Source organism: Symsagittifera roscoffensis, unplaced genomic scaffold (genome assembly GCF_963678635.1).
Source record: "Symsagittifera roscoffensis unplaced genomic scaffold, txSymRosc1.1 SCAFFOLD_143, whole genome shotgun sequence".
Taxonomy (NCBI): Eukaryota; Metazoa; Xenacoelomorpha; order Acoela; family Convolutidae; genus Symsagittifera; species Symsagittifera roscoffensis.
Window position 1 is genome coordinate 1 of NW_026971510.1, and position 72,089 is coordinate 72,089.

The 72,089-nt window shown below is 41.7% G+C and overlaps 4 protein-coding genes across 4 annotated transcripts; 1 reads left to right on the forward strand and 3 right to left on the reverse strand.

The window, feature by feature from the left end:
* Nucleotides 1–7,955: 7,955 nt before the first annotated feature.
* LOC134856476 (neuronal acetylcholine receptor subunit beta-3-like) lies at nucleotides 7,956–18,080 on the forward strand (the record flags this gene model as incomplete). The annotated part of the gene is given in 3 exon segments (XM_063872745.1): nucleotides 7,956–8,084; nucleotides 8,758–9,326; nucleotides 17,843–18,080. Coding segments are annotated over 2 exon segments (792 nt in total).
* Nucleotides 18,081–18,273: 193 nt separating this feature from the next.
* Nucleotides 18,274–20,948, reverse strand: LOC134856479 (uncharacterized). Its single transcript, XM_063872748.1, has 3 exons — nucleotides 20,632–20,948; nucleotides 19,388–19,515; nucleotides 18,274–18,816 (listed from the first exon to the last, which is right to left on the reverse strand). Exons 1-3 carry the CDS (start codon nucleotides 20,719–20,721, stop codon nucleotides 18,567–18,569), a joined length of 468 nt encoding a protein of 155 aa, XP_063728818.1. The 5' UTR covers nucleotides 20,722–20,948; the 3' UTR covers nucleotides 18,274–18,566.
* A 174-nt stretch (nucleotides 20,949–21,122) lies between these two features.
* Nucleotides 21,123–21,632, reverse strand: LOC134856477 (mitochondrial import receptor subunit TOM20 homolog). Its single transcript, XM_063872746.1, has one exon. It carries the CDS (start codon nucleotides 21,630–21,632, stop codon nucleotides 21,123–21,125), a length of 510 nt encoding a protein of 169 aa, XP_063728816.1.
* A 551-nt stretch (nucleotides 21,633–22,183) lies between these two features.
* LOC134856478 (uncharacterized) lies at nucleotides 22,184–29,328 on the reverse strand. Its single transcript, XM_063872747.1, has 2 exons — nucleotides 28,253–29,328; nucleotides 22,184–22,958 (listed from the first exon to the last, which is right to left on the reverse strand). The coding sequence occupies exons 1-2, from the start codon at nucleotides 29,178–29,180 to the stop codon at nucleotides 22,693–22,695; spliced, it is 1,194 nt and encodes a 397-aa protein (XP_063728817.1). The 5' UTR covers nucleotides 29,181–29,328; the 3' UTR covers nucleotides 22,184–22,692.
* Nucleotides 29,329–72,089: the final 42,761 nt, after the last annotated feature.

Below are 72,089 nucleotides of genomic sequence, written 5' to 3' on the forward strand. Positions count from 1 at the left end.
CTGGATGTTATTCACGAGGAGTTTTTTATAATCTAAGTTGCTAAAAACTTGCGATGATTTGGTTCAATGCTGCACACGTAACCGTTTTTCACTCGTCGATTAGTATCAATGACTCTGAGCAACGGTGCTTTGGTGTCACCCACAATCTGATAATGGATTATATCCAAGTAGATAAACATCATTTGGGTTCCAGCAGAGATATCGACAGGGTAGTCGGAAATGAAGTTTTGCGATGTGAGAGTGCTATGGATATGACTGGATTCTTTATAGCCGATATGGTAGCCCGTTCCATCTCTTATACCTTTGAAACCCAAAATACTAGGAATTTGTGGGCTCTCAAAGGTAATGCCTTCCCAATAATGCATCCAAATTGAAAGATGTTTGGTAATGGGGTCGATGCTATAAGTGAAATTATCAAGATCAACCTTCCGATTGATTTCGTTGAATAATTTCTCGATTTCGCCATATTCACCCTTTGTTATTTCAGTTTTCTCTCCATCATATGGTCTAGATATTTTATCTTTTGCCACTTTAAGACTTGCTCTAACTTTGTCTTTTTTATAGTACACTATTTTAGTATCTGTTACATTGTTAAAATGAGTGGGAAACGTTATTTCTGACAATGCAACTCTCCATTCGCCTTGCAGATCGATATCTTCACTCAGCAGGTTTTTAAAACTCGCTAGTGAGTTGTCAATGAAGATATTCATTGAGGCTGATGACACCAATGTAATACTAAAGGAATCTTTGTCACCTCCAAAGTTGCTAGACATTGTTTAGCTTGACCCTTCCTTTTCCAATACTCTGATTAGTTCGGGCTCATAAAATTTACCCTCTATTGGTTCTCTATCAGCGTCGATAAGATTATAAGTCGGTGGGTTCCTTGTTGGTATGTCAAATATTTCAAAAACTTCGTCAGTGAAGGATTGTTTATAACCTTTTCGAAAAGGGATGTCAATTTTTGCTATTCTCACAAAATCGCCAACGTAGAGCTTTGGTCGGCGAACCAGTTTCAATGATTGTTCCGCTCTTAATGAAATTAGACGTGGAACATCCTTTTTTGTCACTTTATTGGGGGCTAATTTGATGACGCGGTTTGTTCTCGAATTTATTGTGTTGACAAAGTCTTGAAGCTTATCGATGTAAGAGTAGGTCCATTTGTCCTCCAAATACTTATAAATCAAACTTTTTAGTGATCGGATGTTCCTCTCGGCGAAAGCGGACTTCTTTTCACTCTCTGTTGTATATGTCTTGATACCCTTTTTCTCACATAAAGTTTTGAATGACCCCTTGAACTCGGTGCCTTTATCTACCCAGACTTTTTTCGGTTTCTCTGTCTTTATCATTTGATTGAACGCTTCTGCAGTTGTTGTGGCATACTTTGATTTCAGTGGCTGCACGCGAAGATAACGGGACATGCAATCTACTGCAACTAAAAGATATTTGATATCTTTGTTGTATTTTGCTAGTTTATCAACATATGCCAAATCGATTGACCATATTTCGTTTATGTCATAAACTATCACTTTAAGCCGAGCTATTTTGCGGCGAACTGTTCGGTATTTTGTATAAGATGGTTCTGTATGTAAAAAATGTTTAACTTTTCGTCTTGGTATGACCGTTGTAGCCTTCAAAGTTTTAACACTACCGAACAATGCTGGACCTTTATCTGTGTAACTCTTTTTCAAAAGTTTTTCCTCAGTTGGTGTAGGTTTCCCATCTTTTACTTTTTGTCTCCGTCTTTTCTGACGTTGAAGAATCTGAATCGTTATAGGGCGTACCGTACGATTCACTGTCGTCTTCGTCTTTCTCTCTTTCTTTGACTCTTTCCGTGGTGGCTTTCTTTCTTGTTTTGAGTCGTTTGGTTTGTTTTGAACTTGATGATGGCTTACTACTGTCGAGGGTTTTTGTTTTGCCCGAGGTTGACGGAGATTTGGTTGGACTTTTGGTTTTTCGTTGGGCCTGTTCTTTAATCTTTGACTGAACCGCGTGTTTGGCATACTTGTTAATAACAGACTCTTCGGTAAGTTCGAGAGCGGATAAAATCATTATGTAAGCAGGGTTGTGTAGTATTTTAGTTTGCTGTTGTATATCATACAAAAATGATGCTGCTTTGAGACCGGTTGGTACATTGTCAACATAAATTGTTTCATCCATGGCGTTTATTGAGACTCGAGTTGAGCTTTTGATAACCTCCAGGATATTTTTAGCTCTCGTGAATTTTTTATCCTCCATTATTTGCAATTGTAATAGAATGCGTTCATAGTTTATTTTATTATCCTTTCGCTCCTTCTCATCCACAATCCGCTTCTCCTCTTCCTCCCCACCTTCCTGATATTGATTAGTCTCATCTTCTGTAAGAAGTCCTGTTGATTGTTCCCCAGGGTCAACAATAGGCGTTGAGGGAGGTGTTGGGGGAAGGGGTAGTGGAAGAGTTTCAGTCGATACTGAGTTATGCTTCGTGGGTATTAGAGGTCTCATGCGGTTCAAGTAAGATAACTGGGGCTTTTTGTGTTTAATTGAACTGTTAAACAGCACTTGTGATGCATGCGGTTGCTCACGGATATATGTATGTTTTGGAATTAAAACAAACTCTTCTGCTGCCATGTTTTATGCTGATGGTAAGTATCTGTTGCAGAAGTAAAGTATCAGTCTGATCAAGTTGAAACCTTGTTTCGTTAGAATAATTGCTCGTTTTCGTTCAAGTTTTGTTTTTCGGCTGATTAAAAGTTTGTATGCCTTTTCGAAATTTTCAATGTTTGGAATATTAACAGATACATTGCCATTGACTACATTGAGCAAACATTCACATATAACTGAAATAACTTGAGGATTTGTTGTTTTTCTAATGAAGCTTCGGAGCTGGCTGGGATTCAATTGTACCATGTGCTGCAGAATAGATAATTTTTTCGCGTTCATTTGTGAGAGGTGTAACCTCTGCCTGATTTATTGGTAAGTAAAAAATTGAGGGACCAGGTGGTGTAATGTTTGAACAATATCTCAAACAATCGGATGTACGCGGATCCAAGTCGATTAAAAGATGACCGTATGTGTCTTTTGTAGCGAGCTGATAACAGTGTCTCAAAAATTTAGTGTTGTTCAATTGTCTTCCAAGATGATCAAGTTGCTGAATATCACGAGGTGATTTGAACAGAATGATGTGTGATGTGTTTAAATCAATTGTTCGAGACCATCTGCTTTGTTGGAACAAATTATGTTTAACATATATTACATCTAGTCCTCGGTGTCTTCCTGCTGTTGCAAGTTTGACAAAGTCTTTATCGTTATAGATTTCTTCGCATGAATCATCAAAAACTAGAAGAATGTTTTCAAGGTTTCGCAAACTGTCAAAGCCATTGAATTTTATGAAAGTTAGATCAATGCTGTGGGTATTGGATTTTTCACTATAAAGAGGATGAATCTCTTTGTAAAAGTATAAGGCTCTTTGAAATTTGGGATAAAATGTTTTTCCTTTCAACAATTTGAATATCAGCTCTGTTTTTCCAGAACCCGAGGGGCCCACGATGGCTAAAAAAAGTCTCGTAGATGTATCAATAACTTTATTCATATTCTTGGATTTGGTAATACATAACCAACTAAACCCGATAAAATTGAAAACCAAACTGAGGTTTCTTCACAAGTTAACTGCGTTAATGAAAGTTTAAAAATACAAAAAGCCAATAAAATCAGAATTAACACCATTTGTGACATGAAAACTACTTCAGACCGTGGTACATTCACGTTATTGCAAAATTTCCATGATTTTTTCTCCATATGATTTTCGTCATACACAAAATCGGTAACTATAGTTCCATCAGTCTCGTCAACTACTGTGTCATTCATTTCAATTTCCCTACCGCTTTCCCTCACTCTCGAACTTGCAGAATGAAAAATATATATCATATATAAAAAAAATTAATTAAGCATCTGAACAGTAATAAATTTCATATCGTGTATAACCTGTATAGACACTCGGTTTATTATCATCATCAAAATCATAGTGCATTTCCAAAACATAATTGGCTGGGACATGATCAGTTTTGGCATGATACACAATTTTCTTCACAGAATCTTCTCTTATTATTTTTTGAATCTCATTGGGTAGTTCACTGCTGGTTAGATCCATTTGAACTCCTGGTTGACGTTTGGGCACTAAGACTAGCTTGGGAAGACAAAGACCGCGCTTGCTGGGTAACATTACTGATGTATTTGAATCGTTGAAAGTAGATGAATTGGTCAATCACGGGGAAGAACCTCCTCAAAGTGCACAACTCTTCTTCAGAAAGTGTAACTTGTTCTTTTCGTTGAACTACTTGGCCTCTACAATCAATGCGTTCAATCCTGGTCAATGAAATCTTTATGTTACTTTCTGGTGTCATCCAAGCACAAAGAACTGAATTTGGAGATATGTATGTCTCCACTTTCCCCTGACGCTCGTTGTTGACACTCATTTTTCAACCAATCAAAGAACGCTTTCGACTTTTTTAATGCACAATGATTTTTAGAGTTATGGTGCGGTAGGTGTTTGTTACAATTCACAAAATTCTTGAAATATAATTGTTCGACTCGTGGACAGCCCAAATCGTCAAGATTCACAACTTTACGGTCTAAGTATTTGGATAAAAAATCAGCTTTTTCTTTTCCTTTGGCGTAGAATACAGCATTGGGGTTTCTTAAGACAAAACTTTGAATGATTTGGTTCAAATTCAGGTATAAATAATCACCGCTATCCCAATGAAGTCCGTGCAAATAATTTGTCAGCCAGTTGTAGGCTTTTTGTTCAGATTTTGGAAGGGAATTGAAATTAACTGGAGGTAGAAAAACTAGGGAATCACTGTAGTCGGAAGTTGTTATAGCTAATTCTTTTACTATAAATGTGTTTTTCTGGTGTCGAAATCCCTCAAAATCCACCACAACTGATTTTTCCTTCAGCATTCTAATAAATGGTAGAGTTTCGGTTTTTTCAGTTTGATATACAAACAAAACGTAATTCCACTCAAGTGACCAATCAAACTACTGTTGCATTTCCATGGTAAAACATAGCAGTATGTGGGACCAGTGTTATAAACTTCGCGGACAAAACCGGCGGCATCGTGTAAAATAGCATGCATTCGTAAAATTTTCGAATCATTTAAATATTTATCCAAAGAAGAATTGTCTATACCGATCAGACCCCCATAGGGTCTCAACTTGATAGCAACATCGTAATTTATATCATTAGTAGTTGAGAAGAAGAACAGTGAACATGCAGCTAGGAAATAATTTCGACGGTTGGTGTTTTCCGGATAGGTTTTTTTCAAAGTAATAAAAATTTCATGAATAATTTCCAAGTCTTTTGAAGTAACTCTACGTTTTTCCAATTTCATTTTTTTAAAATTTTTCCAGCACTTCTCCGACCTGCTGAATTTCAAGCCAGTGGAAATGAAAGTAACCTTCTAGATACCACTTACTCACTCCTATTTCTAACTAATGATTTCAACCTATTTTCATGTGTTTAGATGGATATTCCCTTGGTGGTCTCCACGAGTCACCCATTGATTTGCCTTATGTGGGACCTGGAACTCACGAAGGCAAAAATATCTTTGGTGTGACCGTAGAGTTTACCCCGGCCACCACTGCAGCGAATTTTAAGCTGCATTACATTGAGGTTGCATTTGAGAAAAAGGAGGGCATATTTGAATATGTGTGTGTTGATGTGGGGAGCATGGAAAATTTCTGGCTGTGCGAGTCTCTGGGTGCGGGATTCGAGAGTACTGAGTGGCGCTTCAAATTTCAAATGGAGCGTCTAGTCAGTATTCTTCATGTCCCTTGGTCGGATCCCGAAGACGACATGCGGATGTGGCCGTAAACCCTTCCTCTGCTCTCCTATCCGTACTCTTGTTAACATTCCGTTTTTATTTTCTTTTTTCTTTTTTTTATATGTTACTTTATCTATTATTTATCAAGTCCTCTTTACCTTCTTACCCTCTTATTATTTGTCACGTCCTTCCTCCTTCTCAAGCAGGTCAGTTTTTTAATGGGGTCTCAAACTTATTTAGTTGAACAGTGGGAAAGTTTGGAAGGGATTAAATTTAACCACCGCGCGAAAATAAATACCAAAGTATTTTGTCTGTCGGGTGTCCTTAGAGAGGGGTCTTTTTATTTCGGGCAGGGTACTTTGGGGTCTTTAAAAAAGATGGGTCCTTTTGGACCCTACTTTTGGTAGGACCCCAAAGACCCCTACCGTCGAAAAGACCCCCCCCCCTAAGGACACACGGCGGATTACAATACTACTGAAAGTATATGCGAGTTCTTCAAAAGCTTGAGTATATACTTTCCGTGCAGAGATAAAAGCTCGTCATTTTCTTAACACGGGTTATTTTCTTGAAACTTAAAGTTTTCCCCTACCTTCATGATAAATTTTAGGAACTTCGAGAACAAAAACAAAATATATCATCATCGAGTGATGCTAGAGAAGCCCACTTTTCTCAAGAATTTTTTTTTAAAACAGCAAGCTGAGCTAAAAAAAAGTCGTCTATGATAGAAGCTACGAACAAAAACTCAGAACTGTCATCTTAAACTGTTCTGTAAAATTAGGGATGGCTCTCGAACTGCAATTACTGTGCGCAGTCAAAAAGCTCTTGATGATTTAGAAACCAGAACAATCAAGAGAAAGAGAAAAACCAAGTCCCTATTCAAAGTTGGTAAAAATAGTTTAAAAATTCAAGCTTTTTATGGATTTTTATATATGGTTGCTCAATCAAAATTAGTCTAAGTCAGATATTAAAACTGCATATACAAACTGTAAGAATAATCTTTCACCAAAGATAACCGGTTTCCATTCGTCAACTGATGATTGAAAAAGAAATATCCGGTGTTTTTGAATTGTAATTGTATAAACTGTTCATAGGGGTAGTCAAACAGCTTTCGAAAACAAACAACTCAGGTTCTATGAATCTTTTCAACCCAGTCGGACTTTGCGGCGATTTTCAAGTTTGATGGTTCTTTCATTCTAGCGTACAGGAGACAAATTATTGCTTTAAAAATGAGAAATAGAAAACATCTACTTTATTGCCTTGCAAAATTCGAAAATATACCTGATATTGATAGTCGATATCAGTTCAGTTGCTATGTTCACCGGATGTTAGACTGCTGCATTATTGTTAAAAATGATTAACACAATATTGTTTATAAAAATTGAAAACACACCTATTTACACAATTTGTCTGGGTTTTCAACGTAAAATTTGCTTTAAAAGCTTCGATACTGTTCAACCAAGCTCTTTTGTGAAGCTTATTGTACAAATATTTTTTAAAAATTCTCAAAATTGGTTTTCAGTTATAGTTTAGTTAAAGTGAATTTGTTTACTGGTTACTGCCGCATGGGGTCAGTTAGTTGTCCTCTGCCAAAAGTCTACATCCTGTTCTACAGGGGTTTAGATATGTGACACAGTTAGTAGAGGCGGTATTCATAAAGTGTACAAGTTCAAGAAATTTGAATGAACCCGTTACAGAAACTTGCAACTAGCGATTTACAGAGTGCCGTTTTTGACAAAATTAAGATCTCTTGTTTGTTTTGCCAGCTTATATGATAAATGCCATGGTAGCAAATCTACTGCTGGTACCAGTGATGGCACTAAGGGAGATCGCTGGGAAGCAGTCCAAAAAAAAGTTAAACGTTTAAAAGTCAAATCAGTTTAACTTTTCATTCGCCATATTCTTCTGTTTTTCTTCGGTAAAAAAGGTGAAAGCCTGTGGTTGATCCTAGGCACAGTTTCAAGATTCAGTTGACTTTTTTCTAAATACTTTGATGCCAAACGTGTCATGAGTCTTTTGATTTTACTGGAATTTGATTTGTTTTTTATTTTTTTTCATACAAAGCTGAATTGTTTTAAAAGAGAATAACAAGCCTTAGTCGTGTTTCAGCTGCCACCGGGCTCTGTGTGGACCCCTGACATCAATTTGTTTGACGCCGTCGCTGTGCAGTTTAGCAGCAACTCATACCAGTTCGTGGAGCACTCGGGTCTGGTGATCAGTACAAGTACCAGTGTCAATGTCAAGGTCACGTGCACATTCCACCTCATCTACTTCCCATATGACGTACAGGTTAGAAATTGTCGACCAGAAAAGATACTTTATGTTCAATATTTGTCCATCATTTGAAAAATATAATTCTCACATGCCATACGTTCGTAAAACTCAATTTGAAAGAAGAAACCTTATTTGATACCCATAATACCCATTTGCAAGTTGCCAGAGTTGCAAATGGGGATAAGTTTTCTGAACGAGGCCGTTCCCTCCATACCACACTAGCCTTAAATGTTCCTCGTCCACCCAAAAAAAAAGACTCTTAAGGCTCTTGTGGTCGGTTTTGATTTCTACAAATTTTCTTATTTGTCTTTTCTGTAAGCACTAGACACTTGCAAGATTAGGACCAAACCGCTTTCCCAAACGGTAGCCAAAACTTTCTCTGAGATTTTAAAATCAATCAGTTCACAAAGCAGTTCAACTGAAACATCAAACGCTGATCAAAAATTGACCAATCCCCCTCTTCAAAAATATCCCAAAATGCCTCGATAATCACAGAGCCTTCTAAATTATTCTCCTAACTGTTGGGCTTCATGTGCAGAAACCTGTTTCTATGTCAGAAAAAAATTATACTTCAAAATTCCTCGACTTAGATAATATTTGAAAAAAATCATGTAATTCTGGCTACGTTTGATAGTAAAGTCGACAACTTACAACTTAGTTTATGAGTATAAGTTTAAAATGTTTAAAGGTATGCAACATCACCATGGGAAAATGGGTTTCTCCGAACAATCAGTACCGAATGAAAGTTAACCCTTCATTCGGCGAAGTCGGCGTTTTACCCATGAAGCACTTCGAGCAAAACGGACACTGGAACCTGCGAACGCCCGTGACATACGAGCTCGTTACACGAGAAGTTGAGACCACCCGAAGGAAATCTGTTTTAAAGTTCGACGCTATACGGTATACTCTCGTGTTAGAACGACAGCCGTTATTTTATATAATAGTGGTAATAATTCCGTGCTCGCTGTTCGGTTTTCTGTCGGTTTGTACATTTTTTCTGCCAATTGAAAGCGGAGAACGTCTTCCATTCTGCACGGCTATTCTTTTGTCTCAAATTTTGGAGCTCTTGGTTCTGTCTGAACTTCTACCGCCGGCTAAAGAGTCTGGATTCCCTATTTTGGGAGAGTACGTGTTGACTTCGGTGTTGTATATTGCGATGTCTGTTGTGATAAACGTGTTCGTCACTTATGTTTACCACAGACCAGAAGCAACCAAGATACCCAGATGGATTTTGAAGCTGGTTCAAAAAACTGAAAGGTGAGTTCACGTTAGTTGAAATTTTGATTGATTACTCAAAAGTGAAGAACCTTCACAAGTACACGAATTTATCTAAGTTCGTATTCGTTTTTACTAATTTAACGGTCACTTTTGTTCAGAAAAAAAACAATGGCGTGGATTGATTTTTTAACAGCAGAATCAGTTACCTCCAACACAACATTTCCAAAAAAATTAAAAGGGATCGAAAAAAATTTTTTCAGGAAAATTTGTTATTCTCTAGAAAAAAAAATATCTTGAGCCCAATTAAAATCCCTTCGATAAAAAAGAAAACGGCAAAAAAATGAAAATCTGAAAACTTACTTTTATTCTTTTTGACATTTCTGCATTAATTACAGAAGCCGAAAAAATGTGTGCTACTTTTACAGCAGTCGACTGATTTAAATTAATTGCAAAGGTGCTCCCAAAAGCATTATTTGAAGAAAAGCATAGAAATAAAAAATGATTGAGCCGTAATTCAATTTTCAAGCTAGTTTTTTCAAAGGTAAAATCAGCTCACTCAATTAGTTTTTTAAGTCTCAAACACGCTCGAGTACAAAAAACAGAACTTTAGTCGGATTGAAAATCGGAACAAAAAAGAGAAATAAACGCATCAAGCGCATCAAAAGCACTCTCTGGTTAAAATTACTTCAGAAACTCTTTTAAGGACTCGTTCGCATGCAATAAAACTTGTTTCAAAAAAGACGAGTTACAGATGAAGCTAATTAACTTGAACTGAATGAGAGAACAAAAAAGCGGTCTCAAAAGTTTTGATAAAACATATTTTCATATCTGTTATAAAAAATAAAGCAAAAAGGAAAAGAAGAAGAACTCTTTTCAGTTTTTTTGTGCGTATGCAGCATGTATAACTTGCTGCGTTTAAAAATTGAAATCGGGTACTCTGATTTTCGATGAAAATTCTGCGATAAAAACGAGATAAATTACTTAAATGAACGTAGACAATAAGATTAGGTTAACTAAATTTTTGCTAAAAAATTGAAAGATTGAAGGCTATTTGCGGTTAATTTTTTTTGAGTTTGTAAAATCTGCCAGAAAAAAAAGAAAAACAGAAAAAATCATGGAGATAATTTCAAATAATATGGAATTCAGTTTTGTTTTCTTTTGTGAGTAAAAATAATTAGCTATTTTCTATGCCATTGTTCCAAAATTCAAATCAAATAGCGTTTTAAAACTTGAACTCCTACTAGGAAAAATTATTTAACTCTCTTTGAATATTAGTTGCGGTGATAATTTTGCTTTTTGCCTAAAAAAAACAAAATCTGAGAAAAAACTTCGAAACAGAAACTCAATCAAAAATCATCCGGTCGAAAAAAAATCTGACACTTCGTTTAACAACAAGAGTTCTTTAGTTCTTAATTATTGTGTGAGTCTCAGAATAGTGTCCCAGAAGTTTGAGTTAGGAAAATTGAAGAGAAAAATAAACAATACAAGTACTGAACAAGAATTTAAACTGTTAGGATATCCAGAGCTTCCGAAAACAAAGTTTTAAAGTGATATACATCACGTATGAGACAGTGTAATTATCTGAAATTAAAATAGAACGCAAAGCGACTAGTTTTATAGACAGTTTTGACCAAAAAAAAACAAAGGAATGTTTTGAAAAATTTTCACATTAAAACAGCAAAGCGACTAGTTTTAAAGTCGTCTGTGATCCAAAGAAACAATGTTTTATTCACACTTTTCAAAGCAGAAATTTTTTAACAGTAAGCTCAGGTGTCTTTCATTCGTGATTCATAATTTGAACACAATTTTTTTAAAATTGTGCTCCGGATTCTGAACACAAGTTTTGTTTATTTGTTAGAAAAATTGTTACAAGGAGCGTAATGATTTTTTTAGTTCGTTGAAAAAATATTGACACGTTTTGAAGATTCAGTTGCATTAACCGCAGTAGCCAAAAGAATTAGGGCTAATTTTGGAGCAGTTGGCTACTCTTGTTTTTTCGATTATTTGTGTCATTATCATTTTCAGTATCTCATTTTAAACGTACTGCCAAATAGATTTGTGTACGAAAACATTCAACAAAAACCTCCTGTTTTCTTACAAAAACTCTCATGGAATAAAATCAATTATGGGTGTATAAATTTCTGGTTGGTATTACCTCGTGATTGGTTTTGTTTTCTTGTTTGTTTTTCTTCAGGTTGAAATCAATTCCTTCAAGTGGTTTTTAACAAAAAAAAAGTTAATCAAAAATCTTCCAGAAAAAAAGAAACCTGATTTTATTCAGATTTTAAGAAATTTTCTTCATATTTTGAGTTTTAAATTTTTAGTTTAGACTTATAATACTATTCATCAATTCCGAGTATGATAATCAAGAATAAAATAAAAAACAATACAAATTCTTCATCAAAATTTAAAACTGTTAAGTTTTGTTATGTTATTTAGAGCTTAGGAAATCAAGTTTTTATCAAATAATAAAATAATACTGTTGAACAAAGTCTTCATTATCATCTGAATGTAGAATACGACCACAAACGAAAGTTTTACAGTCAATTTTGACCCAAAAGGAACAATGGAGTTGTTTGGAAAGTTACAGAAAAATCAGCTACCTTCAAGGTACCCTTTAAGATACCTTGATAAAAAATTATCATTCATGATTCAGAATCCCAACACCAAGCTTGCTTGTTTTTCAGATTGCTTCCCGGAATTAGCGCATAAAGATAGCCGCTGCCATTCTCTTCCTAATTGATATCACTTAGGTCAACCCAAAAAACGTGAAAGCAATTTAAGATCAGACAGTTTTAATGAACTTGCTGCCAATAATAACAATGACTGGAAAATTCTGTGCTAGTTTTACAACGTTTGGCATCTCTTGTTTTAATTTGATTCAATTTGATTTCATTTGATGTAACTTGATTTAATTCAATTTACTTATAATTGTTTTAAATTGTGTTAATTGCAAACGAAAGACAAAAAAATGTTCAAAATTCAGTTTTAAACGTAAAAATCAATGAAAAAACCAAAATCATGCTGCACTTCTTTAACAAAAAAGCGCACAGGGGAAAATTAAACAGTACTTCGTAAAAATCCCTGGTATTATTATTTGAAAAAAAAAATCATCGATGATTATAGAAAGTTAATTATGTGACAAAGCCAGTTTAAAAGCCTTTATAAATATCTGTTACGACAAAAAGCGACGAAAATGTTTGTGTAAGTGAAATTTTGTCAACCAGTTGACTTGTATGTGTCTTGTTTACACGCAACTTTATAGTTTCTTCCGACTATTTTTCCATTAGCAATCGTATATTTGTTTTTCTGAGTAAGGAATTGGAACTGCTGATACTAATTTGAATGGTTTTGTGCTTTTTTCACATTATTAGTTAGCTGTTGTCAAAGCTGCTTTTTTGAGTCGAGGCAAGAATAAGTCTGCAAGAAAAAGGGAAAATCACTCTTGAGGCAAATGATTTCCGTTTGAAGTCCCATCAATGGCAAAATTCCTTCAAATGTAATGTTTTTCATGCTCCCCGAATTAGATTTTGGTTTCTCTAGTGTTTTCTACTTTTGTGGATTATGGGAATGGCATATAGCATATCATTTATTTATGTATCATATATATACTAGTAGATATGCTATATGCCATTCCCATAACCCACAAATTAGAAAAGACTAGAGAAACCAAAATCTACTAATTCAGGGAGCATGGAAAACATTACATTTGAAGGATATTTTGCTATTGATGGGACGTCAAACGGAAATCATTTATACAAAAAAAAAACAAATACACGATTGCAAATAGAAAAATGTTTCGTAAAAAATTATAAAGTTGCGTGTAAACAAGACACATACAAGTCAACTGGTTGATAAAATTTCACTTACAGAAACATTTTCGCCGTTTTTTGTCGTAACTGATATTTATAAAGGCTTTTACACTGGCTTTGTCACACAATGAACTTTCTATAATCATCGATATTTTTTTTTCAAATAATAATACCAGGGATTTTTACGAAGTTCTGTTTCATTTTCCCCTGTGAGTTTTTTTTAAAAAAGTTGCAGCATGATTTTTGTTTTTTCATTGATTTTTACGTTTAAAACTGAATTTTGCACAATTTTTTGTCTTTCGTTTGCAATTAACACAATTTAAAACAAAAATAATTAAATTGAATTAAATCAAATGAAAACAAATTGAATCAATTTAAAACAAGAGATGCCAAACGTTGTAAAACTAGCACAGAATATTCCAGTCATTGTTATTATTGGAAGCAATTCATTAAACTGTCTGATTTTAAATTGCTTTCACGTTTTTTGGGTTGACCTAAGTGATATCAGTTAGGAACAGATAAATATATCTACATGTATCTATATGCTCATGTATGTATTATATGCTGTATACTATTCTGATTTTGCAGTAAATTACTTTTGGTAATCTAGATAAATTCAACCACAGTGTCGAGGTCAAACTGACGAATCGCGTTCTGAGCGATTTTTCAATTTGAACTTGCTCTTGAACTAACTTGAACTAGCATTAGTTTTATCTAAGAGCTCGCATGAAATTTTATCTGTTGAAATTCAACTTCGATGCACTCATAGGAAAAGAGACCAAGGATAGTCAGTTCCGATATTTAGGAAACACTTTTTAATTTCCTCGCATCATGGCGCAGTCAGCATATCAAAAACCTCCACTCGGAAAAAATGCATTGAGGAAAGGACCGACAAAAAACCACTGGTAAATAGGCAAAATGGAAGAAACACATCACTTTAGCCCTTATCGGGCAGGGACCTAGAATATCATCTGCAGGAACAAACAAAAATAAATTGCACGGTCCCGAGCAGATCATTGAAGAACCAGATTATGCACGTCCGACCAACCAGTCAAAAAGCGAACAGGGATTGCGACACTTCGCGCTAATTAGTCAATGGGAAAACGAATGCAAAAAGATCCGAGCCACTGTAGTCCTTATCCGAATTTAGTCATGGGATTTTGATAAGCGAAGAGTAAAATTACATTTCCTTGTATTCTTGGGGGAACGAGGAAGATAATTATTACAAAGCAAATACGTTGGTATCAAGATTACGGGTTAAAAAGTCGCGCCAACAACTAAACGGGACAACGTATGCAAAAAAATCCGAGCCATTGGAGTCTTTATACGGATTATCACATGGAATTTTGCTAAAACAAGAGTGAAATTACTTGGTCAAAGAAAGAAGATCAAAATTACAAACCAATGTGCAATACCAAGATTACAGTTTAACCAGTCACAATCTCGCATTGTCGAACTAAAAATATAGTGATTCCTCGTCAGAAGACTGTATGTGTTGTGTGTTATGCAATGAGTGCGAACAAGACGATATGAGCGCGACAACGAATGAGTTATTTGAAGGGCATACATTTCGAGTCAAAATCAAAGAAGTCGAAGTTAAATTCATAGCAGATAATGGCCGAGTTTAGCCACAAATTGAATGGCTCAAAAGGTGCTGGGAACAAGTAACAAATCCATCTGGAATTCGGAGCAGAACCTGCCAGCGGTAAAAACATCACCATGAAGCCATCAAGACATATAGGACGTTAGTCCTTGGCTCCACTCATCAGGCTGGCCGTGGAAGGTGCCTATATCTACTAGGTCACGGACAATGGACCCAAACTGTTTCCGGGTCAGGACTACCCGAAACAATTAGTGCTCCAAAAGACAACAGATCGTTATACTTGATTTGCAACACAAAATCTAGATATCAAAAAATGGAAACATCCTTGGAAAAATACAACCTAAAACTAAATTTAACAAATACTTAAGAATAAAGTCAACAGGTTGGGATTATTAACTTATTTCCCGGCACAGTCAAAATTTTATCTAACATTTAAGTAACATAAGAGTTCTAAGATTTATTTTATCTAAGATTTGTTTTATCTTCATGGAATTCAGTTTCGATTACTAATTTCGACTATCTTGTTCGACAAGCGATACAATAATGGCAAAAAAGACCACGTGTAGTCAGTTTCCGGTACTTAGGATACGCTTTTTAACTTTCTCGCTACATGGCGCAGCCAACATTGGCGAAAACTCAACTCGGAATAAAGGCATTCTGGGACGCACCGACAAAAAACCACTGGTAAATGGGAAAGCTGGAAGAATCACGTCACTTTAGCTATTGTCAGGCATAGACCTAGAGGAACATCTGCAGGGAAAAACCAACAGAAATTGCACTGCCCGAGCAGCCCATTGAAGAAAAGGCTTACGCACCTGCGACCAACCTGACAATTAGGGAACGGGGGATTGCGACCCTTTGCGCTAATAACTAAATGGAAAAAAATGCAGTAAGATCCGAGCCATTGAAGTTTTTATACGGATTATCCCATGATCTTTCGCTAAAAGAAGAGTGAACTAAGACTTCCTCAAATTCTTGGAGGCAAAAAGAAGATCAATATTACAAAGTATATGCGCTAATATCAAGATTACGGGTTAGAAAGTCACTGTTTTGGACTACGGACAGGAGATGCTGGAAGATTTGATCAAAACCCATCGAAACATGGCCATCAATATAATCATACTCCTGTCGAGAAATCGAGGGGGGAATGAGTGTTGCGATTTATTATATGCTACACTTTGAGATTTGGCTCATGTATGCCCTTTAGTCACATCGCAGGATAGATGGTTAAGTGATATAAAAACAACGTCCTAAAATCACTAAATACCTAAACAAGTCTAGAACTTACAATCAATCTAGCAAAAAAAAAACGTAAATCGAATTGGCAAAAGATGCGAAATACAATACTTTCAACGAAAAACCTGGGAAAAGCCTGGACAAAAAATAATATGAATTGATTCTTATCACAGGATCTAGGTAATAAAATGGGAAAATTTTTGGACAATTGGACAAATGTGACATAAATTGGAGTTGGCACAAACAATTAAAGTGTGAGTCAACAGGTTGGGATTAGCAACTAACTTCACGGTACAATCAAATTTTTGATTAACATGCACAGCCATGCATCAAGAATAGAGACGAAAACAATCAATTGACAAACAAAGGTAGAACAAGAACTACAACGACTACGAAGCATAAACCACACCAAAAAGCCGGAAAAAATCCGAACAATAAGTTCTTTCAAGCTATAACGGTAATAGTTACACTTGATCAAGGCATTAAACTTGCACTAGATTCTAGTTTTTTGAAAGTCACAGATAAAAAAGGTACAGAGCATCGGAAAAGTTTATTGATGACGTTATTTCACAATTTAATACTGATTATTATAGTCAATTAACAATCTGAGGGGACCCGTAAAATAGACGGTGTAATAGTTTGAGGGACGAAAGGCGACAAAAATTTGCGTGTGGGTGAAACTTTATACATAAGTCGAGTTGTGTAGTATTTACATTCGACCATACATTATTTCACAAGTCATTTTGTCAAAACGCAAAAATTTGTTTGTTTTTCTGTGTACGGAACCCATTCAAACTGGAAAATTTTCATGGTTGAGCTATATTAAGATTATTTTTAGTTTATGTCATAGTTGCTTCTTTTTTGGGTGCAGGCAAGCCTTATTGCGTAGGAGTTCGGGCAATTGACGCCTTAGGCAAAAGATATCTGTTTGCATTCCCGTCAGCTGCAAGTTTCCCTGCTTCTATGCTGATTTTTTCGAGGTCCCCCTCGAGTTTGTAGTTATAGGCCTTTTTGAGTCTTTTCTACACTTGTGGGTTCTTTCTCCAACCTTCCACTTTCAACTTGAAAACTTTCTACGGAAGGTCCCATTATAGTGGAAGACATCGGGGCTATTTCTCTCATTACGAGCATATCTGGTTATCATACCTTATCTTCTACAACCAATCGTAACGTCAATTTTTTTTATGATTACTTGAGGTGGGGGAACTCGGGAAGATCCAGTTGTGCTTCCTTGTAAATTGTTTTGATATTGAAAATCTGATCCAACTCTTGAAGATCACGTTGCCTGGGTTTTCCGTCTATTTCTTTACATAAAGATAAAGATCGGATCGACTTTACAATTCCCCCCTTTGGCTTGTACTTAAAATCTCCACCACTGTAAATTAAAACAATTAATTAGCTCTTGGGCATCCTAGCAACAATTCTTTGTTTGCTGCATTATCATTGGTCGGAAATCATCATTGGTCACTATCTTTTTATTTAGAAGGCACCAGTTATCGCATTGAAGAATTTTTTCCTTTCGATTTTTCATCAAAATAACGAAAAGACAATCAATTTTTTTATCAAAATAAATTGCAAATAAAATTGATCTGCGGGTCTCGTCTTATCAATTTTTTTTGTTAACGCGCTTGCCCATTTGATCATTTACGTGCTCTTTTTGTGGTAGCTCAGTCGCGTGGAACACTAATCTTAGGTTAATGGTACCTTTTAGTGGTTGAAAAAATCTGGGTCAGAAACCACAATGGCTTTTCAATAAAAATTTATGCCTAGGTTTGAAGCAAAAGAGGAGCTGAGTTTGCGCTAACTCGTGGGTAAACGAAGCCGTTTATGAGCTTTCAAAATCAGTAGTAGCTTTTAAAAACATTAGTGGCTTATCATTCGATCTTATTTAGTTCTTGTTTAAGGAATCAACCGGTTAAAGCTGAGAATAACGAACCGAGTGACAAAGCGGAGACGCCGATGCTTCTAAATGATGTTTCAAACAAAAACATCAGCACCATTTTTGACAAGGAGACACCTAAGATTGACTACACTTGGAAAGACTTGGCCCAATCGATCAACAAATTTGCATCTGTAGTCCACATATCTGCTATCATCATGTTCTCAGCTTATTTCAACTGCAGAATGCGCCAGATTATATGATATAACATCAACTTCGCTCAGCAAATACTCAATTTTCTTCGGCCACTCTTTTGACCGCCTCTGATTTTTGCTAAGAAACTATCCTGTTGTTTATTTCGAACCGATATTATCGTTATTTTGAACATTAATCATGAAAATTAGCAAAAAAAATCGCTGTCGAAAAAATTCTGCAAGGTAATGTAATTAGAAAATATTAAAATCAAAAATAAAATTAATTGCATGATAATATACTTCCTCAGAACTTTCCAGACAATATTGCACATTGTTCAAGCATAATGATATCAATTTAACCATCAAGTCTAAAGTCGCTCAGATATCAGATATGTATTCAAAACTCCATTATATCTAACGTTTTAACACAGACAGTATTAAAAATGATTCGGGATCTTTTTCTCGTTCAATTCATCGGGTCTTCATACATCAAAGTTTAAAAAACAAGTACTAAAGCATATTTAGATTCAGTTCAAGTCCAGTCAGATATTTTGTTCACATGAATTCTTTGTCGGCTCTCGCCACTCTGGACCTGACTTCTGCGAAATCCAGGTCTCCTTTGTCGTTAGCTTGTATCTCCGTGGTGAATGAGATACCTTTGAGGGCCTTCTTGAAAGCGTCTTTGCTCGTCGAGTAGATCATCTTCATCTTCATCTTGCATGTGTCCGGAACCCAGCAGAGAAGAATCATTTTCTCCCGCTTTCCTCCGTCATTCAGAAAGTAGTGGAAATCGTACGTAAAAAACCTGAATACGGATAGGTCAATGATCAGAACAGCTTAAAAACTTCAGCTAAATGAACTTCAAAAACCTGCACACGACTACGATTTAGCTTAATTTAAAAAATTTTTATATTAAAAACTCGGCGTTGGATACCCAGAATGAAGCGGTAGGTCTTTAAAACTAAACACCGACACTTTCATGGAGGGTCGCTAAGATCATTTGATCACAATCGAAGATAAAATTAAGTTTTGAAAGTTAATTCCCAGTAAATGACCCTTGAAAACAGGCATTTTAGATAGTAAAACCCAAACTTGAGTTTAATTTTGTCCACTTCTGTATATATTATATTAAAAAAGTTTTTTTACCACTAATTAACTTTTGATATTGGAGCGTAATTTGCCTTCATTCCAGCAAACAAATTTGATTTGAACTGAAGAAATCATTAGTCAAACCGCGGAAATCACTATTGAGCGTGAAAACCGTGGACCAAAATCAGCTTATTTGAGCATTTTTTTTGTCCTTTGAGCATAAGAAAGTTTCAGAACAAAATCATCACTATATAAATCTTATGAACACGTTTAAGTTAACTATCTACCTTGGCTCGTCTCCGCCTATTGAGAACATGGCGAACTTGTCCCAGTACTTCTGCTCGTCCGAGCTCTTGTCCATTTTCACGGCTGGAGCAGTCTGGTCCACCACTATACTAGTCATGTCATCTGACACCTACAGCAGAATAAGGGTATGATTAGTATAAGGGGATGAAAAAAGGCACATCTGAGAGTGATAAACAATCACCACGATTTATGTCGTCACTGCGGTTATTGTTACTTAAAAACCCCACCCACTATAAAAAACCAATTCAATGGTTGAGCTTATGCGGATTTTGTACTTAGTAACGAAATCCTCCCTTTGTCATTAGGGGGAAATGGCTAGATAGATCCATTCAATTTAAATATACTCTAGGTTGAAACCTTTTTCATTAAAATACCAAATTTAAAAAAACGGATAATGGGTATTTGTTTATTCTGCTGGGAATTCTTAAGTTCAATTCGCGATTGAAATAAAGCCCAGTAGCATTACTATTTCTGATATTAGCATTCAGCGTATTAGAGGTCGTCTAGCTCAACTTGGAAAATAAAATTGAAATCAGGTAAATTCGAAGTAATCAAAAGTCAAAGCGCCATGTAGAACAGCGGAAAAACTTTACACAGAGGTGCTGCAAAGTTGATCGCATTACTGAATTGTGAGATGTCTGTAAACAAAAAATTCAGCTATATCGGCTTTGCTTCATTTGCAATAAAAAAAAATAAATGACTAAGATTAAGAGCAGATGAATCGAAAAATGAAAATTAAACCTTCAATCGTTTTGTCAAACAATCAAAATGATTGTCAAAAAACTAGAATCGCAAAAAAAAATTGGAGCACAGTTACCTGCATCGTTTAAAATTAAACAAATAGCATTTGAAATGTTAGCGAAAAGCTTAACGCTCGAAGAAAGTCAGTTTTGTGGGAACAAAGCCCAAAAAATAAGCAGACAGACGAACCCAAATTTCACAAAAATCATCTTTTTGTCCCAACCGGACTCGAACCACTGGCCTTTTTCTTCTCAAGAATGGGTGCTACCACTGCGCAGAATGATATTTGAATTTATAAAAACGCAAATAAAGCACGTATAACGTTTTTACATGCGAATTTTGTGAAAGTTTTTCTTTATGGGAAAAAGTCTAGTACCCGATTGCAACACCCGTGCTTACCACAAAGCAGACAAAGGTAAAAACTTGAAGTATCATATGACTTCGCTTTTAAATTAAAATCAATGGTTTTACAAGCACACGTTACCTTGTAAGACACCCATTTGTAGACATGTCTCAGTACCTGCTCCGAACACTTGTTGTACACATCTTCGTCGATGTTAATGCCACTCGACATCTTTTTGCTATTCTTCTTTGTAAAAATATGTCCAAACACTTGGTTCAATTTTTCTAATCGATGCAATTTCAGAAAGGTATGAGATAACGTTTCGAATTAGTTACAGGAATGGTAAAATGGTTTTCCTAAAATAGCACCAGCAGAAGATTGCCTATAGATTTTGGTTATTGCACTTGCCTCGTCCAATTAGTGATATGTCAGGTCAAACACAATCTTAATAGACTATCTAATCTGAAAATATAAAACAATATAAGTAGCTTGCTACTTCAAACGATTTCAGATCTCATAGAATATTTTAGTTTTAAAAAACTTTAGGGCTCAAGTACATTTTATTGACATCGACTACACTTTTATCATGGCCGGCAATAACGTATTCACAGAATTAAAAGAGTCTACAATAGTTATTCGAGGTCATCGTCATCTTGCAATACAGCTTTCGGCTTAGCCGTCGCCGGCCTTGCAGACGATGGAGCTTGCATGCCAATGACCGGCACTCCTGATGCTTTCATCATATCACGTGCAACTGACGGGTACTTTTCAGCCACCGCTTTTAAAACCTCAGGGGGTAAGCTGTGCTTTAAAAGGTTCAAAATTTGATTCGGCTGACCGCTCGCTACAACTGCATTGGCTAAATGAACCACAGCTTGTTCAATTTCTCCCCGCATTAAAAGCTCCTCTCCTTGTTGAATTTCCTCTAAGAAAAATCTTTGCATAGCAGCCTCATCTCTCAGATCAGGGTACTGGGTTGCATTCTTTCGTTCTAGTTCTTGCCGTTGTTTTTCACGCTTCGCTTTCAGCTTCGCTCTGAAGTCGGGAGCGCTCCGTCTCTTTCTGTCAAAATATACACAGTATGCCAGAAAAAGGCTGCTAGATACGCCCACCAGTGCTAATTGAGTTTGTGCAGAAATCATTATATTGTACTTTTGTGAATCATTATTGTCTGAAACGACTCATCTTCTAATTGAGACATAATTCCAGAAACACATGTCAGGCTTTTGGTGAAAAATAATAATTTTAGTACCTCTTTTCTCTGTAACTTTTCGATGACAGCCAACAGCATCTTCAAGAAAGTTTTATCTTGTCATCCAACAATGAAAGACTAAAAAACTAGGCTGAGGTGGAGCACGTTTAACAGTGAGTTGATCTGAGCCCGTTTCACAACTACGTCTATAGAAACAGGAATCACTTAACGCATCATTGATTTACTTGAGATCCCTTCTGTACAAAAAACTAAGCAATTTGAAGAACCTTTTTTTTCAAAATTATTAAATATACGACACATTTATTCTGCTAAACAAAGTTAAAATAGTTCAAACAAAGAAACGTACTTTCAGAGCAATTTGCACTGCATGATCTGACCAAACGATTCTCGATTAAAAATGATTTTCTTTTTTTTCTCTAGAATTCAAATGAAGAAACTTTTCAATGAAGATTTTGAGTCACAGTAGAGTAAAAAATTGATACCAATTGGATAAAATTTGTCAAACCAAAAATTTTTTCATTCAAGCTTGGCAAAAATTCGGCAAGTCGACAACTGGTAATAAGCAACGATTCGTGATGAGGTATTTGGCAAGTATCAAACGCTTGTTCGTCTTCGCTGAGCTGCGCTAACATTCGCGAGGATAGTGCGCGTGAATCTGTTATGTTACGAATTGTTGCGTACAGTTCTTCTGGTACAAGTTTTTGCAAATAAGGTTTAAACAACTAGGGTTATTTTTTACCTACTTAATTGGTCGGAACAAAAACTATTCAATAGCGCTAAATCAAATGACAAAATATCGAGTATAAAATTTAATCACTACAACTACGAAAACTAATCATACTTTAAGTTAATTTAATATAAATTAGCCACGTTGAGACCTTATTACTAAAGCTGATAAATGAAGTTGGAAAGCATATATTCTGATAATCTACTAATGCCTTCTTTTTGACAGATAATACAAAGGTTTAAATGATCTCTTCTTGCGTCAGTCAACAATATTCATCCCCATCTGAGCTTGAATCATCAAATGAAGTAATTCTTGGCGAGAACAGAGATGGCAAATTGTCTCCAGAACACGCCCCTAGTCCGTCGACCTCGTTTACCTTGATTTCGCCGAATTTCACTCGGGACGGTGTCAACTCAGTTGCATCGCCGTCGGCATGGAAAGATGTTGAGCTCTCGCGTAAACACGACTTCAGAGCTGTTTCAGTTGTCAGCGATCTCCTAGGAGTGACATTAGCCGAGCTATCGGATGCTATAAAAACAAAACAACCCATAGAGGCCAGATTTTCGGAGAAAAGAAGGATGTGGGCCGGCTAAAGTTTTCCTCCCAACAGATTTCGATAAAAACAAAAGTGTATGCAGTAGCGTGTTTAGGAGGCCAGGTCACCTAAATGGACACCCGGGCCACCTGAATAGTATCCTCCGACACTATTTTACGACAGTCATTTTAGGCTGACTAACCCTTAAAATTTTCAGAAGGCACCTTTGTGCGAGCCAATTTATACTTTTGCGGGTGAAGGAAAAATTCGGTAAACAACATTTTTTTTAATTTGCTAGAAAAATTCAGCTAAAAAACGACATTCAATGTTTTGGGAAATCTCGGAAAACAACTTTTAAAAAAAACTTCTGCAACTGAATTGCAAATTATTTTTAAAAAAAATAGTCTGTTTTTGGGTGAATGACAAGGAGACCGATGTGATCCAGACAATGAACTTAATAAACAATTATGAGAGACGCTAGAGCAACCAAAGCAGACGCAAGGCACCCAATTAGAAGAAAATTAATAGCCAAATATTGAATCTCTATTTCAACAGTAGATCTTTTGTTCGCTCGATTTGAGGGCAGGCAATTTATGTAAAAATCATTCGTTTATTGCCTTGACCGTTCAATTACCCGCCCAAATTCCTTCATTTTATTCGTTATGGAGTCCTCTATTTAGATCAGACACGTCTCCATGTCATTTTCCCCGCTTATTATTTCAATAGTTTGAATGCAAGATAAAAGCGGCACGAATCAGCATCAACCTCATACAATGTTGAAACCATGCCAAGCACTAGACATGTTCTATCAAGTGTTGAACATTTAAATTTTTCAGCCAGTTCTTCAAAGAATTTTTTTGAACTGTTTTTTGAACGAAAAGTCGTCTTATTTCAGATACACTGCTGATTTAAATTAACCGGACTCAACGAACAATATTTGAAAATTCGAGCACGTTTTTCTCGAATTAGGATAAGATCAGACAAAATCTGAAGAGATCAGAAGTTGCTTAGAATTTAATCAGAATTAATATGGTGCATTTTCCCCCAAAATTCTTAATCAAAATTTTACCCAAAAATGGGTCATTTTGGTTTTCTAAATTAATCAAGAAAAAAATGCTGAAACATCATTCAAAAGGTATTGTTGCCCTGAGCTTAAATATAAAAAAGATATATTATATTTCGTGATTATATTTCGTAACGTTATGAGGGTTTAAAGATTGCCATTTTGACCAATTTGGGATGATTAACGCGCGATATATATCGCCCTATTAACGCGTAAGCGGAGATTTCATCCGTCTTAGAAATCGTTCCAAATACTTTATATGGCGCGTTTTAAAAATTCCGAATTAAAAAATAAATAAATTTTATTACATTTTTTTTGCTATTACTGCTCCATAGACCTTAAAAAGGCAGTCGCAACATTCAGAGCTTCACCCTGTTACGAGCAGTCTTGTTAATTTTTCTTAGTTCATTTATGCAACAAACTTTCTCGTCGTAGTTCGGTATCATTCGTCCTAATTATGTTATTAGACGAACGAATGATCCAAAATTTTTGTCTTATATATTGAGGTTGCATCTGAGAAAACACTCCGGTGTTTTTTATTAGGCTCTACGCCCTTAGTCTGATCTCATAAGAAGAAAAAGACAAGCCTGATGAGAACTCGACATCTTTCTTTTCAGTAAAAGTGAAACTTTAAGCCTTCATCCTTTCAACTACAGCATTGCGTCTTTTTCTACCTTGTGATCAATTCTGCTATGCACTGGTATAATGTCTTAATTTGCAACCGTTCCAAGAACACCTTTCAAAACTTTTTGCATGACTTGCTAGAATAATGATTTTGCGTTCTCAAAGTCTCTTTATTTTGTGTAGTCCTTTTGAGGTATTAGCCGAGTAAAACAATTGAGATTGTTCATATAATTTTATTTGGCAAAACGCATCTGAAAAATCAATTTCCGCAAATCTTTTTCAGCCTTCAATCTTTTCTCAATGCAGAGTAGAACAAGTTTTCAATTTTGATCTTTCAAAACATGAACTTTGTAATCAGCACACATCCTTGGTTGACAATTTTTTCTTAACCCATAAAAGAAGAGATGCATTTGTACGATCAAAGATCACCTGGTTCTTCTGGCCCCAAAATGTCTTTTCACAAAGGTATTAATTAATTTTTCGACCTTTGTCTCCGATGGAAGTAGATTTCGTCCTCAAAGGCAAACTTTGCGCGCTGCATTTGACATAAGCTTCAAATCCTTCGATCATCATCAGCATTAAAGATCATGATAAATGGTTATACATATCTGGATATTTGCGATAATTGTCATCCACTGGCAATTCAGTTGTTTTTTTTAGCAAAATTAATTTATGTTTGATATTAGCCATTCAGCAATAAAAAGAACAAGAGTCATGTAGGTTAAGGACCAGTACTTCGGTTTAATTTCGTAAGCTTGCAAAAAAATCAGTGGCAGTTTCAGTAGAATTATCGGTTTCAATTTTGTCTGTTCAGCAATAAAAAGTCTTTGCTGTGGCTATAAGTATTGATGTAACACTCATTCAATGTCAGCAAAAAGCATTCATTCTGCTTTCTAGGCGCGACCAGGAAATTATCTCAGTTTTTTTCGCTTGTTAAACTATTTTATAATTAATTTATCAAATTTATAGTCAGTCAAATTTAGAACACGAACAATATCTTATGAGTTTTGGTTGAAATTATTAAGTTGTAGTGCTCTTGCTGTAAAATTAAGTTTGCTCACATGACATGAAAACTGGATCTGTAGATATTTTTTCACTCCACTGACAATTATGAAAAATATGATTTTGTTTGAAACTGGGCGTCATTTACATTTTTGACTTTTTAATTTTTGCCATTCGAGAGCGGAATTTGTCTTCCATTTAGCAAACTATCTTGTAACGAAATTTCGAAAAAAATAGTTAACCCGTAAAAAAATCAAAACTGAGAGTGAGTCACCTACGTATTAAGTATCTTCACTGCATTACTTGGTGCTTAAAAAGAAAAGTATATCTTAACAAGAAAAGTGATTACGATCTAATTTTGAAACTATTATGATCTTTTAGTTGGTCTAAAAATAGAACACATTCGCCCCAGTTTTTCTTGACTTTAAAGAAACAAATCTGCACCCGAATCACGACTTCATTCGAGTCAAGAAAAGGAATCATAATAACGTCTGCATCCAAATTACGAATGATGACCAGTTTGATATCACACTTAAAAGCAAAGGTATTTTCATTTGCGTAACTCTAATTTGCATGAAAAAAAACACCCCAAAATTTCTTCTCAAAATAAGGGAGATGATTGGATCAAAAATCATCTTATTAAGCTTCATGAAAAACCACCAAAACCATTAGACATATTGAAAACTGTTTCAGGTCTCAATGAAACCAAATAAAAGATCATTGAAAAATTACGAAAATTTTTCAACTTTTGAAGAAAAAAATTCACGTTTAAGCTTTCGAAACTTTGGCTCTTTTTCCTTTTCCCCCACACCAGCAAAATTTTACAAGTAAAATTGCTGTTTCTATTGTCCGATTGTTATGAAAATTGACACACGGACTAATTAGGCCATGGCAAACATTAGGCTCATTCCTATAGCCTGTTTAATTCAATTTTTACGTTAATACTAAGCTATTATTTTCTATGAAATTGACCCTATATAAAACGCAGACGAGTTTCATAACTTGGTACAGTCAAACAATATTCAAATGGCCTCCTCTTTCTCATTTTACCAAGTTGCATCATTTTTACATCTAGATCGCCTGTTTATTCTTCATGAAAAGACTGCGCCAGCCTTTACTTCTCCTTCAATATGGAGATCAACGAGGAGCTCCTTGTAAAACTGGACAAAACACCCCTACCCTTGGTGAGGCACCTCAAATAACGCGGTGTTTTCTTTCACCCACCCCCGAGCTTCGCAGAGCACGTAAGTAAGTGGTCACCAAAAGCATCGCGCACCATAGCGATCCAGAAGGCCTTAACTAGGACAAAATGGGGGCAGTCAAAAGAGACATTAATTGGTTTAACTACAAGGCTTTTGTCACAAAAACTTCAGATTAAGCATTCCCAGCATGGTCCCACGTCTCTGAGCAAATTTCAAATTGTTCAAAACGCGGCTCTCCGCGCTATAACGGGTTGTGCAAAAAATGAGTGCTTCAGAAAACTTCGATTCTGAATGTAGCATTTTAAAAGTTTGACACCATCATAAAGTAATTTCCGCGCAGTTTACCCTCAAAACCTATATCCCTTCAAACCCTCTACTAATCATCATTACCCCAAATCTTTCCCCGTAACATCCGTCCGAAAACATTTGAGATATAAAATCCCGGATTAGAAAATATCCTCCAAGACAAAGAAAACGCAACTTTTACTACTTTGAACGACTCTAGCGAACTAAGTTCTTTCGCCTCTTAAAATTACAAATTGACTTTGAAGCAACCAAACACTATGTGCCGAGCAGTCTATTGCAGATGCGCCTCACAGAAAGCACTTCTACTCAAAACCCCCCGATACCTCCCCTTCTGAAGAACCCTTCCCTCGCGTCACCAGGCGAACCCTTGCCCAATTAAGATCCGGCCATAGTCCCTTATTACTTGCTTTAGCAGAATATACCCCATGACCCTCCAAACTATCCTTACACTACTTCCCCTTTAGACCTTTTTAACTGTTTCAAGGACACCGCTACGCGCCTCCCAGGGTCTAACACACAGTTAGACTGATAGAAATTAAACGCAATAGTATTAAAACAAGCAAACAAAACCAGAATCGCTTTTATATTTCGTTGACCCTAAAAAATACTTTTCTTTGAAATGCTTCAATTCCCAAATTTTAAAGAAAAAATGTATCTCCTTAAAGCTATTTGAATTTCAAGAATTCTTATGATAGACATCCGTTTGAAATAAATCCAAAATTAAAATAAATCCAAAATTGTAACACAAAAAAAGAACGTATTTTGGAGCCTCTAGTAATGAAAACATTAATTTTAATCGCCCTATTCAAAAACAAACTTAGACTATTTATCAGGACACGCTTCTTTTTGTAAAAAAAAAAATCAGGACGCATTGAAACAGCAAGAATTAAGCCGCTAAAAAACTGAAATCGATTTTGTAATTTAGAAAGGCATTGACCCTTTAATTGAAGCTGTTCACACTCGGACTTTATTATAGAAAGTGGCCAACTCGAGTTCTTGCCAAATTGCAAGAATTGTTAGCCATCGAAAAAAAATTGAAAACACTTCGTTCAATATCACTTAACTGCGTAGAGAAAAATAAGCTACACACCATTGGAGTCGATGATATTTGAAGATAGATTGATAGTATACGAAGCTGGTTTTGTATCTCCACTTTCCTCGTTCTCAGCTTCTAGGTCGTATGAAATGATTTCATCGTCACTGCAGGTATCGGAAGAAGAAGCATCGCTGTCTTCGTCCTTCTCTATTTCTTCTGCGTCACTGTTCTCATTTTCTTGGCCAAGTTTAGCTTTTCCCTGCTCTTCGCATATCTCATTTTCTTCTATACAAATTCCGTTAGCTTTTTCTGCGTGTTTGGCAAGATCCATGGTAAATTCAGAGTTATTATTCAGAAGTCCATACTGACTTTTTTGATTTGGTAACATCAGATTTGATATTTCCGGACTATGTTTGATATGAATATCTTCAAAATCCAAATTAGTTGTCAAATTGGAATCTTTCTCCAAAAGTGTTTCAAGCTGCGTTAAGCTTTCCTTGCAACAGTTGCTGTTTGACTGAATTTCACAAACTATAGCTTCTTTTTCTATACCACTGCCTAATGCGCGCTTTTCATAATTCACTCCAATTGATACAGTACTGCTATAATATGTAGTTAATCCTTCAGGACAAAATGGCGCGTTTCCATTAGGGACTACTTTCTTTTCAACTGCGCTATTGCTGTCGATCAAATCATTTTCAGGCAAGGTTTCAAAGGATTTAGATTCAATCGAGTCAGTTTCGTTTCCTTTCGAAGCGAGATCATCCTCTCGGTATTCACAATCACGTTGCTTTTTGAATTGCTCAACGTTAATGAACTGAACAACCTCTTCGTTCACTTCATTATATTTCGATAAGTATTTTCTGTCATACCATTTGAACAGCATAATCATTACTGCCATTATCAAGAGCGGAATAAATATAGGGCCTGAATAATCCCACATATAAATATAAGCCATATGCACCAAACGAAACAATCTCATTCCAAAGCTATTTCAAACTGATTCGGTTGCGATATTCATTAATGTCATTTAGTTTTGATACTCCCCTGGTCAGTCGAAGTAGACTCAAAATTGTGACTTAGCGAGAAACTATTAAAAGCAGCATTGAATCAGTCTGTGGCAACATTTGTGATCTGAAGAATGAAACCAGAGTAAACACAAGGTACTTAAGCAAAATGGTACTTTAAAATTATATTACAATACCGTGGTCAAAAATCTCTAATATAAAAGTTCGGTTGTTTATTTTCTCAATCAACTGATATAATGAACCCTGTACTTTTCAGTGATGCCTTAGAAGGCAAAATCAAGCATTAGAATGCCTTTTTAGCTTTCACTGAAAAAAATGAAAATTTTTGAAGAAAAAGCTGGGTCAAATAAACTTTTATGTTATATGACTCGATAGAAGTTCATTCCAGACAAATATGTCAAACTTTTCAATTTTAAAACAGCAACAGCGGAACAAAAATTACAAAAAGAAACCAAGTCGACAACTTTTGATCAGACACAAGTTGAGCAAAAAAAATATGATTTTATGAAAAAAAACGTCCAGCCTTTAACAACAGTGGACAACACTTGCACCTGCAATTATTTTCGGCCAGTTTAATTTTTGATGATTGTTGGCTAGAGAAGCACTCAACTTGAGCCGAGTCTGATTAAGAAACAGCCGCTTCAATTGTCCAGAAAAGGAAAAAGTGAATATTTGAAACATCATCACTAATTATTTTAGCGAATTAACGAACACAACTATCGGAACAGACAGGATCGGCTCTCAATCAGCGTCAGTTTCTTTTAGCTGAGATTAGCAGATAACGGTGAAATCAAGGATAGTCACAAGCTCTGTATTCAATCAAATAGTTGACGACGAATTTTTACTTATATTCTACAATATTTTTGTCTGTTGAAAGCTTTTTTTTTTAAAAAAATCGAATCCACAAACTAGAGAGTTGCAAGAAGTTAGAATACATATGATTTATTCAAAGAGCAAATGACCTTTTTCAGAAAAATTTGCGCCACTCTCCCAAAATTACATAGCGCCACAGAAAAGTCCCTATAGTCGACTGGTTGACCGCATTTGACTCATATAGTTTTGTTCAAAACCCCTATATATGTAAACCAAATTTCTGTATCTAGTTAACGGATGGATTTGTCAAAACTTATGACCAATTGGTACTGAAAAATTAAATAATTATTAATTTGTTTCAAACAAAACTTGAAAACAAATAGCAACAGTCGTGGCACCTATTATTGTTATCGGAGCTAGTTCTCTGAACAGAGCCCTCAATAACTATCATAACGTGAGAAGTAGACTATCAAATAGCGTTCTGGTTGCAATTATTCCTGGTATCCATCGGACGGTTCCTGTCTCAGTTCCATTGCAGGTCTCAGCTCTCAAAACCATTGCAGAATCGTGATATGACAGAAGACGAGCGATATCCTATAGTAGTAGATCTTGATGTTTGAAACAAAAAGAAATTCTTATTCGTTTTCCATTAAAATGGGTTAGGTCAAAATCAACAACCTTTGTTTGAACACGTTATTTAGATGTCATTTCAAAGTCACAAGTCAAAATTGTTTCACTCCTTTCTCGAAAATAGCAATAACAATTTCGTTTAAGGTCTTTGGTTTTTAAACAACCTAAAAATTGATCAATCACAGACGAGTATTTCAACACTCCCCCTCAACATGCACTTCCAAAGAGAAGCTTGCATATCTGCGCTAAGAGAACTTTTGGACAAAATAGCGAGCGTCAAAATAATATCTGTTTGCTGACGATGCGAAATTATACCGTCAAATTGAAGACAAATCGGATGTAACACGCATACATGAAGAATTACTATCACTAGAAACTTGGTCGGGCCAAAGTCTTTTGCCTTTAATATCGACAATTGTGTTCAAATGACAATAGAAACCAAGAAATTGGATATGGAGAGGATTTACAAAATCAATGGCGAAAACATTAAAGAAGTGCAACTCGAAAAAGACCTGGGTATCTGGCTTGACAAGAAACTGCCATTCGAAACACACATCACTAAAAAAGCCAATAAGGCAAACGGCATGATAGCAGTTATTAAGAAAAGCTTCACTAAAGTCACGAAACAAGTATTTGTAACATTCGCCCGGAAGATACATATCGACGGAAAATAAACTAAGTCCTAAGACGACTGGCTAACGTCTAAACAGAGCTTTATATGCTTTTCACCGTCTCTACCAAGCCAGTACTTATCGGTGGTCTTTTCTAACATCGGGTCGACAAAAAACGTTACTGCTTTCGGCTTCGGTCAAAACACTCAAATTAACTTAATTACATGCAGAAATAGTGAGCTCATGGCTGGGTCTCAGTATCCCCAGACCACGAGGTCACTCCTAAAAACAGGGCTACTACTATTTATTGAGTTATTATTGTTTTTGTTCAGTAGATAATCGAAGATGGATCAACCCTTTCCCCCAACTCCTAGCTTCTCATCCTTATCAAAACGAATCCAAATGTAAATTAAATTCAATTCAGGACATGACAGGAAACTAAAAGTTCATATAAAAAGATAAAAGCCTCAGTCCCGAAACCCTTCCGGATTCTTGATTCCACAGAATCAAGCACGTTAAACTTGACTTCTCCGTAACCCGGAAGGCTGTCTTCCACCCTTCACCGTTGTTCGCAACGGCCTTGCAACTATTGTAGCGACACAATAGTTGCAACTCGGAACGTTCTCTGTCAACTCCGTGATTCGTTGTCGTTTCTTAATCAGAATTTCCGTTGTTCTCGCAATCACAACTAATGTTGTTCTGTTGCTCTTTAGCTCTTCTGCCAAAATGGCCGTTTCTGACGTTTCTCAGAAATGTTACGTCATCACTTCGAAAATTTAAATTTTCAAAATACCAGAATATTTTGACCTTCACCGTTCTACTAATCATCCGAATAACGTCGTTAATCCTTCAAAATCACTAACTCGGAAGGTTCGCTGCTAAAAATTCGAAATCTGCAGAGATTGCATTTTTCCATTCTGGTCGAATGTCACATACTCCCCGGACAGTCCGGTCAATGTCCTCATTGAATCACGCAATGTTCGTAAAATAGATAGTGTCATCGAACAGAATTTACAAAATGCACGAAATTACTTTTATCCACGTCACATCGACTCACTGCAGAATGTAAATGGCATCATACCACATCACTATAGCCTTCAAATTCTTTCATTAATCTGCACATTGAGGATAAGACCTAAGATAAAACATATTTTCCGACTTCCAATGTCAATGTCCTGATTAAAATTTTTTCTCTTAGATTTAAAAGGTGTTGGTTTGCAGGACAGTCCTGCCAACCAACAAGCTAAAATTATCCTACTATGCTTTTTCCCTTCGGAAATCTTGCTTGTTATTGTCCTGAATATTAAAACTAAGAAACTCTGTGGTTAGAAAGAACAATGAAACAATCTCCCTCTTCGAGAGATTACTCAAGCCTTCCATGTCACCACAAAATGATCAGTTCTCCTAGCTGATTAAAAACAGTCATGTAGGCTAGTATTTTAAATATACTCCTTTACTTAAGCCTTCCTAAATAAATAGTAAGTGAGTGTCTCTAAAGCCACTCAACTAAAATCAAAATGCAAATTTATAAATGCAACAATTTCAAAACTCAACCAAATGTTTCAGTTTTCAATTACAACTTGGTTGCTTGGTTTCTCACTTGAGTTTTTTCACACACATAAAACAATTCTGATTTATAACTTTTTCTTCATCACCCCTTTGTTTTCTTCTTTTTTCGTCGTTTAGAAGTTCTAAAACTTCTAAATTCTTCTAATTTTCTTTCTTGTTGCCTCTTGTTTTCTCGACCATTAGTCAATGTTCCATTTCTTCCTCCTGTGATACTGACTCCGCACTTTCGGTTTCCGTGTCTTGTAGCACATCGTTGGCTAAATCTGATCTAAATCTTTTAGACAATCTAATTTCCGCAATTGTTCTCTCGTCGGTGCCTCCTGTCTATTATTTTCTCTCACATGAGCTTCCAGCCATCGTATTGCCATCATAACTCCCATTATCACTATAGTTATGGGCTGTGATGAGTCTGGTAAACCCATGGAGAGCAGCTCTCCAGAGTCCCAGATCAACACCAGATTACTACGCTTGGGATACCACCAGGTCTGCAGCAAGCAGTGGCTCATCGCCTTCCCTCAACATCTTAACACAAGTGTTCAATGCAGGTACTGAAATCTGCTCTATCAGAAATCAAATGAAACAGAGAGCGTCTCTCCGCTTCGCACACGCTACTGCTGCTCCCTCTTGGACTATCAGATCCCTCAGGTTCGTCATAAGGAAAACCTTCTCCTCTTTTGACCTCTTCCTTTCTTCTGAATCAAATTCTTCGCGAGTCAGTCCCATCATGCACCAGGCGAACCTGAGTTATAACTCTGTTCTTACGTAAGGTACTGCCACTAGAGCATGTGTTTTTGGCGTAGTCCTCATTTCTTTTTCGAAATACCTTAATACCACTGCTTACCATGAAAGGCTCACCAATTGCTCCATCGTTTCTGCCTGTAAGTCAGACGACACTAAAGTCCCGTACGCCTTCTGCTTGAGGGTGGTGCCTTGCAACATCGTTTCCAGATAACCTTCCATGGCCTTTTCGTCTTCCAGGGCCATCACATACCCTCTAGCCGAGTTTCGGTATTCTAACATCTCCATGTATCCACCGGTGGGTTCATCCATCGACACAGTTGGGTTCATGTTAGTCGGTTATATTCCACTGGTATTAGTTGTCCTGCGACACTTCCCTTTCCGTGATTCATGGGAGATAACTTAAAGTCCTTCATTTCGCTCTCCCCACATTGGCTGAGTATTTCCATTTCTAAGGTTGCTCCCGTCAGAGTGCGGTCACTCCTTTTGGATTTATAACCTGTTGGCTTTATCCCCGCCATGAGAATGGGTGGCACCATCGCTATATCAGTTAACATTTTATCTGTGCCAGGCAGTTGATAATCACCTTGCCCCAAATCCATGACCTCCTCGACTCGTTTCCTTTTCGCTGAGTTAACAGCTTTCATCGATATCTCTGAATCCACCACTCTCCTCGGCATCACTCTCCTGCCTAACTTCATTTTCATCGCATTGATCCTATCAATCACCAATTTTGATCGCATCGTCCCTCTCCTGGTTCTTGACAGATACACCACCTCTCCTTTATCGTCCTGCGGTGTCATCTTGATGGGAGAATTCGCTTCACTTTCATCAGTGGCCGAGTCGATCAACAACTCACTCAGTCTCCCTTCACAATCATCAAGCTTGTCAAGGACTTCCCTCATCAAGGGTTGGTTGAGACCCGTTTTCAGAATGGACTGGGTCCCATAGCTCTGAACCACGGTCCAGACTTCTTCCATAAACGCCACTCTGTCCAATTTGCATCCCGTCCTACTCTCGTGGTCTCGGTGATGTACTTCCCATTCTTCTTCGGGCAGCGTTCCCAAGAAAGGTACTCTGGCTGAGGCCTCTATTCTTCTCCTCCTAGGTGATTCCATGAGGAATCTCTGGTCGTTATTTCTTGAATTGCCAGGAGAGCTGCTCTCCGGCAAATTCCGTTTCATTTCCATAAAGGCTGACGGAGGCTCCAGTGTCGAGATGCCTTCATCCGCTGGCTCAGTCGTTTCCAACGTATCTGCATTGTTCTCAAGATCACTGAAGATATTGAAATCCAGGCTGGATGTTCCTCCTGTCGATGCCCTGTCGTCTGCCAAACCAGCTTGATCTTGTTGCATGGGTTCTTCGGTTTGACGGCTTCCTCCCTGTCCGTCATCTCCTTCTGACTTAACCTTGTTCGAGCTCGAGGGTCCTTGTTCATCATTGTCGGCTTCTTCCGGGAAATTCGGTATGAGCAATGTACCGGCCGATCTATCTTCTTCTCCATGGACCACTTTGATTTCCTCGCAGCCGAAGGGTGCTAGGAAGGTTCTCGTCTGCAGTATTCCTCCCACTTTCATCTCCTGTTTCACACTAGTCAGTATTAAGGAGGCTTCAGGCAGTTCGGTCCTGCCTCTCATCCTCATCGGAGCTAAGCCTAATCCCGTCCATTCCTCGTCGAATTTCCCAGGCTTGGGAGTCGCGGCGTTGCTTATTCGCCTTCTCGTTGCTTGATCCGTATATGCAAATCGTGTGTATTGTAACACAGCGGCATTTCTCCCTACTAAGTATGGATCCATCGTTCCCACGAAATTCCCTACTCTCCTTTCATTGGTTTCGAATGCTCTCAATCTAGGAGTTTGTACCACGGAGACTGCTCCGAGCGACATCCTTCTTATCAGAGGGAATTCAGGGATTGCCTCCGGCAGCTTCTTGTAATCACCCCAGTCCTTCGTCTCTTCTCTCACTTTATGATATGCTGCAGTGAGACGAGGCACTCTGGTTATTTCACCATTCGTTTTACCATAGGGTCTCAGATTCCAAAGCTTCGGAAACACTTCAATGTATCCTCTTTCTACTTCTCCCATGCGATCACGGAAGTGGTCGTCGAAATTGATGACTGTCATCTCTGGCTCCGATATTTTCGTAAGCAACAGATCTTCACTCATGAGCTCCCGCAATGTGTGCTGCTCACACCAGTTCAGTGTACTACCGTCCACTGCTGATATGAGGTTCAGGTGCAGCACCGACCTCCTATATGCTTCCACTTTAACGTCAGGGAACGCAAACGTGACTGCTGGTCCATAGATCACCGTCACAAACTCCTCTGATCAGCGCCAAGTGATCGGTTCTCATAGCCAAGCTCAGATCGGTTAACAGCGGCATGCCTCCAACATGTCGTCTAACATCTTCTTCTCTTTCAATGGTCTCGTCTTCTCCCGTTCCAAAGCGATTTTGTTGTAAGAGATACTGGATAAGAGTGTGTCTCAGGTCTCTTATCTTGTTCCACGAGTCCGTGGATCTCTTCATATCCAAGTTCCTCACTCTCTCTCTCATCTGCTTTGGACAACGTGTCAGTTTCATCAGCCCTCCCAAGTTTCCATGGGTAATTGCAATCAATGTCAGAAGTCCATCTAGCCGCAGGTTCTGAATTCCGTCGGTGAGCAGTATCGCCATTCCTTTCACGAAACTCTCTGCTCCAAATGTCACGAACAAGGCTATTAGTTCCACTATTGACACTTCCACCACTGCTTGGAGGAATTCTTTTATCAAGTAGTGCGAGACTATCGGGTAAACTTTTGCCAAGAAGGACGCGGTCCATCCGGCTCCCAACCCTTCCAACATGCTGTCTGTCCGTTCAAGCCCTCCTGGCCCTTCACTTCCTGGGTCCAGAAGGTTTCCAGAGTAATCTGACTCATTCTGTTCACAAATTCAGCGGTCTTTTCTCCGGCATTTTCCGCCAGGTTCACCTCCTTCAACAAGTAGGCGTGTATCTTTGTGATCATCACGGGGCCTTGCTCAAAAGCGTCTGCACCCAATGCCGCTACTCTAGGGTTCAGGTGTAGCCACTGGTTGGCTTCCGGCTTGGTTCTCAGAACCATCGCCTCCAAGTGAGCTCTCGTCTCTAGTGAATTTTTCCTTCTTGTGTCTTCACCTGCCACTTCCATTGCTCGGAACCATAAGTCGTTGGACATCGCCGCGATCACTCGATGGTCGTCGTCTACCCCTGGTTTCAGTTTGAGCTGTCGACTGAAATTGGACAGTTCCAACCCCAGCACCTCGTCCAATAGTAACATGTGTAGCGCATGGTCCTTGAATCCTCTCATCGCGTTTGAGATATCTGACCACACTGCAGGCAGTTCAGCCTTGAGTGGCCTCAGGTTCTCCATCTCTATCATGCGATTCGGTGCTGATATGATCACATCATATTTTCCTTCCGAAAGTAAGGTCACAATCGCATACACAAATTTCAGTCCATCCGGGAGATGTGCATACCCCGGAGACAACGCGAATACTATTCTCGGTGTCACTTTGGTGAACGACCCCTCCTTCTACTGATTGTCATTGATGCCAGCGAACACGATCGTAATTGGGTTCATGTCCGTCTGCCTTTGTACCCCTATAGCCAGAGATATCGATTGCAGTAAGTCCAGGTCGACCGCTGCCAACATTATGACGTCCGGCCAAAACAGAGACTTGGAGGTGTACACGAACTCTGAATTCGCTACTATCATAATCTTGGCCTTCCTCATTTCTGCTTTGTCATAGGCGGCAAAGATGGTCTCATCTTTCTTTATCGCTTTCAATCCGCCGTATCTTTGGGCATCACCATCTTGATTCACTAGTTTTGGGTATATTCTCTCCTTCACATGACCAGGGGGTGTCGTCAGCTGCCTGAATATCTTCACGTGTTGTCCAATCGGCGCTCTCGTCGTCAGGAATCTTCCTGGTCTCTCTTCACAATTCCCCTCATCATGATTCAACCTCACATCTTGCAATGGTCTCGCATTCACTGGTCCCATTGTGTTGTTAGAGGGCAGTCCCTCTAGGTCAGCAAAACTCAATGCCGTCGTGGAGCTGAAATTTATGCTAGCGGCTATCAACCAGTCTACGCCGGTTATCGAGTACAATCTGCTGACGGATAGCGTCGCTCCATTCAGCATCCTCCTTGCATCTTCGATGAAGCTTACCCTCTGGAGATCCAGCTTCATTAGCTCGTCTTTGTATACATGCCAGGGAGATGATATGGGTCTTGACCACATCAACGAGCCTCTGCCCGGACGCCTCTCCTCTCGACTGGTACTTGTCGTCTCCGATCTAGTGTCCGATCTAGTGTCCGATCTAGACGTGCCGGCTGTCTCTTCGATTGGGTTGACAGGTCCTATTCTTCTCCTAGGATGGATGGTCCTCCTCATCGGCGCTTCTCCCAATCGATCCTGTACGTCTGTCCTTTGACCTGGTTCGCTGGAGCTTTGTTGCCTGTAGTTCGTGACGGCCGGGACCGTACCCAAGCGTGTTTCCAGGCTAGGTGGTAATCACCGCGTCACTCGCTGTTCCTTCTTCCTTCAGCACTCCTGTGTCAAAGAGTTCCGCTTCTAGTTCGTCCAACCGCTCTTGGAAGACTCGATTCAACCAAGCTCTCAACTCATGTTCGATGTCCATGAGGATCATTCTTCCGGCGTTCCGACTTGCGAGTTTCCTAAAGATGTTATTCCACCTGACGACTCCCTCGTTGTGCCTTCTTCCTGATGCTGTCAGGCTTCTTGTTTTCATTGGCACAGTGCAAACGGTCAGTACCGCGCAATTGAATTTCTGCCAGAGGGTAGTAAACAAACACACCATCATTGACTCCCATAGTGCTTCCTGCTCATCTGAACCTCTGGAGATGTCATCCGTCCCAACTAAGATCATCACATTGGGGATCCTCCCTGGATTCATCAGTTCCACCATTCGATATAACTGGGCTATCGTCGCGCCTCCAAAGGCCATCCCCGTGGTAACCCACGAGGTCCTCAAATTCGACAGCACTCTGACCAAGCTGTCTCCCAGTATCAGATGAGATGTCGTGAGTGGTGGTTGCTGCAGGTTTACTGCCGGGCTCCAAGTCGCTCGATTGAAGCAGGCCCTCGGATCTGTCTCCGGAACTCCCGTGAAATTATATTTCAATTGATTATTCTTTTGCAGGTCAATTATGCGAGACATTTTCTTCGCTGGCATCTTCCGTATTCTTCTCTCTGGGGCCCTTGAGCTCCCCATGAGTGGTGTCACGTCACTTATCCCCTGTCTGATCACGGTCTGGGAGAGTCGTACTCTGCCCGTGTCGTCAATCGTTCCATAGGGTGCAGTCACCCCGGAACCTGGCGCATTCTTGTTGGCGACCAATCGTCCAGCTGTCTCTATAAGCTTCCTCACTGTCTGTTCCACGACTGGATCACCCAAGGTGTCACTAGGATCCGGGATCGTCACTCGATTTGTCTCTGTCGGGAGCCGTGTCTCTATTGTTTGACTCATTTCTCGAGGCGTCAAGAGCTCCATCGGGGACTGCCCACGAGGAATATTCCTTGCAGGTATCACTTTCTCCACGGCCGTTGTCAACGCCATCTGTTCCGATTGCTCTTTGTAATCCTGCCTCAAGCGCTCAATTTCTTGACCCTGCTTTTTGTTGCAGTCTTCAAACAATTTTCTCCACATGTCTCGATCTTCCTCCATCTGGAGAATACTTTTGGTCGTCTCGTCCAGCTCCTTCTTCGTACTTTTCAGTTCATCGTTCATCTCATCCAGATCTTGCATGGTTTGGTTCGTCTGAACCTTCTGTCCTTCTTTCATCCTTTTTGGTGGCACAGCTGCTCTCAGTGGTGAACCAGACGAGGCCGCCTCGCTGTTCATCTCCTGATGCATTCTCGTCAGCCCCGGTTTGGGCTTGGAGGGCATAAGCATCTCACCTGGTTGGTAGGTCCTAGAACTTCCCAATCCAGGCTCATTCGCCAAGTCACTCCCTGAGAGAGCCCCTTTTCTCCACCTCATCACTCTCATGTTCGGGCGGTCTAGTACTCCCCTTTCTCCATATGCTGCCATCAACAGGACTTCCGTGGGGCGGTCCCCATGGTTGTCATGCCCCAAGATGTTGATCAGGGCGGTCAGCAACATGACTACCTCTGGGTCCTCCAGAGCGAGGTCTCGATCGATCAGCCGACGATAGATCGCATCTACCATCGGTCCCACATATGCCTCTGCCAGGTCCATCAATTCATCCAAGTTGAAGTTATCCATTCTATTCTTTCAAGTTCGATTCGGTTTTGATTCAAAGATTTGACTCAAGTGAGTAATTAAACGATCAATCAGGATCTAGAATAGAGGTCACGAATATTACACCTGTAAGTTTTATTATTATATATAGCTAAAATGCTAAATTTTGCTTAAAAACAGTTCAGATAAAAAGATATTTTATCCTAAAATTCATTAAAATCAGTCGGTCTCTAAAATTTTGGAATTCGACCTAAGATTGGACAGTCAAAACTTTGGATCTATTCCTAAGATCGTCACTCAGTTGTTCATGGTCACTAACCCCTACTTACCCATGATCTTAATAACCTAACACATAACATAACATAACGTAACATAACACACACATCACATATTACATACAACTTAGTCTTTGGCCTAACACCCTCTCGCACGTCACTCAGCCTATACTTAGGTAATATTTCTTATGTAATTATACTTGTATATTAGTATCAGAGAATATCACGTGTACAAGCGCGTACAATTCCCGAGGATGCAGTCTTCCTCTGTTTGGATCGTACACTGGAAGCGAGAGCTCCTTCACGTCCATTTCCACAAGGAAGTCCCTCAGCCTCGTCAAGGACTAGGTTCTCTGGGTCCACATGTTGCTTCTCCGTCGCCCTCGTCACCAAGAAGCATAGGTATTTTCCCGGTATATGCGACGCCGCCGGAGGTAAGGCCGCTACGCCCCCTATCCCTGGTCTTTGCTTCCAAAGGAATTCCACATTTTTGTATTCTCTCTTAAAGTCTGCCGCTAACGCTGTCCTAAAACTCATGTCTGCTGTGATTGCTATCGCACATGTTCTTTTTGTGAATATGAAATCACTGTCTGTTAGTATTATGCTACTTGAATATTCATTTGGTAAGTTAAAATATGACTCAACTACCCTGCCTATGTCAGGTTTCTTAGGTTCTTCGTCTGTTTCTGCTTCTAAATCTCCTGTTTCTCTTGCTATCCTTAATTTTTTTATTATCAAGTTTTCAGTGTGGGTAAGTCCTACCCCCACTCCCCGGACAAAAATATCCATCGACGTCCCCGTCGATCGTATACCGAGTATCAAGTCGAGGTTAGAAGCTGGAATGAGTAGTCGTCCTTCCTGGGCAGCCCAGCAAGGATCATCTCGTTCGGTCTTGATGTATTTCATGCTTTCACGATCTACGTCTTAAATCGTGACGCTGGTCTCCTCAGGATCCGAGGTCGTTTCATTCAGCCACTCTAAGACAGGCAGGTTCGTCAAGTCTTGTTCATATGACTGCTGTTGCTCGTCGTCGAATTCTACCTCGGGTTTCGACCAGTCGTCAACCCACTCATCGTCGTGCTCATCGACTATGTCAATGTCTTGTGACACAGTTATTTCCTCTAGACCCACTACTTCCTCCACTATCTTCTTCAGATCTATCCTATCCACTACAAAGTCGTCACCGTAAGGATTGTATTTCTTTCTTGGTCTCGTCCCGTCCTTCTGACGAGCCTGTATCGTGAACGGAAGATCCGGTTCCAAGTTCTTGGGAACTTCTGTCTGTTCGGGATCCTGCCAATCTTCCTCTGCGTAGGGTAAGGTTTCATCGTGCGCTTCGATCTCCTCGTTTGGATCCAGGTCCAGCGGTGTATCCGTACCTTCCTCTACGACTTCGTTTACATCGTTCTTCTCCCTGGTGCCCTTTTCATTGACCTCACAAGCAGGATCCATCATTAGATAATCCCCTTCTTCCATGTCTGCAGGTATACACCAGTCTTCTGTCGATGGATTGTGTGGCTTGATGTTCTCGTAGTGGGCGGCTCGGCCAGTACTCAGTCTATAAAAGCGTCCCTCCTGGTGCACCTCTGTAATCATGAAGGGTCCCCCCATTTTTAGGAGCTTTTTTGTCCCTTTCGGTGGTATAACGTTCTGAAACACCCATACGTAGTCTCCCACCGAGTAAGGCTTTGCACCAGCTGCTTTCTTGTCGAATCTTTTCCTCTGCCTTGCCTGTGCTTGCTGAGTATTTCGTCTACACAAATCGTTCAACTCCTGTTGGCGTCTGATCACATCCCTCACGTAGACCTGTGGGGACGTTTTCTTTCCCTCATCCTCTGGGTAGAAGAAGGTTAAGGGTAAAGACTTTTCGTGTCCAGTTAGCATCATGTGTGGACTGACTCCGGTGGTGGAGTGTTGCGTGCTGTTATATGCTCCCATCACCTGTGGAAGGTATCTGTCCCAATCGGTCATGTACCTGGAACAATATACTCTCAGCATCGACACTAACGTCCTATTCTGTCTTTCCACTAAGCCATTCGTCTGAGGGTGGTATGTTGTGGAATGAGCCTGAGCGACCTGTGAGCTTCTCATAAGCTCTTTCGTAAGCTCTTTTACGAAAGCTGTTCCATTATCCGATTGAAACGTCATCGGACAACCATGTGTTGCTATCCACGTATTGATCAGGTGGTCGCATGTCTCTTCCGCAGAGGCAGTTATGCAGGGCACGGCCTCTGCATACTTCGTAAAATGATCTATCATGACCAGCACCTGATTATAACCATTGTCTGTCATGCATATCTTTTGGTGATCTATCTGCACCACCTCGTTGAATTCAGACGACTCGATCGATTGTAAAGGAAATCGCAACTTCCTTGGATTCTTGACCTGTTGGCATGACAGACATGCTGTTACCCACTTCTCGCATGCCTTTTTCATCCCAGGCCACTCAAAGCGCTTCAGGATCCTCTGATATACTTTGTCGATCCCCTGATGGCCCATCTGATCATGTGACCTGAATAATAGCTCTGTCTGATAGAGTTGCGGTAACACTATCGCGTTATACTTCAACCCACTCATCGTCGTGCTCATCGACTATGTCAATGTCTTGTGACACAGTTATTTCCTCTAGACCCACTACTTCCTCCACTATCTTCTTCAGATCTATCCTATTCACTACAAAGTCGTCACCGTAAGGATTGTATTTCTTTCTTGGTCTCGTCCCGTCCTTCTGACGAGTCTGTATCGTGAACGGAAGATCCGGTTTCAAGTTCTTGGGAACTTCTGTCTGTTCGGGATCCTGCCAATCTTCCTCTGCGTAGGGTAAGGTTTCATCGTCCGCTTCGATCTCCTCGTTTGGATCCAGGTCCAGCGGTGTATCCGTACCTTCCTCTACGACTTCGTTTACATCGTTCTTCTCCCTGGTGCCCTTTTCATTGACCTCACAAGCAGGATCCATCATTAGATAATCCCCTTCTTCCATGTCTGCAGGTATACACCAGTCTTCTGTCGATGGATTGTGTGGCTTGATGTTCTCGTAGTGGGCGGCTCGGCCAGTACTCAGTCTATAAAAGCGTCCCTCCTGGTGCACCTCTGTAATCATGAAGGGTCCCCCCCATTTTTTAGGAGCTTTTTTGTCCCTTTCGGTGGTATAACGTTCTGAAACACCCATACGTAGTCTCCCACCGAGTAAGGCTTTGCACCAGCTGCTTTCTTGTCGAATCTTTTCCTCTGCCTTGCCTGTGCTTGCTGAGTATTTCGTCTACACAAATCGTTCAACTCCTGTTGGCGTCTGATTACATCCCTCACGTAGACCTGTGGGGACGTTTTCTTTCCCTCATCCTCTGGGTAGAAGAAGGTTAAGGGTAAAGACTTTTCGTGTCCAGTTAGCATCATGTGTGGACTGACTCCGGTGGTGGAGTGTTGCGTGCTGTTATATGCTCCCATCACCTGTGGAAGGTATCTGTCCCAATCGGTCATGTACCTGGAACAATATACTCTCAGCATCGACACTAACGTCCTATTCTGTCTTTCCACTAAGATATTCGTCTGAGGGTGGTATGTTGTGGAATGAGCCTGAGCGACCTGTGAGCGTCTCATAAGCTCTTTCGTAAGCTCTTTTACGAAAGCTGTTCCATTATCCGATTGAAACGTCATCGGACAACCATGTGTTGCTATCCACGTATTGATCAGGTGGTCGCATGTCTCTTCCGCAGAGGAAGTTATGCAGGGCACGGCCTCTGCATACTTCGTAAAATGATCTATCATGACCAGCACCTGATTATAACCATTGTCTGTCATGCATATCTTTTGGTGATCTATCTGCACCACCTCGTTGAATTCAGACGACTCGATCGATTGTAAAGGAAATCGCAACTTCCTTGGATTCTTGACCTGTTGGCATGACAGACATGCTGTTACCCACTTCTCGCATGCCTTTTTCATCCCAGGCCACTCAAAGCGCTTCAGGATCCTCTGATATACTTTGTCGATCCCCTGATGGCCCATCTGATCTTGTGACCTCAATAATAGCTCTGTCTGATAGAGTTGCGGTAACACTATCGCGTTATACTTGTATAGGACTCTGTCTTCCTCCCTTCTTTTGCAAGCCACAATCCCGTCCTTGTTCAAATATAGCCTCCCTTCCTTCTGCATGAAGTACTGTCTCAGGATGCGATAACTATCTTCCTCGAGGTCCCCTTTATCCGGAGGACCATTCTCGATCCACCTTTTCAGGTTGCTTGTCATGCGATCATTTTTCTGCGCCCTTAGACGATCCGAGAGTCGGTATCTCGCCTTTAAGTACGTCTTCATGACCCTCATCTGACTATTCAGCTCGTTGGGCTGGTGTGTGTCTTCTTCCATCTAGACGCACCAAATCTTCGCCAACGGCTGTGTTTCTTGTTTAAACGGCTGAAGATCAGTCCTGACTACCTCTTTCTGCGGCAACAAACTTATCGAACGCTTCGAAACCGCTATTGTCTCCAAGTCATCCGCTGCGTTGTCAAAGACTCTTTCGCTTGGTATAAGGTAGCGATCGCTGTCAGGATCCTGGTACACCTCTCTATCCAGATCCCTTGCCCGAGTTTCCACTAGTAGTGTGTGGATCGCTAGTTCGGACAAATCTGATCCCGAGCTCGAGTTCCTGTCTGAATAGGTGTCCATTCCTGAGTTCCGGGAATTGTCATCCGTCGAAGAGTTTGTGCTGGAGACTGCACGCTCCTCCAGATCATGTCTGTGCCTTCTTCGCATCCATCTGAACTCCTCGGACAAAACCTTGTTCTCTAGATCCTGTTTCTCATCAGGAATTTTTTCGTCTATTTCAGACTCCCCGGACAAACTTTCTATTCCCGGTTGTTGATCTTGTGATCGCTGGTTTTTCTCATCATTCGTCTCCCCGGACAAATAGTTTTGCAGCAGGTTTTGTTCTACCTTTTCACCTTCCTTATCTTGGTCCACAAAGGTGACGGTTTTCTTTCGCTTGCTGCCCTCCTGTTCTTTCTGTCCGTAAGAAGTACTGGTTAAAATCTCGTGGGGTATTGAGGATACTAGTTGCTGAACTATTGTCCTACAATCCCTCTCGTTCTCTTTGTGTTATCGTCTGGACGGCATGATCTTCACCTTCTCCTTGACTGTCAGTGATGCCACTGCTGCTGCCCACTCGGGGTCATCTCTGGTCACTTCTCTTTCTAACAATCCACCCAGCATCCGCATCACTTGCGGTTTGACTTGCACCGTTCTATCCAATAATGAGAGGCTGTTTATGTTCATGCGAGAGAGTTCTTGCTGGACCAGATTCGAGCGCAGCAACAAATCCAAGGGGACCGGGTCCTCCCTGGATAGGATCTTTATCTCGGCTGCTTTCTCTACAGGTAACTCAGGATGCCCTGGAATTGGATGTCCAGACTTATCCAACCATCTCGTTAAGGGAAGCGCTTCATAAGTTTCTTTGTCCAGAAACGAGAATCCCTCCTTTATTTCCGCCTGATTGGCCTGCTTCTGCTCCAATCTTTCATAGATCTCAGTTTTCTTGCTGAGGCTGTCACCATTCTGGTGTTTATCACGCATCCTATGTTCGATTATCATATGGTAGCCGTCCATTCTGACTATCCATCTACCAATATAACTCTGATCCATCGAGTAGATCTTCAACCAGGATAGCGCTCTGTTGTCCACGCGTAACTTGAAGGGAGCGCTCCCCAAGTATGCACGGTACTTTTCCACGAAGGTGACTACTGCAAACATTTCTGCTTTTGGTGCGCCATATTTCATCTCTGTGTCACTCAAGACCTTGCTGCCGTATGCAATGGGACGGAGAACTGTTCTTCCGTTCCATTCTTGCTCTTGATGCAATATTCCTGAGATGGCCACTACCGATGCGTCTGTGTCAAGAACATACATGCCCTTTTCTGTAGGCATGTCTAGCACTGGCGCTTCGCACAGTTCCCGCTTTATGTTCTCGAAAGCAACCTGTGCCTCATCGTTCCATTCGAACTTTTTCCCCTTGTTGCACATCAGCTTCTGCATCGGATACACCTTGTCCGCATATCCTTTTATGAATTCCCGGTAGTAATTGGCAAACCCTAGGAAGCTCAGGAGCTGTGTGTCCGTTCTGGGAGCTTTCCATGTCAACACTGCTTCCACTGCTTCCGGGTCCGGCCTCACACCATGCCTATCCACCATTCTTCCCAGGTACTTTATCGAATCCCTAAGGATTTCACATTTCGATGGTTTGCACTTCAATCCTGCTCTTTTCATGCATCCAAAGACCTCATCGAGCCTATCAATGTGGTCTTCCAGGGTCGGTGTCGCTATGACTACGTCATCCACGTAACACATCACGAGATTCCCGTACTTCTTGGTCACTCTCGTCAACGCCTGAGCCATCAGTCTTTGAAAAGAGGCCGTTGCATTGCACAAGCCGAAGGGCATCCTCTTCCACTGGTACAATCCCAATTCGCACGCGAATCCGGTTTTCTCTCTGTCCTTCTTCCGCAGAGGGACCTGCCAGAAGGCAGAACCTAAGTCCAATGTGGTGAAGAACTTGGCATCACCAAGCTTAGATAGGCTCTCGTCTATTCGCGGTATCGCGTACGCATCTTTTTTTGTTACCGCGTTCAAGTAACGAAAGTCGCAACAAAATCTAAGCTGCCCCCCTTTCTTTTTTGCCATTACTACCCCGCAAGCCCATGGCAATTTCGAGGGTTCTATCATGTCGTATTCAAGCAACATTTCTATTTCCGCTCGGCACGCTTCCGATTTATGTGGCGTCATTCGCCTTGCGCCTTCCCTATGGGGAACGGCGCCCTCTTCTAGTTCGATTTCGTGTTCGACGAAATTACAGCAACCGATGTCCGCCTTAGGTTTTGAAAATACATCGGCGTTCCAATTTAGGAGGTCCCGCAATTTTTCGAAATCTCCCTCACCTATTTTCCCTTTTAAATGTTCTATCTCTGGCAAAACCGGTTTGTCAGATTCTAATTCATATGACGAGAGGCGTTCCGGAAAATTCGAGCAGCTTGATAACCCGTCGTCCGTTTCGGATTTCATTCAAAACAATTTATGAATAGATTTTAATTCATTAATCTTCTTTAAAATTTTATCTTTATTGGCATGATAAGGACAGTCTTTCACACTATATTTCTTCAAATTTTGTGTCTCCTCATAGTCGGTCCTCATCGGTAAAGCGTAACCAAGCTTCTTTCCACGCTGGATTGAAACCGTGGTGTCCAGTGTGTTCAATAACACGCTGACACACAGTCCGTTTCGCGTTACCGAGAAGCTCCGGCCTAAAATCATCGAACTCTGACTATTTGGATTCGGTACTAAGCAAACCTGTTTACTATCACTTAACGAATTCAAATTTCCTATTCTAAAAATTGCCACCACAGCCTGTCCTAGCTGTAGTTTTACCTTTCTATCTAATAAAATCGGTACCTTGTTTTCGTCTGTTATTATCCTATTAATTGGTCTCTTAACATACTTCCGGTCCGGGTTTCTAATCCGTATCAGACCGTTGTTCAATCAATCATCACGTCAAAATTCCTGACAAAATCTCTGCCCAAGATGAATTGGTCGTCGTCGTCCAAATTCTCTACCACCAGGAAGCTCATCCAAAGATCCCGTCCTCCCATGTGGAGGACCGTTATTGGTGTTCTTCCGGCTACGTAACTAGCTCCTCGATTGGCGGCGGCCAGTCGGAGATTCGTTGGAATTAGATCTTCCCGCGTGAAGCCCATTCTTTCTTAAGTTTTTATCGGCATCACACTCACTACCGCTCCTGTGTCCAGAAGCCCTGTGACTCCGATTTTTGTTCCGTCGGTGTCCAGCAGATGTGCGGTCACATCTGTTTCATACCCAATGTGTACTGCATCTTGTTCCATCATGGCCTATCCTGCGAACTTTGAGTTCCTCCTCACCCAAATAGATCTGCCCCATTTGGTCATCATCTGTTGTTACATAAGTTCTGGTGTAGATACTGATTCCATCCACGTTCAGCATCACTTGATACGGCCCATAGACCTCTAGGTAGCGTCCATGAAGTTTCTTCATGCGAGGGCCACCCGTCGTTAGTAGTGCTCGCACAGCTCTCGACTCGGTGCGTGGCTCCACCTGCCTCAGATAATCTGCATGTGTCCAAATTCATCAAAGTGAACTCGGATGGTTCACTCAGATTTCTGATCACCTGGTGTCCAGCCACTGAAATTATTGACTGAATCTTGCTTCCTTGCGGCAAGATGCCGAACCTCTGACCGGAGATCACATTTAGTTTCATGCTCAAACTGCTTGGTGCTTTAGTTTCTTTGAACTCCGTTGCTTCGAAGGTATTCAGTTGCTCCTGAAGTTTCTCATTCTCCAGTTCAAGTTTCACTTTTTGTTCGATCTCTATCGTCACCAGTTCCTGCTGCACTCTATTTAGAGCATCCCTCGCGGCTGCCCTATAATCGATCTTGAAGTCATCAGCCGCAGTTGCTGGTTCCGGTTCACGTGTCTCCTCTGTTACCGCTTGCATTTTCTTTGCCGCCAGCTCTTGAGGTTTATCCTTTCTGCGTGCCTCCGCTTCACTCAAAAGGCGAGCCTTGCTGGCTTTTAATCCTGACAAAGCTTCTTCATGTCTTGGATGCTTGATGTCTGCCACTGCATCCCAGAATTGCGGACAATCTGATTTAAAATGACCTTCCAAGTTGCAAAAGAAACACTTCGGGCCGAATTTCGCAATTACTCCTCTCATGAAATCTTCATGGTCCAATTCTGACGCATCTTCGTCCTCGAGGCTAAAGCCTATTGCTTTCATGCCTTGTTTGTAAGTTGGGCATGCTGACACAAGATGGTCCGTTGAACTGCATTTGGCACAAGAGCGTCTCTTGTCCATATCATCCCTCGGTTTGTACCAATTGTTCCCTTGGTTTGCTGGTCCGTTGTTAAAGTTGCCATAATTGTTCTTGTAGTATCCAGATCTCGAAGGAGGTTTCAACAAAAGATACTCTTTTGACTTGAGCCTCAACTCCTCTGGTGTTGGCGCATTGGTTGATAGTGGTGTATAATGCGTTGCTAGCATCGTTCGAAGTTCATCATTCTTCACACATCGATGAATTTTGAGGCTACGGCCAGGTTCATCCTTCGGTTTGACTCATCCGGTTGGCTGCGTCTTCTCAGCATTTCCAAGTCATCGAGAAACTTGTCTATCGTTTCATCTTCTCGTTGCCTCCGTTTCTCGAAGCGCATCATCGCTTGGTGCCCCTGCACCCCTGATCCGAAACGGTTTAACAAGATTTTGAAGATTTTCTCAGCAGTGTCACGCTGATATTGCTTCTTGGCCATGACACAGTTCAGGGCTGTCCCTTCCAAGTTGCTGGTGAGCGCACTGCATTTCTGTCTCTCCGACAAGTCCTCTTCCTCGAAATGCAGCTTCATTACCTCTATCCAGGTATCAATACAGCCATCACATTCATCTTTATAGCATCTTGGTTTCTTAAAGACTCTTCTGGACTTCTCACTGCGTTCATTGGTTCTGGATAACCTTGTAAGGAATGTCTCCAAAGACCTGTTTAGGGGTTCAAATGCTGTGGCCATTGCCGTAGCGTCCCTTGAGTGTCCCGCCTGAGTGTCCTCACACCTTGTCAAAGGCTCTGTATGCGGTGCATCCCTGCAATCCGAAACGCCGTGAGTGTTTCCCGCTTGGCCCACATGGCTCCTCCCCGGGCTTGCATGCCCCCTGTTACCGGAATCACTTCTCCCAGTCGCATGTGTGCCTTGCGTTGGTCGTTCATTAGAGGTCTGTCTGTTCCCCGTTGAACTTGTTCTACTGTTCGGGCCCCATATTCCATAATCCCCTTGTGGCATAGCCTGATGAACTGCCCCTGCCTCTAGTGGATCCATACGTCTTCCTCTTTTGATGTTCATTGAAGTTCATCCTCGGCTCCCTGCTGGGACCTCCCGAGTTCGGTTCTACTTCTTTTGGTCCACTCTTGCTGCTTAGTAGCCCGTCCAACCTATCCATGATAGCCTGAGTTCGCCTCTCCATCATCGCGTCTATCTTTGTGTCAAGAGTCCCAAGAGACTGCTCTTGCTGAATTCTTAACTTTTCCATGTCGTCTCTTAAGCGTAACTCTCGCTGTTCCGCTTCTCTTGTCATTCGCGACAATTTCTTTGCCATATGCTCGTCCGTTCATTCTTTCAAGCGTTTTTCGCTCCTGCCAACTTCTTGTCTATTGCGGTTTATTTCTTCCCTCAGACTTTCTCTTTCAATGTGAACTGCCCTTTCTAGTTCACTCATTCTTATGGACATCTGTTCATTTTGTTCTCCTAAACTGTCCACTATGCTGTTTAGGGCTTCTTCTAGTGCTGCCCCGTTATCCACGAGGGGCGTCACTAGTGGCGGTGTAACCCTGTCGGTCCCAGGTAGCTTCGTGCTGGTCGAGATCCGGGCCTTGACTCTCTGCCTCGACGTCTTTTCATTATCCACCTCAGGATTCGCCAATGCGTTGCCTAGCCCTCTGTTTCTACTCTCTCCAGTTTGCGGCTCTGAATTTGTCATAATCGCGAAGCCTCTCGACTGGCCCGGTGTGTTTGCCTCTTTGCTTATCGTTGTCACCACACCAAATTTGTCCATGGTTCCAGTCTCTCTTCCGACATATGCCTCATTCTCCTGGGTTGAACTATTGAGGCTGACTTGAGACCCAAAGTCCCCTTGCTCTTCTTCGTCCTCCTCCTCCTGGGATTCACCTTCGTTTCCTGCGCCCCCTCCCATGGTGAATGGAAAGAAAGGTGGTCCTCATTCTTTCTGAGAACGATGATGACGTTGTTTGTTTCTCAGTTCCGCCTGCCATCATAGTGTTGTCTGTTGGAGATCTTCTAGTTGCCGCTATTTCAGTTGAGATGTCGGACAGTTCCGATATCTCTTCTCGATCTAATGTCCCGGTGGTAGTGGCAAAATTATGGCCTTGTTCTACCGGAGTAGATTCACTCGCCAGCCTTCTGCCTCTCCCTTCCAGTCCATGTACTTCCTCGTTGTCGTTCATGGCATGGTCCGTATTGACCTCCACTTCTATGAGTTGTGACATTCGACCAGAATGGCCAAAATGCAATCTCTGCAGAATTCGAATTTTTAGCAGCGAGCCTTCCGGATTGGTGGTTATTACGAACTAAGAACGTTATTGGAACGATTGGCCAAACGGTGAGGGCTAGAATATTCTGGTTTTTTAAAATTTCAAAAATTCGAATTATGACGTCATATTTCTGAGAAACGTCAGAAACGGCCATTTTGACTAAAAAAGAGAAAGAAAAAGAGAACAACATTAGCTGCGATAGCAACAACAACAAAATTGAGATTGAAAAACAACAACGAGTTACAGAATAACAGAAGAACACTCCGAGTTGCAACTATTGTGCTGCTACAATAGTTGCAAGGCCGTTGCGAACAACGGTGAAGGGTGAGAGACGGCCTGCCGGATTAAGACGAAGTCAAGATTAGCGAGCTTGATTCAGTGGATTCAAGAATCCGGAAGGGTTTCGGGACTTAAACTTTTATCCTGTTGCATAAACTTTTAGCTTCCTGTCATGTCCTGACTTGAATTTAATTGATATCTAGATTCATTTTGATAGGGATGAGAAGCTAGGAGTTGGGGGAAAGGGTTGATCCATCTTCGATGGAGATGATGATTTTTATCTACTGAACAAAAACAATAGTAATATAATAAGTAGTAGCCCTGTTTTTAGGAGTGACCTCGTGGTCTGGGGATACTGAGACCCAGCCATGAGCTCACTATTTCTGCATGTAATCTAGTTAATTTGAGTGTTTTGACCGAAGCCGAAGGCAGTAACGTTTTTGTCGACCCGATGTTAGAAAAGACCACCGAAAAGTACTGGCTTGGTAGAGACGGTGAAAAGCATGCAAAGCTCTGTTTAGACGCTAGCCAGTCGTCTTAAGACTTAGTTTTGTTTTCCGTCGATATGTATCTTCCGGGCGAAGGTTACATGTATGTTTTTATGGCGCTCCTGGGTGTTATTCTTTTTTAACATCATGACCGGCAGAACCGTTAACGAGCACTCCGCGCCGAGCGGATGCTCACATTAACGCCCTTAATAGGCCTAAACCGCCGGGGCGGAAGGGTAGTTCGGAACGCGGAGGCCTTCCGGATTACCGTGAATAGTTTTTTAACCTAGTTAAGACCGAAAATTCACGAACCAGGAAGGGTGGGGGGATTCGCGGTCCCGTCATTTCCTGAATGGTTTGTGACCAAAAACACTTAAAGATATATATAAAACCAAACAAAAAGTAGCATAGTACCCAAGAAAAACAAAAAATATAAAAAATATACGAAAAAACCAAAAACAGTAGAAAAGTAAAAAATCAGTAGAAATCATCCCCCCAGACAAGATGTGATCCGACCCCCCCGTTTGTTGTTGATAGATATATTGTTGTTACAGGCATTTATATCAGTCAGGATCGTTACGATCAGTTTTGTAGCCCGTTTGTGAGGCTTGTACTGTAGGGTTAATTGAGCATTTAAGCACGTTAATGATAAATTGCGCTCAATCCGGAAGGGTCAGCTGATTTGCGCTCAATTCGGAAGGGTCTTGAGAGAAGACTGATCCGGCAAGCAGTACAAGGAGCAACAAGAAGAGGCTCAACGACGACAACAATCGACTGTTGGGTATCGTTAACAAGTTTTGTAGCCCTTTTGGTACAAAAATTAAGATAGTAATCTGTGGGGGGCTCGACAGTGCTGCACTGTAGTGACCCTTCACCGAACTGCGAATATCTGAGTTAAGCACCTTAATTCGGATATTAAACAAAGCCGGAGGGGTATAGTATTACTAATATTATTACTTATATAGCCTATATTAATAGTCTTATATCGTTTTTCAGTGAAAAACAACGAAAACAGACCGGTTTTTAGGGTTAAAATAGCGATATTTTGACCCCCCACAAGTCGCGATTTTTGAGATATCGATATTTTTTGAAACAGAAAAAAAAACGCTAAGTTAGTGTGTTACATCGTAACTGCACTACCATAATAGATTGAACCGGTTAAGTTAAGTTCGACAGTGGTTGGAACTATTTTGGAACCGAAAATCGAAATTTTGTGATTTTTGAGATAACGAAACACTATAAATTCAGAAAAATTTTTGAAATTTTTGAGTTACGACAGTAAAAATAGTTGTTCGGAAAACGTCCACTAGTGAATCTACAAGTTTTAAAACCCGCTACCCGAAAGCCTTTCGGGTTGCAGAGAAATCGAACATAACGTGTTTGATTTGGGTGATTCATCAATCCGGAGGGGTCCAGGTAGCATAGTTTTTTTGCAAATTTTTTCTACAAAAGCGTTTTAGATCGGGTCTTTTGAATTGAACTAGAAGAGTATAGGCCTTCTGAGCTCGGATCAATAATTTTTAGGACGAAAGGACCAGATTTGCGGAAAAAGTTAGGCGGAACCTATAAGAGAGAAAATTTTTGAGTTTGGAAAAAAGACGTTTTGGTTAATAACTTTGGAACTACTGAGAATATCGAGTTGATTTTGGTACCAATAGATCAGCAATTAGCTGAGCTTACTGATAGGGTCAGAAATTTTTCGGAAAAATAAGCGTGAAAATTTTTTGAGATTGTTTTTAGCAAATTCCTCAATTTGGAAGGGTACACCCTTCACGTTTTACAAAAAATTTTAGAAAAGCCCTTATACCCCTACCAAAAAGTAATAGCGGTTGAATAAAGTAACTTTAGGCCGTTCTAGACGAAAAGGGAGGGCTAAAGGCACAGCAAAAGCTTAATCGAGCCGAAGTTAGGCGAGTAAGAAGACCCTTCACCGTTAGTGTGAATTGTCAAATAGGAGGCTTAACTTCAATCCGGAAGGGTCTAGGAAGGTAGTACATACCCTTCCCAGTTAATTGAAAGAGCATAATTGCATCGGAGAACGTATCCGGAGGGGTATAGGTTAAAAAAGGAAAACTCCGAAAAGCTACTTTTACAAAACCGGAGGGCTCCCAATCCGGAGGGGAATTTTTTTTTCAAGTTAGGATTTTTTTTTCAAAGTTTTTTCAAGTTAGGAGGGGTCCGAATCCGGAGGGGTCTTATAGTTGCTAATTTGGAGGGGTACAAATCCGGAGGGGTCTTATATTAACCAACTCAGAGGGGTCCCAATCCGGAAGGGTCTAGATTTTGTTAGTCCGGAAGGGTCCTATTTGTGCCAATCCGGAGGGGTATTTTTTTTTATTAAAGGACTTAGGTAGACGAAAGAAAGACTAACAAGCGAGAGGTATTAGGTTATTAGCCCACAGGCTAGGTATCAGTGACTGCACTGGTAACTTGCCTTTAAATAAGAACCAGACCAAAACAAAACAGGTCCGAACTCGGATATTCGCGACACTAAGTCTAAATTGAAAAGAGCGTGATTCATTGGTGTGGATTGTAACATAATACGTTTTTGGGAAAAGTGACTGCCCTGAGGATTTTAGAAGGTCTAGCTCGGGCAGTCCGAAGGCAGATAGGTAACACAGTACTCGGTGGGTGCAATAGACGCCCACTTGAGAAAATTACTGCCTTCAAAGTTTTGTCTGTTTGGTGCAGCACCGAGCAGGGAAGGCTTTTTCTTTAAAAGACAGGTTCGACTATTGTACTGCGACCGACTAAGAGTACATTACACATACGTTTTTTTCATAGAGGTATTCATAGTTTGACATTAAATATATATATTTTGGTTTTTGATTTTAAATCAAAATAAACTGTGCTTGATTGGGTAGTGAGTACACTATCTTTTAAATTGACTGATAACATCATATTGTGCTAGTTTTCAAATCTTAACACCGATATTCGGTTAGTGTGAATAAATTTTATACAAACTGTACTCTGATAACATACAGGGATTCGTGGTCACTATTTAATAGAATCTGGTGAAATTTATTGTGTTGTGTCATTATTATTGTTAATAAAACTATAAGGTCTCTAGCAATTGAGTCAAGAATAGGCATTAGAAAGTGACAAATAGAGAATGAGTCTAGACAAGTCAAGGACACCAAAACGAGGTAATAGCTCTAGGAAATTCATACCTGAGGAGCAGAGAAAGACGATGACCGATCCTTTTGTGGATTGGATCAAGCGATCCCGGTCTGATAAAAAAGGGACGGTTTCAGGCAGAATGGTTGAAAAGAGAAGTCAGAAGACCTCAGAAGAGCAAAAAGAACTGTTAGAAGTAGAGGTCAATACGGACCATACCATGAACGACAACCAGGAAGTAAATGGACTGGAAGGGAGAGGCAGAAGGCTGGCGAGTGAATCTACTCCGGTAGAACAAGGCCATGATTTTGCCACTTCCACCGGGACATTGGATCGAGAAGAGATGTCGGAACTGTCCGACATCTCAACTGAAGTAGCGGCAACTAGAAGATCTCCGACAGACAACACTATGATGGCAAGCGGAACTGGGAAACAAACAACGTCATCATCGTTCTCAGAAAGAATGAAGAACACCTTTGGAAACATCTTTCCATTCAGCATGGGAGGAGGAGCAGGAAACGATGGTGAGTCCCAGGAGGAAGAGGATGAAGAGGAGCAAGGGGACTTTGGATCTCAAGTCAGCCTCAATAGTTCGATCCAGGAGAGTGAGGCACACGTCGGAAGAGAGACTGGAACCATGGACAAATTTGGTGTAGTGACAACGATAAGCAAAGAGGCAAACACACCGGGCCAGTCAAAAGACTTCGCGATTAGGGCAAGTTCGGAGCCACAACCTGGAGAGAGTAGAACCAGAGGGCTCGGCAACGCGTTAATGGATCCTGAAATAAATAATGAAAAGACGTTGAAGCAGAGAGTCAAGGCCCGGATCTCGACAAGCACGAAGTTACCTGGGACCGACAGGGTTACACCACCACTAGTGACGCCACTCGTGGATAACGGGGCAGCACTAGAGGAAGCCTTAAACAACATAGTGGACAGCTTAGCAGAACAAAACGAGCAGATGTCAATAAGGATGAGTGAACTAGAAAGAGCAGTTCACATTGAAAGAGAAAGTCTGCGGGAAGAAATAAACCGCAACAGACAAGAAGTTGGCAGGAGCGAAAAACGCTTGAAAGAAAGAACGGACGAACATATGACGAGGAACTTGTCGCGAATGACAAGAGAGGCGGAACAGAGGGAGTTACGCTTAAGAGCCGACATGGAGAAGTTAAGAATTCAGCAAGAGCAGTCTCTTGGGACTCTTGACACAAAGATAGATGCGATGATGGAGAGGCGAACTCAGGCTATCATGGATAGGTTGGACGGGCTACTAAGCAGCTTGTTAAACCGTTTTGGATCAGGGGTGCAGGGGCACCAGGCAATGATGCGCTTCGAGAAACGGAGGCAACGAGAGGATGAAACCATAGACAAGTTTCTCGATGATTTGGAAATGCTGAGAAGACGCAGCCAACCGGATGAGTCAAACCGAAGGATGAACCTGGCCGTAGCCTCAAAATTCATCGATGGTGTGAAAAATGATGAACATCGTACGATGCTAGCAACGCATTACACACCACTATCAACTAATGCGCCAACACCGGAGGAGTTGAGGCTCAAATCAAAGGAGTATCTTTTGTTGAAACCTCCTTCGAGATCTGGATATTACAAGAACAATTATGGCAATTTTAACAACGGACCAGCAAACCAAGGGAACAATTGGTACAAACCGAGGGATGATATGGACAAGAGACGCTCTTGTGCTAATTGCAGCACAACAGACCATCATGTGTCAGCATGCCCAGCTTACAAACAAGGCATGAAAGCAATAGGCTTTAGCCTCGAGGACGAAGATGCGTCGGAGTTGGACCATGAGGATTTCATGAGAGGAGTAATTGCGAAATTCGGCCCGAGGTGTTTCTTTTGCAACTTGGAAGGTCATTTTAAATCAGATTGTCCGCAATTCTGGGATGCAGTGGCAGACATCAAGCATCCAAGACATGGAGAAGCTTTGTCAGGAGTGAAAGCCAGCAAGGCTCGACTTTTGAGTGAAGCGAAGGCACGCAGAAAGGATAAACCTCAAGAGCTGGCGGCAAAGAAGATGCAAGCGGTAACAGAGAAGGCACGTGAGCCGGTACCAGCAACTGCGGCTGACGACTTCAAGATTGATTATAAGGCAGCCGCAAGGGATGCTCTGAATAGAGTACAGCAGGAATTGGTGACCAAAGAGATCGAACAAAAAGTGAAACTTGAACTGGAAAATGAAAAGCTTCAGGAGCAATTGAATACCTTCGAAGCAACGGAGTTCGAGGAGACGAAAACACCAAGCAGTTTAGACATGAAACTTAAAGTGATCTCCGGTAAGAGGTTCGGCATGGTGCCGCAGGGAAATAAGATACAGTCGATAATCTCAGTGGCTGGACACCAGGTAATAAGAAATCTGAGTGAACCATCAGAGTTCACTTTAATGCATTTGGACACATATGCAGATTATCTGAGGCAGGTGGAGCCACGCACCGAGTCGAGAGCTGTGCGAGCACTACTAACGACGGGTGGCCCTCGCATGAAGAAACTTCATGGACGCTACATGGAGGTCTATGGGCCGTATCAAATAATGCTGAACGTGGATGGAATCAGTATCTACACCAGGACTTATATAACAACAGATGATGACCAAATGGGGCAGATCTATTTGGGTGAAGAGGAACTCAAAGTCCGCAGGATAGGCCATGACGCCATGATGGAACAAGACGCAGCACACATTGGGTATGAAGCAGATGTGACAGCACATCTGCTCGATACCAACGGAACAAAAATCGGAGTCACAGGGCTTCTGGACACAGGAGCGGTAGTGAGTGTGATGCCGATAAAAACTTGGGAAAGAATGGGCTTCACGCGGGAAGATCTAATTCCAACGAATCTCCGACTGGCCGCAGCCAATCGAGGAGCCATCTACATAGCCGGAAGAACACCGATAACGGTCCTTCACATGGGAGGACGAGATCTTTGGATGAGCTTCCTGGTGGTAGAGAATCTGGACGACGCCGACCAATTCATCTTGGGCAGAGACTTTGTCAGGAATTTTGACGTGATGATTGACTTGAACAACGTTCTAATACGGATTAGAAACCCAGACTGAAAGTATGTTAAGAGACCAATTAATAGGATAATAACAGACGAAAATAAGGTACCAGTTTTTTTGTATAGAAAAGTAAAATTACAACAAGGACAAGCTGTAGTAGCAATTTTTAGAATGAGAAATTTAAATTCGTTAAGTGATAGTAAACAGGTTTGCTTAGTACCGAATCCAAATAGTCAGAGTTCGGTGATTTTAGGCCGGAGCTTCTCGGTAACGCGAAACGGACTGTGTGTCAGTGTGTTGTTGAACACACTGGACACCACGGTTTCAATCTAGCGTGGAAAGAAGCTTGGCTACGCTTTGCCGATGAGGACCGACTATGAGGAGACACAAAACTTGAAGAAATATAGTGTGAAAGACTGTCCTTATCATGCCAATAAAGATAAAATTTTAAAGAGGATTAATGAATTAAAATCTATTCATAAATTGTTTTGAATGAAATCCGAAACGGACGACGGGTTATCAAGCTGCTCGAATTTTCCGGAACGCCCCTCGTCATATGAATTAGAATCTGACAAACCGGTTTTGCCAGAGATAGAACATTTAAAAGGGAAAATAGGTGAGGGATATTTCGAAAAATTGCGGGACCTCCTAAATTGGAACGGCGATGTATTTTCAAAACATAAGGCGGACATCGGTTGCTGTAATTTCGTCGAACACGAAATCGAACTAGAAGAGGGCGCCGTTCCCCATAGGGAAGGCGCAAGGCGAATGACGCCACATAAATCGGAAGCGTGCCGAGCGGAAATAGAAATGTTGCTTGAATACGACATGATAGAACCCTCGAAATCGCCATGGGCTTGCGGAGTAGTAATGGCGAAAAAGAAAGGGGGGCAGCTTAGATTTTGTTGCGACTTTCGTTACTTGAACGCGGTAACGATAAAAGATGCGTAACCGATACCGCGAATAGACGAGAGCCTATCTAAACTTGGTGATGCCAAGTTCTTCACCACATTGGACTTAGGTTCTGCCTTCTGGCAGTTCCCTCTGCGAAAGAAGGACAGAGAGAAAACACTATTCGCGTGCGAATTGGGATTGTACCAGTGGAAGAGGATGCCCTTCGGCTTGTGCAATGCAACGGCCTCTTTTCAAAGACTGATGGCTCAGGCGTTGACGAGAGTGACCAAGAAGTACGGGAATCTCGTGATGTGTTACGTGGATGACGTAGTCATAGCGACACCGACCCTGGAAGACCACATTGATAGGCTCGATGAGGTCTTTGGATGCATGAAAAGAGCAGGATTAAAGTGCAAACCATCGAAATGTGAAATCCTTAGGGATTCGATAAAGTACCTAGGGAGGATGGTGGATAGGCATGGCGTGAGGCCGGACCCGGAAGCAGTGGAAGCAGTGTTGACATGAAAAGCTCCCAGAACGGACACACAGCTCATGAGCTTCCTAGGGTTTGCCAATTACTACCGAGAATTCATTAAAGGATATGCGGACAAGGTGTATCCGATGCAGAAGCTGATGCGCAACAAAGGGAAGAAGTTCGAATGGAACGATGAGGCACAAGTTGCTTTTGAGAACATAAAGCGGGAACTGCGCGAAGCGCCAGTGCTGGGCATGCCTACAGAGAAGGGCATGTATGTTCTCGACAAAGACGCATCGGTGGTGGCCATCTCAGGAATCTTGGATGGCTACCATATGATAATCGAACATAGGATGCGTGATAAACACCAGAATGCTGACAGCCTCAGCAAGAAAACTGAGTTCTATGAAAGATTGGAGCAGAAACAGGCCAATCAGGCGGAAATAAAGGAGGGATTCTCGTTTCTGGACAAAGAAACTTATGAAGCGCTTCCCCTGACGAGATGGTTGGATAAGTCTGGACATCCGATTCCAGGGCACCCTGAGCTACCTGTAGAGAAAGCAGCCGAGATAAAGAACGTGTCCAAGGAGGACCCGGTCCCCTTGGATTTGTTGCTGCGCTCGAACCTGGTCCAGCAAGAACTCTCTCGCATGAATATAAACAGCCTCTCATTATTGGATAAAACGGTGCAAGTCACACCACAAGTGATGCGGATGCTGGGTGGATTGTTAGAAAGAGAAGTGACCAGAGATGACCCCGAGTGGACAGCAGCAGTGGCATCGCTAACAGTCAGTGAGAAGGTGAAGATCATGCCGTCCAGACGACAGCACGAAGAGAACGAGAGGGATTGTTGGACAATAGTTCAGCAACTAGTATCGTCAATACCCCAAGAGATTTTAACCAGTACTTCTTACGGACAGAAAGAACAGGGGAGCAGCAAGCGAAAGAAAACCGTCACCTTTGTAGACCGGGATAAAGAGGATGAAGATGTAGAACACAATCTGCTGCAAGACTATTTGTCCGGGGAGAAGGATGATGAGAAGAACCAGCGATCACAAGATCAACACCCGGGACGAGAAAATCTGTCCGGGGAGTCTGAGATAGACGAGAAACTTCCTGAAGAGAAACAGGACCTAGAGAACAAGGTTTTGTCCGGGGAGTTCAGATGGATGCGAAGAAAGTACAGACATGATCTGGAGGAGCGTGCAGTCTCCAGCACAACACCCTCGACGGATGATATTTCAGAAAGCTCAAGAATGGACACCTACTCAGACAGGAATTCGAACTCGGGATCAGAACTGTCAGAACTGGCAATACACACGCTACTAGTAGAAACTCGGGCAAGGGACCTGGACAGAGAGGTGTACCAGGATCCGGACAGCGATCGCTACCTTATACCGAGCGAAAGAGTCTTTGACAACGCAGCGGATGACTTAGAAACGATAGCGGTATCGAAACGCTCGATAAGCCTGTTGCCGCAGAAAGAGGTAGTCAGGACTGATCTTCAGCCGTTTGAACAAGAAACACAACCGTTGGCGAAGATTTGGTGCGTTAAGATGGAAGAAGACACACATCAACCCAACGAGCTGAATAGTCAGATGAGGGTCATGAAGACGTACTTGAAGGCGAGATACAGACTCTCGGACCTTCTAAGGGCGCAGAGAAATGATCGCATGACAAGCAACCTGAAAAGATGGATTGAGAATGGTTCTCCGGATAAAGGGGACCTCGAGGAAGATAGTTATCGCATCCTGAGACAATACTTCATGCAAAAGGAAGGGAGGTTATATTTGAACAAGGACGGGATTGTGGCTTGCAAAAGAAGGGAGGAAGACAGAGTCCTATACAAGTATAACGCGATAGTGTTACCGCAACTCTATCAGACAGAATTATTATTCAGGTCACATGATCAAATGGGCCATCAGGGGATCGACAAAGTATATCAGAGGATCCTGAAGCGCTTTGAGTGGCCAGGGATGAAAAAGGCATGCGAGAAATGGGTAACAGCATGTCTGTCATGCCAACAGGTCAAGGATCCTAGGAAGTTGCGATTTCCTTTACAATCGATTGAGTCGTCTGAATTCAACGAGGTGGTGCAATTAGATCACCAAAAGATATGCATGACAGACAATGGTTACAATCAGGTGCTGGTCATGATAGATCATTTTACGAAGTATGCAGAGGCCGTGCCCTGCATAACTGCCTCGGCGGAAGAGACATGCGACCACCTGATCAATACATGGATAGCAAGACATGGTTGTCCGATGACGTTTCAATCGGATAATGGAACAGCTTTCGTAAGAGAGCTTACGAAAGAGCTTATGAGACGCTCACAGGTCGCTCAGGCTCACTCCACGACATACCACCCTCAAACAAATGGTTTAGTGGAAAGACAGAATAGGACGTTAGTGTCGATGCTGAGAGTATATTGTTCCAGGTACATGACCGATTGGGACAGATACCTTCCACAGGTGATGGGAGCATATAACAGCACGCAACACTCCACCACTGGAGTCAGTCCACACATGATGCTGACTGGACACGAGAAGTCTTTACCCTTAACCTTCTTCTACCCAGAATATGAGGGAAAGAAAACGTCCCCACAGGTCTACGTGAGGGATGTGATCAGACGCCAACAGGAGTTGAACGATGTGTGTAGACGAAACACTCAGCAGGCACAGGCAAGGCAGAGGAAAAGATTCGACAAGAAAGCAGCTGGTGCAAAGGCTTACTCGGTGGGAGACTACGTATGGGTATTTCAGAACGTTATACCACCGAAAGGGACAAAGAAGCTTCTAAAAAAATGGAGGGGACCCTTCATGATTACGGAGATGCACCAGGAGGGACGCTTTTATAGACTGAGTACTGGCCGAGCCGCCCACTACGAGAACATCAAGCCACACAATCCATCGACAAAAGACTGGTGTATACCTGCAGACATGGAAGAAAGGGATTATCTAATGATGGATCCTGCTTGTGAGGTCAATGAAAAAGGCACCAGGGAGAAGAACGATGGAAACGAAATCGCAGAGGAAGGTACGGATACACCATTGGACCTGGATCCAAACGAACAGATCGAAGCGGACGATGAAACCTTACCCTACGCAGAGGAAGATTGGCAGGATCCCGAACAGACAGAGGTTCCCAAGAACTTGGAACCAGATCTTCCGTTCACGATGCAGACTCGTCAGAAGGACGGGATGAGACCAAGAAAGAAATACAATCCTTACCGTGACGACTTTGTAGTGGATAGGATAGATCTAAAGAAAATAGTAGAGGAAGTAGTGGGTTTAGAGGAGATAACAGTGTCACAAGACATTGACATAGTCGATGATCACAACGATGAGTGGGTTGACGACTGGTCGAAACCCGAGGTAGAATTCGACGATGAGCAACAGCAGTCATATGAACAAGACCTGACGAACCTGCGTGTCTTAGAGTGACTGAATGAAACAACCTCGGATCCAGAGGAGACCAGCGTCACGATTCAAGACGTAGATCGTGAAAGCATGAAATACATCAAGACTGAACGAGATGATCCTTCCTGGGCTGCCCAGGAAGGACGATTACTCATTCCAGCTTCTAACCTTGACTTGATACCCGGTATGCGATCGACGGGGACGTCGATGGATATTTTTGTCCGGGGAGTGGGGGTAGGACTTACCCACACTGAAAACTGGATAATAAAAAAATTAAGAATAGCAAGAGAAACAGGAGACTTAGAAGCATAAACAGGCGAAGAACCTAAGAAACCTGACATAGGCAGGGTAGTTGAGTCATATTTTAATTTACCAAATGAATATTCTAGTAACATAACACTAACAGACAGTGATTTCATACTCACAAACAGAACATGTGCGATAGCGATCACCGCAGACATGAGTTTTAGGACAGCGCTAGCGGCAGATTTTAAGAGGGAATACAAAAACGTGGAATTCCTTTGGAAGCAAAGACCAGGGATAGGGGGCGTAGCAGCCTTACCTCCGGCGGTGTCGCAGATACCGGGAAAGTACTTATGCTTCTTGGTAACGAGGGCGACAGAGAAGCAGCACGTGGACCCAGAAAACCTAGTCTTGTCTTTGACGAGGCTGAGTGACTTCCTTGTGGAAATGGACGTGAAGGAGCTCTCGCTTCCAGTGTACGATCCAAACAGAGGAAGACTGCATCCTCGGGAATTGTACGCGCTTGTACACGTGATATTCTCTGATACGAACATACAAGTATATCTACATAAGAAATATTACTTAAGTATAGGCTGAGTGATATGCGAGAGGGTGTTAGGCCAAAGACTAAGTTGTGTGTAATATGTGATATGTGTGTTAGGTTATGTTATGTGTTAGGTTATTAAGATCATGGGTAAGTAGGGGTTAGTGACCATGAACAACTAAATAACGATCTTGGGAATAGATCCAAAATTTGGACTTTCCAATCTTAGGTCGAATTCCACAATTTTAGAAACCAATTGATTTTAATAAATTTTAGGATAAATATCCTTTTATCTGAACTGTTCTTAAGCAAATTTTAACGATATATGTAAGGTGAAACAGATAAGTGTGTTATTCGTGATTTCTTTTCTAGATCCTGATTGATCATTTAAATTACTCACTTGAAGTCAGATATCGAATCGAATCAAATCAAACTTGAAAAGAATAGAATGGACAACTTTAACCTGGATGAATTGATGGACCTGACAGAGGCATATGTAGGACCGATGGTAGATGCGATCTATCGTCGGCTGATCGAACGAGACTTCGCTCTGGAGGACCCAAAGGTGGTCATGTTGCTGACCGCCCTGATCAACATCTTGGGGCACGACAACCGTGGGGACCGCCCCACGGAAGGCCTGTTGATGGCAGCATATGGAGAAAGAGGAGTACTAGACCGCCCGAACATGAGAGTGATGAGGTGGAGAAACGGGGCTCTCTCAGGGAGTGACTTGGCGAATGAGCCTGGATTGGGAAGTTCTAGGACTTACCAACCAGGTGAGATGCCAATGCCCTCTAAGCCTAAACCTGGGTTGACGAGAATGCATCGGGAGATGAACAGCGAGGCGACCTCGTCTGGTTCACCACTGAGAGCAGCTGTGCCACCAAAAAGGGCGAAAGTAACACAGAAGGTTCAGACGAACCAAACCATACAAGATCTGGACGAGATGAACGATGAGCTGAAAAGTACAAAGAAGGAGCTGGACGAGATGACCAGAAGCATGCTCCAGATGGAGGAAGATCGGGACATGTGGAGAAAGTTGTTTGAAGACTGCAACAAAAAGCAGGGTCAAGAGATTGAGCGCTTAAGGCAGGAATACAAAGAGCGATCGTAGCAGGTGGCGTTGACAACGGCCGTGGAGAAAGTGATACCTGCAAGGGATATTCCTCGTGGGCAGTCCCCGATGGAGCTCTTGACACCTCGAGAGATGAGTCAAACAACGGAGACACGGCTTCCAGCAGAGGCAGAGACGAATCGAGTAACAATCCCGGATCCTAGTGACACCTTGGGTGATCCCGTCGTAGAACAGACAGTGAGGAGGCTGATAGAGACAGCTGGACGACTGGTCGCTAACAAGAATGCGCCAGGTTCCGGGGTGACTGCACCCTATGGAACGATTGACGATACGGGCAGAGTACAACTCTCCCAGACCGTGATCAGACAAGGGATAAGTAACGTGACACCACTCATGGGGAGCTCGAGAATCCCAGAGAGGAAAGTACGAAAGATGCCAGCAAAGAAAGTGTCTCGTATAATAGACGTGCAGAAGAATAATCAATTGAAGTATAATTTCACGGGAGTTCCGGAGGCAGATCCGAGGGCCTGCTTCAATCGAGCTACCTGGAGCCCGGCTGTGAACCTGCAGCAACCACCACTCGGGACATCTCACCTGATATTGGGAGACAGCTTAGTCAGAGTGCTGTCGAATTTGAGGACCTCGTGGGTCACCACGGTGATGGCCTTTGGAGGCGCGACGATAGCCCAATTATATCGGATGGTGGAACTGATGAATCCAGGGAAGATTCCCAATGTGATGATCTTAGTTGGGACGAATGATATCTCCAGAGGATCAGACGAGCAGGAAGCACTGTGGGAGTCAATGATGGTGTGTTTGCTTACTACTCTCTGGCAGAAGTTCAGTTGCGCGGTACTGACCGTTTGCACGGTGTCAATGAACGCGAGAAGCTTGACAGCATCAGGAAGAAGGCACAACGAGGGAGTCATAAGATGGAACAACATTTTGAGGAACCTAGCAAATCGAAATGCCGGAAGGATGATCCTCATGGACATTGAACATGAGCTGAGAGCCATGGATCAGGCCAGACTGACCACGGATAGCATCCACTTCGACAGTATCGTAGGACAAGCTTGGTTGAATCGAGTCTTCCAAGAACGGTTGGATGAGCTGGAAGCAGAACTCTTTGACACAGGAGTGCTGAAGGAAGAGGGAACGGTGAGTGATGCGGTGATTACCACCTTTGTGCCTCCTAGCCTGGAAACACGCCTGGGTACGGTCCCAGCCGTCACGAATTACCGGCAACAAAGCTCCAGCGAACCAGGTCGAAGAACAGACGTGCAGGATCGGTTGGGAGAAGCACCGATGAGGAGAACAATTCATCCTAGGAGAAGGATAGGACCTGCCAACCAACCAATCGAAGAAGGAGCAGGCACATCTAGATCGGACACTAGATCGGAGACGACGAGTACCAGTCGAGAGGAGAGACCGAGCAGAGGCTCATTGTTGTGGTCGAGATCCATACCGTCTCCTTGGCATATATACAAAGACGAACTAATGAAGCTGGACCTGCAGAGAGTAAGCTTCATCGAAGATGCAAGGAGGATGCTGAATGGAGCGATGCTATCCGTCAGCAGATTATACTCAATAACCGGCGTAGACTGGTTGATAGCCGCTAGCAAAAATTTCAGCTCCACGACGGCCTTGAGATTTGCTGATTTGGAGGGACTGCCCTCTAACAACACGATGGGACCAGTGAATGCGAGACCGTTGCAAGATGTGAGATTGAACTATGATGAGGGGAATCGTGAAGAGAGACTAGGAAGATTCCTGACGGCGAGAGCGCCGATTGGACAACACGTGAATATATTTAGGCAGCTGACGACACCACCTGGTCATGTGAAGGAGAGAGTGTACCCAAAACTAGTGAACCAAGATGGTGAGGCCCAGAGATATGGCGGATTGACAGCGATAAAGAAAGATGAGACCATCTTCGCCGCCTATGACAAAGCAGAGATGAGGAAGGCCAAAATCATGGTAGTAGCGAATTCAGAGTTCGTGTACACCTCCAAGTCTTTGTTTTAGCCGGACGTCATAATGTTGGCCGCGGTTGACCTAGACCTATTGCAATCAGTGTCTTTGGCTATAGGGGTACAAAGGCAGACAGACATGAACCCAATAACTATTGTGTTTGCTGGCATCAATGACCATCTACACAGTAGAGGTTCTCTGAGCAGGCTCAGAGATCCTGCAACAGCAGAAAACGCAGTATGGCCAGCAATAAAAGACATCTTGGAGTCGATGGGTGAAGTGGTGGATGCGACGAAGGAGGGGTCATTCAATAAAGTGGCAATGAGAGTAGTATTTGCGTTGTCTCCGGGATATGCACATCTCCCGGATGGACTGAAGTTTGTGTATGCAATGATAGCCTTACTTTCGGAAGGAAAATATGATGTGATCATATCGGCCCCGAATCGCATGATAGAAATGGAGAACTTGAGGCCACTTAAGGCTGAACTGCCTGCAGTATGGTCAGATATCTCAAACGCGATGAGAGGATTCAAGGACCATGCGCTACACATGTTAGTGTTGGACGAAGTGCTGGGGTTGGAACTGTCCAACTTCAGTCGGCAACTCAAACTGAAACCGAGAATAGACGAAGACCATCGAGTGATCACGGCAATGTCCAACGACTTATGGTTCCGAGCAATGGAGGTGGCAAGTGAAGACACAAGAAGAAAAAACTCACTAGAGACGAGAGCTCATCTGGAGGTGATGGTTCTCAGAACCAAGCCGGAAGCCAACCAGTGGCTACACCTGAATCCTAGAGTAGCGGCATTGGGTGCAGATGCTTTTCAGCAAGGCCCCGTAATGATCACGAAGATACATGCCTACTTGTTGAAGGAGGTGAACCTGGCGGAAAATGCCGGAGAAAAGACCGCTGAGTTTGTGAACAGAATGTGTCAGATTACTCTGGAAACCTTCTGGACCCAGGAAGTGAAGGGACAGGAGGGATTTGAAAGGACAGACAGCATGCTAGAAGGGTTGGGAGCCGGATGGACCGCGTCCTTCTTGGCAAAAGTTTACCCGAAAGTCTCGCACTATTTGATAAAGGAATTCCTCCAAGCAGTAGTGAGAGTATCGATAGTGGAATTAATAGCCTTGTTCGTGACATTCGGAGCGGAGAGTTTCGTGAAAGGACCGGCGATACTGCTCACGGATGGAATACAGAACCTGCTTCAATAACCCACGGAAACTTGGGAGGACTAATGAAACTGGCACGTTGTCCAGAGCAGATGAAATAGAGAGATTGAGGAACCTGGATATGATGAAATCCACGGACTCGTGGAACAAAATAAGAGATCTGAGACACACTCTTATCCAATATCTCTTGCAGCAAAATCGCTTTGGAACCGGAGAAGACGAGACAATTGAAAGAGAGGAAGATGTTAGACGACATGTTGGACGCATGCCGCTATTAACGGATCTGAGCTTGGCTATGAGGACCGATCCCTTGGCGCTGATCAGAGGAGTCACGGAGTTCGTGACAGTGATCTATGGACCAGCAGTCACGTTTGCGTTCCCTGAAGTTAAAGTGGAAGCATATAGGAGGTCGGTGCTGCACCTGAACCTCATATCGGCAGTGGACGGTAGTACACTGAACTGGTGTGAGCAGAACACATTGCGGGAGCTCATGAGTGAAGATCTGTTATTTGCGAAAATATCGGAGCCAGAGATGACAGTCATCAATTTTGACGATCACTTCCGTGACCGCATGGGAGAAGTAGAAAGAGGACTCATCGAGGTGTTTCCAAAGCTTTGGAATCTGAGACCCTATGACAAAACGAATGGTGAAATAACCAGAGTGCCTCGTCTCACTGCAGCATATCACAAGGTGAGAGAAGAGACGAAGGACTGGGGCGATTACAAGAAGCTACCGGAGGCAATCCCTGAATTCCCTCTAATAAGAAGGATGTTGCTCGGAGCAGTGTCCGTGGTACAAACTCCTAGGTTGAGAGCATTCGAGACCAATGAAAGGAGAGTAGGGAATTTCTCGGTGACGATGGATCCATACTTCGTGGGGAGAAATGCCGCCGTGTTACAGTACACACGATTTGCATACACGGATCAAACGACGAGAAGGCGAATAAGCAACGCCGCTACTCCCAAGCCTGGAAGATTTGATGAGGAATGGAAGGGACTAGGCTTAGCTCCGTTGAGAATGAGAGGCAGGACAGAACTGCCTGAAGCCTCATTGATCCTGACTAGCGTAAAACAGGAAATGAAAGTGGGAGGAGTACTGCAGACAAGAACTTTCCTAGCACCCTTCGGCTGCGAAGAAATCAAAGTGGTCCATGGAGAAGAGGAAGATAAATCGGCCGGTACATTGCTCATACCGAGATTCCAGGAAGAAGTCGACAATGACGAACAAGGACCATCGAGCTCGAACAAGGATAAGTCAGAAGGAGATGACGGACAGGGTGGAAGCCGTCAGACTGAAGAACCCATGCAACGAGATCAAGCTGGTGGGGAAGACGACAGGGCATCGACAGGAGGAACATCCAGCCTGGATTTCAATATCTTCAGTGATCTTGAGAATAATGCAGACACGTTGGAAACGACTGAGCCAGCGGATGAAGGCATCTCGACACTGGAGCCTCCGTCAGCCTTTGAGGAAATGAAACGGAATTTGCCGGAGAGCAGCTCTCCTGGCAATTCAAGAAATAACGACCAGAGAATCCTCATGGAATCACCTCGGAGGAGAAGAATAGAGACCTCAGCCAGAGTACCTTTCTTGGGAACGCTGCCCGAAGAGGAATGGGAAGTACATCACCGAGACCACGAGAGTAGGACGGGATGTAAGCTGGACAGAGTGGCGTTTATGGAAGAAGTCGGGACCGTGATTCAGAGCTATGGGACACAGTCCATCCTCAAAACAGGTCTCAATCAACCCTTGATGAGAGAAGTACTTGACAAGTTTGATGAGTGTGAAGGGAGACTGAGTGAGTTATTGATCGACTCAGCCACTGATGAGAGTGAAGCGAATTCTCCCATCAAGATGACACCGCAGGACGATGAAGGAGAGGTGGTGTACCTGTCAAGGACCAGGAGAGGGACGATGCGATCGAAAATGGTGATTGATAAAATCAATGCGATGAAAATGAAGTTAGGCAGCAGAGTGATGCCGAGGAGAATTGGGAAGACGAAAGTGGATTCAGAAATATCGATGAAAGCTGGTAACTCAGCGAAAAGAAAACGAGTCGAGGAGGTCATGGATTTGGGGCAAGGTGATTATCAATTGTGTGGCACAGATAGAATATTAACTGATATAGCGATGGTGCCACCCATTCTCATGGCGGGGATAAAGTCAACCGGTTATAAATCCAAAAGGAGTGACCGCACTCTGACTGGAGCAACCTTAGAAATGGAAATACTCAGCCAATGTGGAGAGAGCAAAATGAGGGACTTCAAGCCATCTCCCATGAATCATGGAAAGGGAAGTGTTGCAGGACAACTAACACCAGTGGAATACAACCGACTAACAGTGTCGGAAACGGTGTCGATAGATGAACCCACCGGTGGATACATGGAGATGTTGGAATACCGAAACTCGGCTAGAGGGTATGTAATGGCCCTGGAAGACGAAAAGGCCATGCAGGGTTATCTGGAAAGGATGTTGCAAGGCACCACCCTCAAGCAGAAGGCGTACGGGACTTTGGCGTCGTCTGACATACAGGCGGAAACGATCGAGCAGTTAGTGAGCCTTCCATGGAAAGCAGTAGTATTGAGGTATTTCGAAGAAGAAATGAGGACTACGCCAAGAATACATGCTCTCGTGGCAGTACCTTACGTAAGGACAGAGTTACAACTCAGGTTCGCCTGGTGCATGATGGGACTGACTCGCGAAGAATATGATTCAGAAGAAAGAAAGAGATCAAAAGAAGAAAAGGTTTTCCTTATGACGAATCTGAGGGATCTGATAGTCCAGGAGGGAGCAGCAGTAGCGTGTGCGAAGCGGAGAGACGCTCTCTGTTTCATTCGATTCCTGATAGAGCAGATTTCAGTACCTGCATTAAACACTTGTGTTAAAATGTTCAGGGAAGGCGATGAGCGAACGAAAGCCTTGTTCTTGCTAGCACTGCTAGATATGCAGCAAAGTAAACCGATGAGGGTAAACATGAAAGAACCTGAGGAATTGGAACCCATGAAAAAGATAGACGAGATCAGGAGATTCTCAAACAAGGAGCTGAGACTCACTAAAGAATCTATGGGAGCATTGCCGAAATCCAGTGAATACTGTGGACCGATCAAGAAGAAGTCATATAGCTACGTATCCGGGATCATAGGGATAGCGTACAATCCTTTCCTGAGTGAAGACATACGCGATTGCTTCTTTGATTATGAGTAGGCGGTGTTACTAAGATTCTGGACGTCCAGAATTGTAACGATTAAGAGCGTTAACAATACACAGGCCAAATTGGGACTGGTCTTGGAAGAAGAGGTGACTGCACCTTCAGTACCAAAATCCGACAAGAGAGTGGAGTTTGAGTTGGGATTCTCAGATGAATCAATGAGAACGAGCTTGATGGCAGTGTGGGAATTGATGAGGCCATCATGGTGTCCTAGTCCCAACGCTGACTCAATATTACGGGCGACGCAGGACATACAGAGGGAACTGAATGCAGACTGTAACCTGCGTGACCTCAACATCATATATAATGTGATGATAACAGCCTCTAAGAGCAACGGAGAAGATAAAGTAGAGTTGCCTGGCTGGGGACCAGAAGACTGGGTCAAACCTGGTAGCTGTCTGGCGGAAGTCTGTGGACTGGAGGGTCACGTTTGTGGAGGTCTAGACTGTGTGAAAACACTGGAGAAACAACACAAGCAATTGACATTATTGTTTGGAAACGTAATGATGAAAGCAAGAACTGAAACGGAACTGATAGCAGATTGCCATGGAGGAACCGATGTGAATCTAGTGACTGCACTAGGATTCTACAGCATGTTTGGTTCTTTAGAGTCACTATTGAATCTAGAACAGAAACATGAGATGGTCAAAGCCATCAGCGTAGAAGTATTCCCAGGAGTTCTGCAGACTGAGCAGAAATACATAGGAAAATGGAGGGAAGCAATCGAGACAGAAATGAACATCAGACACAGCGAAACTTTTTGTAGACCATCAGGAGCACGATATTTGGTGGGTTCAACGTTGGCTCCAATGTGCAAGAGCAGATATCCTGTACATTTCGTAGCTTTGGACGTGAAGAGTACAAGAACGATTGTGGATCAAGCCTTCTCAGTGCCGAAGTGTGTGAGATTGGCGAGAATGTCTGAAAAGTCTTTCGAGTTACTATGTAAGATGTTCTCAGCAGTTCCAGAGAG

Bases quoted from the DNA above. Each gene is read 5' to 3' on its own strand.
- LOC134856479 (XM_063872748.1), bottom strand. From the start codon at position 20,721: ATGTCGAGTGGCATTAACATCGACGAAGATGTGTACAACAAGTGTTCG. The intron at 19,516-20,631 runs GTAACGTGTGCT...ATTCTGCTGTAG, and splicing joins ACAAATGGGTGTCTTACAAG to GTGTCAGATGACATGACTAG. The intron at 18,817-19,387 runs GTAGATAGTTAA...ATCCGTATTCAG, and splicing joins ATAGGCGGAGACGAGCCAAG to GTTTTTTACGTACGATTTCC.
- LOC134856477 (XM_063872746.1), bottom strand. From the start codon at position 21,632: ATGATTTCTGCACAAACTCAATTAGCACTGGTGGGCGTATCTAGCAGC.
- LOC134856478 (XM_063872747.1), bottom strand. From the start codon at position 29,180: ATGAGATTGTTTCGTTTGGTGCATATGGCTTATATTTATATGTGGGAT. The intron at 22,959-28,252 runs GTGTGTAGCTTA...TTGTTTTTATAG, and splicing joins AAATATCATCGACTCCAATG to CATCCGATAGCTCGGCTAAT.